This window comes from Schistocerca gregaria, chromosome 8 (assembly GCF_023897955.1).
Source record: "Schistocerca gregaria isolate iqSchGreg1 chromosome 8, iqSchGreg1.2, whole genome shotgun sequence".
Taxonomy (NCBI): Eukaryota; Metazoa; Arthropoda; class Insecta; order Orthoptera; family Acrididae; genus Schistocerca; species Schistocerca gregaria.
The window spans coordinates 170,263,425-170,335,513 of record NC_064927.1 but is presented as its reverse complement, the minus strand read 5'-3'; the positions used below and the strand labels follow the sequence as shown (position 1 = coordinate 170,335,513).

Here is a 72,089-nt window from a genome sequence, read left to right as displayed (position 1 = left end):
CTCCATACTACTCTATCCTGTGCAAGCCTCTTCATCTTTGAATGACTACTGTGACTTACACCCTTCTGAATCTAATTACTGTATTCATCTCTTGGTGTCCCTCTCCAATTTTTACCATCTATGCTTTCCTCTAGTACTAAACTGAAGATCCACTGATGTCTCAGAATGTCCTACCAACCGATCCCTTGGTGGTGCCACAAATTTCTTTTCTCCCAGTTCGTTCAGTACTTCCTCATTAGTTACATGATCTACCTATCTAATCTGCATTCTTCTGTAGCGCCACATTTCAAAAACATTTTCTTCTTATCTTAAATGTCTATCATTCATTTTTCTCATCCATACATAGCTAAATTCAACACAAATACTTTCAGAAAAGACTTCTTAACACTTAAATCTATGTTTGTTATTAACAAACTTCTTCCTTCAGATGCGCTTTTCTTGCTATTGCCTGTCTACATTTTACTTCAACCATCATCAGTTACTTTGCTGCCCAAATAACAAAACTCACCTATTACTTTAACTATCTCATTTCCTAATTTAATTGCCTCAGCATCACCTGTTTTAATTCGACTACATTCTGTTATCCTTGTTTTAATTTTCTTGATGTTCATCTTATATCCTTCTCTCAAAGCACCTTCCATTCTGTTCAACTGTTCTTCCTTCACTGTCTCTGACACAATTACAATGTCACTGGAAAACCTCAAAGTTTTTATTTACTCTCCCTTAACTTTATTCCCTTCCCTTTACCTATCTCCTAAGATAAGTCATTAGGTCGGTACTGCCTCGTGTGTTCCAACATTTCTCATAATGCTAATCGGCCTTCCCAGAGGTAGACTTCTACCAATTTAATGAAAGTATATGCTTCTGTGGCCATTGCCATTCTCATTAAAAATTTTCTTCGCTGTTGATCGCATTGTCAGTATATAAAACTGCCTGACGTTTCGGCCACTATTGCAAGTGGCTTTCTTCAGGGCATTGTACTGTGCTGACTGCTGAATGGAAGAGACTTTAAATCTTATATAGTAGTGGAGGAAGCTAGGGTACTTAGCGGACAGGACAAGGGGTTCTAGGAGTTCTTTAATGGTTTTTACATTATTCCTTGTCATTGAAGGATAAAGACATTCCTGGATGGTGTTTACATTATTTCTTGCCGTCGGTGAAAATAGGTGAAATGTATATTGACAATGTGTTCAAAAGCCAAGAAGAATTTTACTGACATTCCACCAGTCCTTCCATTCTTTAGTGAATAATTTGTATTAACATTTTGCAACCATAACTTATTAAATTCATAGTTCGATAATATTCATAATTGTCAGAACCTGTTTTCTTTGGAACTGGAATTATTACATTCATTTTTAAGTCTGAGGGTATTCCGCCTGTCTCATACATCTTACACTCCACGTGGACGAGTTTTGTCATGGCAGGCTCTCCCACGGCTGTTAGTAGTTCTGACTGAATGTTGTCTACTCCCAAGGACTTGCTTCAACCTAGTTCTTTCAATGCTTTGTGAAATTTTTCTCACAGTATCATATATCCCATCACGTCTTCACCTACGTTCTCTTCCATGTATACAGGGTGAAGCGAAATTCGAACACTAGGGCTTGGCAATGCAACTCCTCACAAGCCAAGGATTAAAAAAATGTCTGTCGCAAAATTTCGCCCGGAAAATAAATCCGGCAGAAAATGGACGTTAAAGAGTGGCAATCTGGAAACACTGTAACCACATGTGTGGTAAGTACCTACACAGCCTTTGTGCTCATCCCATGTAGGCTTTCACGGCCAGCGTCTTCATCAGTAAACACTTCTGGGCTAAATTGCTGTGGTCGATCTGCAGAACTTCTGGAAGTGTTTACTGATGGAGTCTTTGTGCTGCTCTGTTGGTGCAGTGGATAGAGTTTTGGGTTGGCATGCAGCAGGTCGATGGTTCGATCCTACATTGAGGCCTATGTTTTTTATTTGGTAAATGTAGTGCAGGTGGTACGCTATGTGGCATCTTAATCGACAACAATGATTGCAGCGACACCTCTAGAAAACACTTGCACTTATATATTACAATCCTAGAAATGGCACATTGGTCAGCTTTGAAAGAAGCCCTTTTCATGTCATGGAATTTCACAATTACCTCGTCCACTAGATGCAAAACCTGTTTTCTTTGTATCCTCCTCCAATGGTCCTAGAAATTAGTAGCAACTATTATTCTTGCCTAGTTCAGGTCCATACATTTCGGTGGGTCCTTATGTTACCAATACGTCTACCAAGGTGCTTTGCAAATAATGTCCAAACACGGTTACTACTTGAATGTGTTATCACCATGGTCCCATGCTTTTCAACACTGAGTCTGGTAACCACATGCTATTTAGTAGGTATTTCAATGTATAATAATAATAATTATTATTATTACATATTATTCTATTGATGGGATTGTGGAAACGTCATGTCTATTACCGTTAGGGACACAGTGTAATTCGAAAGAGAACATTTCACAATTAGCGATGTTGGCGTGAATGATGCAGAACAGCCGCATCTTTAGCATCTCGAAGTTGTTATTGTTTTTGTAGTTATTCTGTCCTATGACAGGTCATTTGCTTCAACTGTCTACTTTTTATTTGTCTAAACACGTATATGTTATGTTCAGAGTTACAAAATGTTGTAAATTTACTATATATGCGACCTCAGGAACGGTTTATATTACGGTATGAAATGTCAGAATGAAATTATCAAATAAGAAAATGCGTCCCAACCCAGGATCGATAACCCACGCTCTCCTGCATGCTAACACAAAACTCTATCCACTGCATCACCTGTGCAGTAAAAAGAATCTCTGAAGACAAAGGTAATTGCCACACATGTGGTTACTGTGTTGCCAGATTGCTACTCTTTAACATCAATTTTCTGCCAGAATACACTCGGCGGACACAATTTTGTGGCAGACATTTTTTTACCACTGGCATATGAGGAGTCCCGCTGCAAAGCCTGAATGCACGAATATCGCTTCACCCTGTATAATATTGCATTCAAGTACGTCTCCCTTATATAGATGCTCTATATACTCTGTCTAGTCTTCAGCTTTCCCTTCTTCACTTACGACTGAGTTCTTGATATTTATACAGCTTCTTCTCTTTTCTCCAAAGACTTCTTTAATTTTCCTGTAAGCACTATCTGTCTTTTTCCTAATGAGATATGATTCTAAATCCTTACCTTTATCCTCTAGCCATTCCAGTGCAGACATTTTGCGCTTCCTGTCAAGCTCGATTTTAAGATGTTTGCAGTAGGTACTGGGAGATGAAGAAGCTTGCACAAGATAGAGTAGCATGGAGAGCTGCATCAAACCAAACTCATGACTGAAGACCACAACAACAACATATTTCTTTTCGCCTGCTCCATTTGCTGCATTTTTATAATTTCTCCTGTCATCAGTTAAAGTCAGTACCTCCTGTGTTATCCAAGGTCTTCTGCTAGGCCTAGTCGTTTTACACATTTGATATTCTGTTGCCTTCACTACTTCATGGTATGGTGTCGTGGGCAGTGCTGCAAAATGGTTCAACTCATACCTCCCTAATAGGAAACAAAGGGTGTCACTGCAAGGGACTAGGAAATTAAGTCATCAGTCATCATGAGAATGGGAAGAAATTACATGTGGTGTCCCACAAGGGTTCATCTTAGGGCCATTGTTTTTTCTTGTGTACAGTTGTGGACAAAACGAGCGAGACCCCTAGCCTTTTCGTTATGCTAATCCGCACAGCCTTAAAGTCTGGTACACACCATAACAGGCAAGGCGACGAAGTTCTACCAACATACTATGCACATGTGTGACATTGAAAAACTGTCTGAACTTTGTTAGACTACATTAATGCTGATTAGAGTGTTAAACACAACACATAAATATAAGATATAAATGACAGAACAAACACTAACTAGTATGGACTGTACTAATAAAAATCAATTTCAGCTTATCGAGATAACAAAATGTCTTAGCAAAATATTATGCGCATTCGGCAGTGAAACTGTCTGTATGAACGTTCAGACCACTCATACTGGATTACCGTTGCTGACCTACCATGAAAGTGTGCAAATTTAGCAATGCTTGAAGATTCATAACGAAATTAAGTGAAAAATCATTCAGTGCCATGCTTAAGTCAATTCAATTATTGACAGAAGCGAAAAAAAGTATGAAATTCTACAAGAGTTTCATATTGACATCCACAAGGTGCCAGTAAAGAAAAAAGGTAGCAATAAAATGTATTGGGGAGAATTTCTTAAAACTGCTTTACTGATAGTCTACGTACCTCCATTGAGTTCAGAACTGAAAACAAACCAAACCTCCCTTGCAGTAGCAAAACACCTTTCACTACACTAGCAGACAACCCAGGCAAACAGACCTCTATTATTACCCCTCGAGATGAATAAGCCGGAAATTTCATAACGTAAATGACAAAATGATCTGCAGTTTCCATTGCATAGAGCTTTCTGGACTCAAAAACATGAATTTTCTATGTTTATGTCACCACTTATGTGATAATCATTCGGCATGTTTATCTAAATAACAAAATATTGTTATTAGCGCGTAAATTTAGTAGGATAACTCTGCATCACCCATTTTTTGACTTTTCGCGTAAATTTTCTTTATATATATACGGCAGTATCCTTAGATTGTGTTGACATAAAAACTCACTTTTTTACATCACCAAGGGATTGTAAACTGCAGGAAATGCAATATATTTCCACTTATTATTTCTACCTGTACTCGAATTAAAAGGGCTTTAAGGTTGGGTAGACAGATAAATGGTCAAGAAAGTGAGACAAGCAGGGTTCCATTTTTACTGATTTAGTTGATGAAATTCTAACAATGACAATAGCTATGACAGTTACTGAAGATGAGGGCTGCATAAATCATTCCCCCTACTCATTGTTCGAAGTGTTCTAGTTGCAGTCGATACATGAGCATTTTAATCATAGCTACGCTTTCGATCCAAATCATTTTTACAGGAATAGAAATAAAATCGATTTGCCTATACAAGTGGTAGCTCAGATCACAGTATTAATGCGACCGCGTTTTAGAAGTGCGAGCATTCCCATTGCTAGCCAGCTTAAGAAACACTTCGGCTATTTTTGAACGTTTTATGGCTGTGGCGAATCGAATGGAGAATTCGAAACATTGTAGAATACTTTTGGCAGCTATTGTCGCCATTTATTTCCTGTGCTGGTACAGAATTATCCTACTAAATTTACTCACTAATAACAGTATTTTGTTATTTCAATAAACATCCCGAATGATTGTCACATAAGTGGTGACATAAAGGTAGAAACTGCATATCAGTTTGCAATTTTCATTGTCGGCTTGTTCATGTCTGGGGTACTTATACAGGGCTATTTGCTTGAGTTGCCTGCTAGTATAGTGAAAAGTTTTTAAACTCCTTCAATGGTTTGTTTTCGGTTTTAATCTTGATGGAGATAGGTAGACTATCAGCAAAGCAATTTTAAGAAATTCTCGTATCCCCAATACGTTTCATTGCAACCTTTATTCTGTACCGGCGCCCTGTGGACATCAATATGAAACTCTTGTAGAGTTCCATACTTGTTACTGCCTACTTTTTCCGATTCTGTCCATAACTGAATTGACCTAACTGTGATACTGAATGATTTTTCACTGAATTTAGTTATGAATCTTCACACATTGCTAAATTTGCACACTTTCATGGTAGGTCAGCAACGGTAACCCAGTATGAGTGGTCTGAACGTTGATACAGACCGTTTAGCGGCAAAATGCGCATAATATTTTGGTAATTCGTAACGATCTGGACTACTTTGCCATACTAAAACAGTTATGTTATCTCGATAAGCTGAAATACATTTTTATTAATACAATTTATACTAATTAGCGTTTCTTCTTTCATTTATATCTTATATTTATGTGTTTTGTTTAAACATTAATCAGTAGTCTTAAACATGATTGAAAGCAGTCTGACAAAGTTCGAATACTTTTTCAATTTCACGCCTGTGTATAGTATGCTGGTAGCACTTCGTCACCTTGCCTGTTATGCTGCGTAGCAGACTTTAAAGCAATACAGATCAGCATAACGGAAAGAGGAGGGGTCTTGCTCGTTTTGTCCACGCCTGTACAAAAATGGTCTCTCATCAGTTACACTGCCAGAAGCAGAGTTCGTTTCGTTTGCAGATGACACAAGTATTGCAATAAATACTATGTCGAGTGTAGTTCTAGAAAGATCTGATAATGATATTTTCATGGACATTAATAAATGGTTTAAAGCCAAATCACTGACATTAAACTTCGAAAAGACTCATTATATGCAATTCAGCACCTTCAGGAGCTTTCCAACCAGCATATGCATAAAGTATGAAGAAGAGCAGATAGAAGAGGTTGACAGTCTTAAATTCCCGGGATTACAACTTGACAATAAATTCAGTTGGGAGGAGCACACCACAGAACTGCAGTAACGCCTTAACAAATTTGTATTTGCAATTCGAGTGTTAGCTGACACAGGTGACATAAAAATGAAAAATTTTGCATACTTTGCCTGCTTTCATTCCATAATTTCATATGGTATAATATTTTGGGGTAACTCTTCAAGTCAAACAAAAGTTTTCAGAGTCCAAAAGCGTGTAATACATATTATTTGTGAAGAAAATTCATGGACGTCCTGTAGAAACCTCTTCAAAGAACTGGGTATACTAACTACTGCCTCTCAGTATATTTACTCCTTAATGAAATTTGTCCTAAATAATATATCTCTTTTTCCAACAAACAGCTCAGTTCATACATACAATATCAGGAAGATAAACGATGTGCACAAGGACTTAAAAGCACTTACTTTAGTTAAAAAAGGGGTCCACTACTCAGGAACACTCATCTTCAATAATTTACCAGCAAACATACAAAATTTAGTTACAAATAAAGATCAGTTTAAAAAGAGCCTCAAAGACTTACTAGTTGTCAACTCCTTCTACTCCAGTGACGAATTTCTTAATAGAAACAAATGATGTTTTCTATATATTCATACTATTAGTATTTTGATTTCACCTTAAGAAAAAAAATTGACATGTTCCACATCCATGAGGATCTCCTCAGCATGGGTTTATAGAACGAAAAACTAATCTAATCTAATCTAATCTTCATCTCTCAAAGTTACTCATGCACCTTCTACTGTCTTCCTTTGTCCTGTTCTAATCTATCATTACTGCATGCTCCCTCTGAAACAGCCTCTGGTTCTTTCAACCTATATATGTAACATATCCTTAAATTTCCTATCTTTTTGAAATTTCCAGATTTTTAATCTACCGTTCATAACCAATAAATTGTGGCAAGAGTCCACACCTGCCCCTGAAAATACCTTACAATTTAAATCTGCAATTGCATCATCAGGAGCAGAAGGCCTGTCTAGTACATTCTGGAGATTTAATGGAATTATGCCAGATTTTCTAAATGCAGCCACAATATTTTCTCTTGCGTTTATCATAATGTGCTGTCTTAACTCCCTAAGAAGTTGGGGAAATGTCTCTTTTGAAAGAGAGGACTACTTTCTTCCAAGACCTCTTTTCCATTTCTCCAAAATTTGACACCATGTTGACTTTAGACGAGCAAAAAGGGCCACATCAAGAGGCTGAGTAAGATGTGTAGAATTGCTAGGTAAGAAGACAAACCCAATAATATTCTGCACACATAACTCTATGCAATCTAAGGACAAATGAGATGACAAATTGTCACCAATGAGAATTTTCTGGCCTGATTATTTTGAAGCATATGGTATGATAACTGTTTTTAGCCAGTCTTAAAAACATTAGCGGTCAAACCAATTAGTTGCACTCCAGTTATATCTGGCATTTTTTTGGTCCTCCAATTGTCCATCTGTCATAAACATGTAAAGCCTTGTTTACAATCTATTCTGGTAAAATCACACCGTCACCTGAAGCAGCATACATTATTGATATCTATACATTATTGATATCTATCTATTATTGATATCTATCCTTTAGTGCCCCCCCCATGAACCATGGACCTTGCCGTTGGTGGGGAGGCTTGCGTGCCTCAGCGATACAGATGGCCGTACCGTAGGTGCAACCACAACGGAGGGGTATCTGTTGAGAGGCCAGACAAACGTGTGGTTCCTGAAGAGGGGCAGCAGCCTTTTCAGTAGTTGCAGGGGCAACAGTCTGGATGATTGACTGATCTGGCCTTGCAACATTAACCAAAACGGCCTTGCTGTGCTGGTACTGCGAACGGCTGAAAGCAAGGGGAAACTACAGCCGTAATTTTTCCCAAGGACATGCAGCTTTACTGTATGATTAAATGATGATGGCATCCTCTTGGGTAAAATATTCCGGAGGTAAAATAGTCCCCCATTCGGATCTCCGGGCGGGGACTACTCAGGAGGATGTCGTTATCAGGAGAAAGAAAACTGGCGTTCTACGGATCGGAGCGTGGAATGTCAGATCCCTTAATCGGGCAGGTAGGTTAGAAAATTTAAAAAGGGAAATGGATAGGTTAAAGTTAGATATAGTGGGAATTAGTGAAGTTCGGTGGCAGGAGGAACACGACTTCTGGTCAGGTGACTACAGGGTTATAAACACAAAATCAAATAGGGGTAATGCAGGAGTAGGTTTAATAATGAATAGGAAAATAGGAATGCGGGTAAGCTACTACAAACAGCATAGTGAACGCATTATTGTGGCCAAGATAGATACGAAGCCCACACCTACTACAGTAGTACAAGTTTATATGCCAACTAGCTCTGCAGATGATGAAGAAATTGAAGAAATGTACGATGAAATAAAAGAAATTATTCAGATAGTGAAGGGAGACGACAATTTAATAGTAATGGGTGACTGGAATTCGAGTGTAGGAAAAGGGAGAGAAGGAAACATAGTAGGTGAATATGGATTGGGGCTAAGAAATGAAAGAAGAAGCCGCCTAGTAGAATTTTGCACAGAGCACAACTTAATCATAGCTAACACTTGGTTTAAGAATCATGAAAGAAGGTTGTATACGTGGAAGAACCCTGGAGATACTAAAAGGTATCAGATAGATTATATAATGGTAAGACAGAGATTTAGGAACCAGGTTTTAAGTTGTAAGACATTTCCAGGGGCAGATGTGGACTCTGACCACAATCTATTGGTTATGACCTGTAGATTAAAACTGAAGAAACTGCAAAAATGTGGGAAATTAAGGAGATGGGACCTGGATAAACTGAAAGAACCAGAGGTTGTACAGAATTTCAGAGAGAGCATAAGGGAACAATTGACAGGAATAGGGGAAAGAAATACAGTAGAAGAAGAATGGGTAGCTCTGAGGGATGTAGTAGTGAAGGCAGCAGAGGATAAAGTAGGTACAAAGACGAGGGCTGCTAGAAATCCTTGGGTAACAGAAGAAATATTGAATTTAATTGATGAAAGGAGAAAATATAAAAATGCAGTAAATGAAGCAGGCAAAAAGGAATACAAACGTCTCAAAAATGAGATCGACAGGAAGTGCAAAATGGCTAAACAGGGATGGCTAGAGGACAAATGTAAGGATGTAGAAGCTTATCTCACTAGGGGTAAGATAGATACTGCCTACAGGAAAATTAAAGAGACCTTTGGAGAGAAGAGAACCACGTGTATGAATATCAAGAGCTCAGATGGCAGCCCAGTTCTAAGCAAAGAAGGGAAGGCAGAAAGGTGGAAGGATTATATAGAAGGTTTATACAAGGGCGATGTACTTGAGGACAATATTATGGAAATAGAAGAGGATGTAGATGAAGACGAAATGGGAGATACGATACTGCGTGAAGAGTTTGACAGAGCAGTGAAAGACCTGAGTCGAAACAAGGCCCCCGGAGTAGACAACATTCCATTAGAACTACTGACGGCCTTGGGAGAGCCAGTCATGACAAAACTCTACCAGCTGGTGAGCAAGATGTATGAGACAGGCGAAATACCCTCAGACTTCAAGAAGAATATAATAATTCCAATCCCAAAGAAAGCAGGTGCTGACAGATGTGAAAATTACCGAACTATCAGTTTAATAAGCCACGGCTGCAAAATACTAACGCGAATTCTTTACAGACGAATGGAAAAACTGGTAGATGCAGACCTCGGGGAGGATCAGTTTGGATTCCGTCGAAATGTTGGAACACGTGAGGCAATACTGACCTTACGACTTATCTTAGAAGAAAGATTAAGAAAAGGCAAACCTACGTTTCTAGCATTTGTAGACTTAGAGAAAGCTTTTGACAATGTTGACTGGAATACTCTTTTTCAAATTCTAAAGGTGGCAGGGGTAAAATACAGGGAGCGAAAGGCTATTTATAATTTGTACAGAAACCAGATGGCAGTAATAAGAGTCGAGGGGCATGAAAGGGAAGCAGTGGTTGGGAAAGGAGTGAGACAGGGTTGTAGCCTCTCCCCGATGTTATTCAATCTGTATATTGAGCAAGCAGTAAAGGAAACAAAAGAAAAATTTGGAGTAGGTATTAAAATTCATGGAGAGGAAGTAAAAACTTTGAGGTTCGCCGATGACATTGTAATTCTGTCAGAGACGGCAAAGGACTTGGAAGAGCAGTTGAACGGAATGGACAGTGTCTTGAAAGGAGGATATAAGATGAACATCAACAAAAGCAAAACGAGGATAATGGAATGTAGTCAAATTAAATCGGGTGATGCTGAGGGAATTAGATTAGGAAATGAGACACTTAAAGTAGTAAAGGAGTTTTGCTATTTAGGAAGTAAAATAACTGATGATGGTCGAAGTAGAGAGGATATAAAATGTAGACTGGCAATGGCAAGGAAAGCGTTTCTGAAGAAGAGAAATTTGTTAACATCGAATATAGATTTGCGTATCAGGAAGTCGTTTCTGAAAGTATTTGTTTGGAGTGTAGCCATGTATGGAAGTGAAACATGGACGATAACTAGTTTGGACAAGAAGAGAATAGAAGCTTTCGAAATGTGGTGCTACAGAAGAATACTGAAGATAAGGTGGATAGATCACGTAACTAATGAGGAGGTATTGAATAGGATTGGGGAGAAGAGAAGTTTGTGGCACAACTTGACTAGAAGAAGGGATCGGTTGGTAGGACATGTTTTGAGGCATCAAGGGATCACAAATTTAGCATTGGAGGGCAGCGTGGAGGGTAAAAATCGTAGAGGGAGACCGAGAGATGAGTACACTAAGCAGATTCAGAAGGATGTAGGTTGCAGTAGGTACTGGGAGATGAAGCAGCTTGCACAGGATAGAGTAGCATGGAGAGCTGCATCAAACCAGTCTCAGGACTGAAGACAACAACAACAACAACATCCTTTAGTATGGTTAATTACACATTCAGGTTATTTTGTCCCACATTTCGTAAGGATCTTCATCCATCCAGGATCATCTGATAAATTGGTTTCATCATAGTTTAAAATATTTTATGATGGCACATCTTTTAGAGTGTCTTCACACCTGGTGTAATAAGCTTTCAATGTTTCAGGGGTAACTGCAGCTCTGGATCTCTTAATGTTTTGGTACATTCTTTCTGAAACTTCCCTTTGTGGTATTCCAGGAAACTATATGCAAAATCTTTTCCTAGAAAATTGTTCTTATATTTAGAAACAGTTTGTCCCTTGGAATCCAAATATACCTTAACTGCACACCTTAAATCAGGCATCTAGAGGGTAACCCCATTCAGCACATGTCATTAGGCATTCCATGAAGTGATGCTCCACAGCATTGGGCAGTGCAGGCTGGCCACCAATTATTAGAGATGTTGTGTTTGATTCAGTGCCTTTCTTACGTCTATGCAGCACTGACTTGGGAATTTTATATTTTTCAGCTGCTTTCCTTAAAGACAAACCTCTTGAAACAGCATGTAAGCCTGCTAAATTCCCTCTGCTGTATGTGAAACATACTGCTTACCTCTTACATTATCTTTGAACATTCTAGGCATTTTGTCCTATATGGAGTCCACCTAACCTATAAATAATACAGAAAATTAGATGTGGTTTTATTTTAACAAATACAAGTTTAATAATAAAATGGGGCTGACCTTCACCTGTCCCTTTTCACCCCAACTAAAAACAATAAAAAAACTCAAATTCGATTTTTGCTTGATTAAAATCACTTACAGTGATATAATGAGTGAAAAAGTTCATGAATTAAGTACTCTATCATACTTTAAAAGAAAAGATAACAATAATGTTACAATAGAAGTTCCTTGCTTCACAAAGAATTTAGACCATTAGATGGCTAACAGAATATCAAAATGGCGGAAATTACAGCAACAGCATGACCATTGACTGAGTCAAATCAAAAAACTAAATTCGTCACTGTTGGGAAAAAATAGTGGGTGATCTTAAACATATTACAATCATGTTTTACACATAAAAGTAATTTTATTAAGTTTTGTCCCTATTCGGTGTCCCTTTTCACCCTATTCCATGGTAATGAATGCTATACACATAGTCCAAGGAAACACCTGATACGGATCATGACAATTTGACAGCATTGTATTAATCACGTTGCATACATGGGCCGATCTGCCCAGCTGAGGCTAGCAGGAGCATCATTTATATGCACTTATTGCAGGGGGCATGCTTGGTGCAGCATGGTCCAATTCCATGCACCATTGGCCGCCGTTTGCTCATTGCCTTCTCTGCTCTTGCTTTCTGCCTCTTTGTTCCAGCGTTTATGATTACGCCAGAACATCACTAATTTGCTAAATGTACGCAGAAGTAGAGCTGGTGGTAACATGAGACAGTTTGAAAAGAAGGATTAGAACACAATTTTATTTTATTTTTTTATAATCAGGTTCAGTCTATTTGATCACCATTAGATATGTCTAGAAAAAGAGATAAATTACAAATTTCAGAGAGAGCATTACACTGCTGTAAAAAGAATGTATTTAAATTATATAAGACGCACCTAAAAGGTAACACCCCTATCATTCTAATCTCTTTCACAAAACAAAAAATCTTTGAACATGAAATTCGTTGAAATTTGACATTTTCTGTTTTCTACTCCATAATGAACTTTGGACTTTCCTGAACATTTTGGTATGTAATGCATTAAAATCAGGCAATTGTGAGACCTTCAAATAATATTTTGAATGTTGACATGTGACAGTTAAATTTTGCAGCTATGCATACAGTGCCACAGTTGAGCAATCATATCATGGGAACTACACCGTCTAGAAGGCTGTGAATTGGTTTGTTTTGTGTCTTCTAAATGTATGGTAAAACAGTCCATACATTCAAGGCATAAAATGTGGGATAACCTACTTTCAAATCTAGTTCTTATTGTGTTCTGGAGATATACTTTCATCAAAAATGGTTTCAGCTGGAAATGCTGAGAGACTAATGGACAAAGTAATTGATGAATTACAGCAATACTATGGGAAGGCCATTAGAGATAACTGTGACAATTCATAGAAGATGAAAAGAGCTGTTAGGAGCACTTTCTTTAACGAATATGTCTGACGCTGTAATAACTTTTAATTGTGGGAACTATGAAAGACTTGAGGTACTGGAGAAGTTAGAGGTAAGATTTGGACAGAACACATCTAAAGGACTGTGGAAACTAGATGAGCTTCGTGTACATGAAGCAGAGTTAGCAAATGACAAAAGAAGCAAGAATCAAAAGGAGGAGGCACTGGGCTGTTGTGACACTGAAGAAAACATACTATGGGCCAGGGCAATACTAGTGCATAAAAGACGCAAAAATGTAAGTCTGTATAGGAATTTGCAACAAAAAGGTTTAAACCTCAATATCTCTGAACTACATTTTTACAATAAATGACCCATTTTCTAAAAAAGTACTGATGGTACAGACATGAAATTTTCACAGCACGCCAAGTGTGAAATTCAGCACGTATGGAACTAGACTAATTAAAATATCCTGAGTTGTTTTATGTTCATTTATTAACAAAATTCTGTCAAAACACTGAGTGTTCGAAAAAAATGATAACACGCCCCGCAATACAATTTTAGTACTAGTTCTAGTTCAGTGTATCTAGAAAGGTGCATTTAATAATTATGGAACATTGTAAAATTTTGTCGAAAAAAGTTTCCAAGATAATGGTCACAAAATTCGGTTATTTAATATAGGCGAAATAGGACTCAGAATGAAGGTAGGTGCCATGAGTAGCTATAAAAACATAATGAAACAGAATTGATTCCTACTGAAGGTCACCGCCTGCATACTGTGCTTGAATTTGCAGCACAAGTAACTGAAGAATCTTGGCTGCCAGATGACCCCTGCATACACAGTTTACAGCTGTATATTACAACAACATTGACATGAATAGTTTAATTCCATGTGAGTAAATATATCTTGAATTGATATTAAAAAAGCAAGGACAATATTTTAGGCCTGTGATAAAATACTGCCTAGAATTTTAAATTTCCAGCTGTCATAGATGTCTCTACAACACATACAGTATATCATAAAATGCATTGGAAGCATTATACCAATCATAAAAAGAATCTATGGACACATCGAGTAGATGCTTACAATGCCAATAAGGCGCCATAAAATCCGGCATTGCTGGTATCAGAGAATGCTGCATGCTTAATTGATTGACAAAGATGTGGGTAGCATGCAGTTAGAAGTGGAGTTATAAGCAACTGGACCAGAAAGACAAAGTATTTTTGGATTAAATTATCCTGCTATATGCAGGAAGATAAGTATTTCCTTTGCATTCATTTTGATCAATCTCAATTTTACTGGGATGATGTTTCTTGCATCCATCGACTCCTACTTCATCTAAGACCTTCAGCAGCCAGTTTTACAGTGTAATATCCACGACTTGCAAGTTTTTTCTATGTTTCTCTGTAAGGTGTAATATAATAGTGTTTTCGATCTGCATGTGTGTGTGTGTGTGTGTGTGTGTGTGTGTGTGTGTGTTCCCTAAATTTCGCCTCTCTGGCCAAAATAAAATTTAGCTGTTTATGAATTTTATTTTGTAGGCATATAATTTCAAAATTGATTACATTTGTAGTCCATCTTAAGCCCAATTTGAAGTTTATTTGAAAGCTATATCGTAATGTTGCCTCCTTAAATTTATTTCTTTATTTGTTGAGATTTTAATCCATTATATGAAATCCAAACAAAGTTCTAGCTGTTCTTTACTGTCACTAGCATTCCTGGATGCTTGCATTGTTCCTTTTTCTCTTATTATATGGTCGTATGTTGCAGTTCTCTGTCCATTCATTTACTAGTTATTTGTTTAATATGTTTATGTCTTAATATCTTTTTTGGCTGTCTGATAGATACAAATATATTATAGATTCATTTTTCTCAATTTCAGAAATTAAATCAACTTTGAAAATTTAATTAAAAATGTGTTTACATCGTATTAATAAAATATAGCAGTTAGTGAGTCAGAGAAATGAAATGAAATGTCGTATGACGAGGGCGTCCCGTCGGGTAGACCATTCGGCCTGGTAATAACACATAATTTTATTTTTAAAGTGCAGAAACTTATAAGAAATTAGCTCTACACCATTAACAAAAACATTAGCCAGTGAGCCAGTTTGGCCATTGCCCACTACAAGACTTTATTTTTGACAATATATTTTATTATATAAGAATATATTTATTATATAATAATATATTTTATTATATGCTGTGAAGACAGGTAGCAATCAAAACATCCTCAATCTCGGATTTGAACCTCGCCACTGTTAAAAATTTTGAATAGAAGTCATCAGCTATGGCAGCCAAACACTTCTGGCATAAGTAGTCACCACCATACTGCAAACAGCCTTATCAAAGACGGCAGAGTAGAAGATAGAGGTTCAGGGCTCTCTCTCGTCCTTGGGGAGAGAAACTGCCCCCAAGGGTGGAAGAATCAGCAATGATCAACAGCACGAGGATGCAGAAGGCAATGGGAATCACTGTATTAAGGACATATATTGTGTATCTCCAGGACATATAGCCTGCAATTGAAACATTGTTATGTTGATCTCTCCATTGGCAAAATATTCTGGACTAGTACCCGATTCAGATGTCCAGGAGTGGGTCAGTGAAGTGAAATGGAAAGAAGACCAGGATTTCTGGTCAGTTGAGTATAGAGTAATTTCAACACCGCCAGAAAATGGTATGATTGAAGTAGAATTCTTTATAAATAAGAATGTAGGGCAGGGAGCGAGTTGCTGTGATCAGTTCAGTGGTGAGCATAGATAAAATTCCATTAGAATTTCTAAAACTATTCCAGAAAGTAACAACAAAACGATTATTCCCAGTTGTGTGTAGAATGTGTGAGTCTGGTGACATACCGTCTGACTTTCAGAAAAATATCATCCACACAATTCTGAAGACTGCAAGAGCAGACAAGTGCGAGAATTATCGCACAATCAGATTAACAACTCATGCATCCACATTACTTGCAAGAATAATATACAGAAAAGTGGACAAGAAAATTCAGGATGTGTTAGGTGACCACCAGTTTGACTTCAGGAAAGATGAAGGCATCATGAAGGTAATTCTGAAGTTTTGGTTGGCAATGGAAACAAGAATAAAGAAAAACCAAGACACGTTCATAGGACTGCACGACCTGGAAAAAGCGTTCGACAGTATGAAATTGTGAAAGATGTTCGAAATCCTGAGAAAAAATAGGGCTACGCTATAGGGATAATATACAATATGTGGAAGAGACAAGATGGAACAATAAGAATGGAAGACCGAGATCAAAGTGCTCCCTCCTATAACAAGTAAGACAGAAATGTAGTCTTTTGCCAATACTATTCAATCTACACATCAGAGAAGCAATGACGGAAATAAAAGGAAGGTTCAAGAGTAGAATTAAAATTTAAGGCGAGAAGATATCAGCGTTAAAGTTAGCTGATGACACTGCTATCCTCAGTGAAAGTGAAGAAGAATTACGGGATCTACTCGATGGAATGAATGGTATAATAAGTAATGAGAAGTAGCAGATATGTGAACAACAAGAAATTTAACATTAGGATTGGTGACCACAAAGCAGATGAAGCTAAGGAATTCTGCCACCTAGGTAGCGAAATAATTCATGATGGAGGGGAAAGAGGACATTAAAAACAGACTAGCACAGGCAGAAAAGGGTATTCCCAGCCAAGAGATGTCTATTAGTATCAAATATATGCCTTAATTTGAGGAATACATTTCTGAAAATGTACATCTGGAGCACAGAATTATCTAGTAGTGAAATATGGACCATGGTAAAACTGGAAAACATGAGATTTGAATCCTTTGAGATGTGTGCGATTGAAGAATGTTGAAAAATAGGTGGGCCGATAAGGTAAGGAATGAGTAGGTTCTTGGGAGAATCAACAAGGAAAGACATATATGGAAAACACTGACAAGAAAAAGGACAGGATGACAGGACATATGTTGAGATATCACGGAATGATTTCAGTGGTACTAGAGCGACCTGTAGAGGGTAAAAACTGTAGAGGAAGAAAGAGATTGGAATAAATCCAGCAAATAATTGCTAAAGTAGGTCATAAGTGCTACTCTGAGATGAAAAAGATAGCACAGGGGAGGAATTTGTGGAAGGTCACAAAAAATCAGTCAAAAGACTGATGACTCAGAAAAATGTGAAAAAATTGTAAGAAAGAAGGAGTTCTAGCATTCATTATTTTTTGCGACACATTTAAACAAAGCAGACAAATACTCTGAGATGCATGTCTGCAGTATAAGAAAGGCATAATGGTGCTATGGATAAAGAACTAAACTAAAATCAAAAGACCATAGACCACACATTGCTGACTATGGTATAACAAACTGCCAAGCTTTGTTAGGCATTACAAAGAAAACTCACTCAAAGTGAAACTAAAGTCATTCTTTATTTATAAGTGCTTATACTGTTTGAATGAATATTAATTTCATATTAAATCAGATTTAAATCTTTCTGATTTTGTTCTGTAATATTTGAATGTTTGTAATAATTGTGATGTAACATCCAATTTTGGTACCTTATTAAGTGTAGTACTCCAGTAACTGTATTAGGTGTAAGTATAAGCAATCACTTATACGTATATAAAATGTAACTACTCTCTGTTGGAAAAAAATTATAAAAAATTGCTATGACATTTGTAAAAGCAGTTAGCTGGTGGCTCTATGCAAAAAAACATAATAAATACAAAAGTGAACAAAAATTAAAAGAATTAGTATAAAAATTAGTTCTTCATTGTAAATGTTAACAGACAAACAGTTGCAGAATAAAGATTTATTGAAAGCCTCGACCACAGTTTCGATATACCTAAGTATACTTTCATCACAAGCAAAATTGCGCCTGAACAAGGAGACACCTTCATTAGCAAAAAATTTAGCAACATAACTGAGATAAAAGAAAAAACAAACACTTTTAGTTTTAAGTACCATAAAAATTACCAAACTATAACAAGCACACAAACTTTTAGTCACTTACTAAAATCACATCCTACAGTGGACGTGCATAAAATAATCGTGCCAACGATTTTACAGCATATTTGTGAAGAGATGGTCGATGTGAACACGGCATACTATGAGTAATTATCCTGTGAACTAGTGTGAAAAAGGTGTGGAAGCACTAGGGCAGACAGATTCACTGGGAGAGGGCACTTGTGGTATGCGCAAGACACTCGCCCACATTAAAACCCAGGATACATACTCATACACGTCAAAATTTTGGTTCAAATTCTGTATATTAAAAAATAAAACATATCAGAACCATTTAAAACACCTGGATCATGCTTTGATGGACTCAACACAACTGCATCCACAACCGCTGAAGTGGCATGCCCACAAGCTATTAGGTTGTACACAATCATGGATGGAGTATATGAACTTATTCCTTTATGTGTTACCAAAAATTAAAATCTAGTGGATTAAGGTCCAGGAAACGTGGAGACCATAACATTAGATCTCCACAACCAATCCATTTCAATGGAAACGCTTCATTTAAATAGTTATCCACATTCATTCCCAAGTGTGGAAGTGCACTATCATGCTGAAACCGTAGCTGTCACTGAACACCAAGTGGAATGTTTTCTAATGTGTCAGGCAAAGTATTGCAAAGAAATCTGCGATAGAGGGATGCATTCATCTTGTCTGGCAACAGGTGAGGGCCCAAGGACACATCTCCCACGATTGCATCCCACAGGTTTATCCCAAAGCGTGACTGAAAGCCATGCCATAGGTGTTGTGTTCTGGTTAATAATGGATGTTGTGGAGTTTGAAAATACCTTCATGAGGAACGAAGATTCGTCAATACATGTCACGTTATTTATAAAATGTTCGTTATCTTCTACTTGCTGCAAAAGCCATTCCCGAAACTGTACTCACGGAATGCAGTCTTCCGGCCGCAGATGTTGATTTAGTGTGTAATAATATAGATGCAGTTCTTTATCGTGTAACACTTCAGCAGCCAGTCTTTCAGATATCTCAAACTGCCTTGTAATGTCATAGGTAATTCACCGGAGTGACTGGTGAACAGTTTCCATAATCACATCCTCTGTTTGTGGAGCACATCTAGTCCTTGGACGACATCTGCCCATTACTTGGGAATGAAGGCTACTATAGTCTGATCCAGAAACGATGGTGGTTAGTGCAGGTCGACACAAGGACGCAGACTGCATTGTTGCCGCTTCCAAGTGGCAGTTATGGTATGCATGTACACATGCTTTGCTTTTTATGATTGTGTTTATCCTGCAAATTATGTGTCTCACTTGCTTGTGTAAAATTTGTCGTTTACCACCACCATCAGCCATGACAATTCGCAACAAATTAAATAAAAATTCACTAAATAACTCGCTACAGTAGCATAATATGCTCACATTGCTTACAACATTCACAGCAGGACGCTCAGAACACTACTGAATACTGCTTGGCTATCAGCAACAGCGTGACGTGTATGCACAAAACAAGCCTAAAATCGACTGCCATCGTTCATGACTCGAATTACAGTTCTGATCAGAATGGCGCCTTTGAGGGGACCACACAGCACACACACGAGAAGCAGCAGCAGATTGGTTATCAGGTGCACCCAACACTAAAGGCATATTGATGTATTCATAATTTGTATACTCCATCGAGAACCTGCCCTACAGGAACGTGATAGGACTAGTTATGGTTGTGCAATGCATGGTTAGTAAACACATGCATCCAGTCAATGGATCCCACTATATGTGATAGGCTATGTCTTGTAACAGAATCGTCTTCATTATAAACGACAAGAACTAGGACATGGACATCTAAAAAATAAAAAGGAACCTGGTAAGGATTCGAAATGGTTTTGATATCCAAGCAGTCTATTCACTGACCTACCTTAGCTGGTATGGTAGTGCTACTACACATTCCAGTGTCTTAGACGATATGACAGATTTCTTTTCATGCACGTATTTTCAAATGCAGCCAATCTGATTTTGCTAGATACAGTTTTGTTTGGAATCTGAATGAGGCATCACATGCCAACCTCCAAGTACAGCGTTTTTTCTTCACTTGTCTATTTACTTAGGACTGAAAGAGGTATCTCTCTCCATCCACAATCAAAAACAATTTCGGTATGTTAACTATATTTTGTACATGGCAAACTATCTCCTAAAACTCAACAAACGTAAACTAGTCAGCGACTACATTCCTTATTGAAAACTTTTGGAACATGACCAGTGGCTTACTTATTTTTGAAGTATCATGATGCTAGTTGACCACAATATTATTGCACCTCGGAGTGAAGGTGCTTTGGTCATGTTATCATGAGTCAGCATTTAATCAGGTTGCTAATATACATACAGCTGACAGGGAAGCATTGACACTGCAATAGGTTTTCCTTATTTATCTCTGTATTTGTTTCCTGTTATGTCACAAGTTTCCAATAACAGCCAAGTGAAATAATCTCGTAGCTGATTTATAACTATGGACAACAACGAAAATAAAACCAGCGCACTATCAAGCTGTGATATAAGCCAAATAGTTACCTCAAAATCGAATGAGAAAGACTGCATAGTGCAGAATGTGCACAAATTCCAAAATAGTGATTTTTAATTTTTTCACACGAAATGTACAAGATTTACCTACAAACTATCTATAGAAAACGATGTAGATTTTCTTTATCTACATAAAACAGCTCTTTTATGCACATCAGATTACATCAAATTTATGAAAACAGCAGCATGCACCTGAGCATCTTGCCATGCGTCACTTCGGAGCGCCACTCGTGGCGAAAAATCGGACGTTACGCGGACCCCAAAGTGATGCCACCCCATCTGTACGTGAATTGCTTTATTTGTTAACATGGAGGTGATGGAAAACAGCGCGACGTCCCCCCCAGTCATCCGTGTCACGCCACTACTGCATGAACTGTATCTTTAGGGTGTACCGTGTCAAGCAAATCATAAGCCAGGTTCACACATGCAACTAATGTACACATGCAACTAATGTGGAGACAGAGCTTGTGGCTTCCTGCAGTGGCACTGTGATCTAACGTTCAAGGAAGGACGCCACAAATTCTATATAGTAGCATAGTATGGCGTCAACTGATATCATTTGGGTGGATATAAATGTTAGAGCAGATTATGGCATTAGAGCTGTATCAGGAGTCAAATACAAGGAAAACGAAACCCGTATGTTTCATCCAAAATAAATTTCATGAAAGGATAAATCAGGAGCCACAAACATTTATAAAAGAAATAGCACTCAGAGACGATAATGCTGGCATGTAAATATCATATGCAGACATGACAGTCTTCCAAGATTTTAGAATCCTGTCGCATTCGTCGATATAGGCATTTCGAGAAACTAATTTTTATGTTAACAGCTGCCACATCAAACTCTGGAGCTATTTTCTGCATTTAATCCACAATTTACACAATACTCAGTCTCACAAATGATTAAGTTTGTATGACTCACTTTTTTGGTTATATATATGTGAAGTTTATTTATTTGTTCATCCAAAAAACTTATAAGATTATAATATTGTGAGTTACGTCATTGGTTTGCAAATATACCCCCTCCCCCACCCCCGATAGACACACACACACACACACACACACACACACAAGCGGGCGCGCGCGCGCATGCACGCACAAACGCTCACACTGCTGCAGAAAATCAAACATACGCTGTATGAAGCATGTTCCTCTGTTCTCGTGTAGTTCCATAAGCTGCTGAAGTGTGCCTGCCGACCACTGTTTTCGCTTTTTTCAGTAAAGTGAAAACACACAGAAATCGAATGGAATAGAGCAGTAATTACGCCACGACAACTGCGACGGAAAGCTCGTGTTTCGAAATATTACCACCGAGGACCAGTGGTGGAAAAGTATAACCAAGTCGAACTATATGTGACACAACAAAAGTTGCGCCTCTTAAGTTGCGCCACTAAAAACTGGGAGTTCACACCACAGTCTAACATAACAGTCGCGACACTTCGTCTCGATTTTGTTGCCTACAGCGCCAGCAGCGCCGCAAGCGGCCGGTAGGTTGAAATGTGAGTTCGGCGAATAGTGATTATTTATTTCGTTTTATACAATGGTTTTTACCATTGGGAGCGTTTGTAGCGCAATAAATTGCAGCAACAACAGGAAGAAGACACCACAGCTGTCTTTTTTAGGTTTCCTAAGGATCCTGAGAGGTATATACCATCGTGTTACTAAACTGTATCGTCAGGATTCACTGGCAAACTGTATGTGTATAAATGATGAATGTTTCGTTTTATGAGCAGAAAATGGCTAGTTAATAGTAGACGAGAAGACCTTATGAAGAAAGACCCAGTTTACCTGTACAATAATATTAGGTTTTGTCCGCTACATTTAGAAGAAAACCGGTTCATGAACGCAGACAATAACAAACTCGTGTGGAATGCAGTACCCACACTGTTTGACATTCCAAATAAGCCACCTCAACTGACGATGAGGAGGAAACAGCCACAAAGATTCGACAGCCAATCTAAAGCTGCAAAACAGTCCTATGACACAGAAGCAGCCAGTTCAACTCTCCATGCATCAGTGCCAGATTCGTGTGAACATCAACACAGACTTGCTTTGGCGATGAAGTGGTTAGATTAAGTGCAGCTGTTCGTGTCTTACAAAAGCGTGTGAAGTGTGAGAATGTGCAGATCGAGCGAAACTATTACGGGACAAGGAAAGTGCCGACAGACAGATTGTTTGAAAATTATTCAAATATATGGTTTTTCGTGAAATGTAATGTAATCAGCTCATTATAATGTTTTCAACATATTTCTCCCACTATTTGGCAGTTGCTTGTCCCACTTAGAATAATATAGAGGTGAAGGTCGACTTGTGGCAACAGGCAGCAATGACACACACAGTACGCCTACAGAACGATAAACGAGCTGTCGATCGCTTTTTCATGTAGAGGTGCATGTCTGTGCTTCTCACATGTGAATCTGTGTGTTTATATTCTTCTGATATCAACGTGGTAAGCTGCAATTCTGTGTTTCTTCACGAATGTGTTGTAGCTTGCCACTCTATTCATGATTTTTGTCCATACTTGCGCTTATTTTAGAATCACTTTTAGAAACATATATGTCTCCTGATACTACACAAACTCGAATAATTCGGAAATTACGTAGGAAATGGATGCTAACGAACATTATGCTTATGACACGTCTGACGTTCACCTTACCTGCCACTTGGAGCGCTAGAGTCGCTCAATCTGTCAAACGGCAACAACTTTTACAGCAGTGAGTGTCCCGACTGTTATGTTAGACTGTGGTTCACACATGCAACTTCATTGCAACTGCGCTGTGGCACTAACTTTGGCGACGCTAATGTTGGGTGTATGAAACCAAGTCTATTATGTTAGACTGTGGTACTTCGACCGGTATGAACCGGCTACAGTCGATCGTGCCAAGGTAGAGATTGGCAGTATTGAAACTGTAACATCTTTGGACCAAAAACCACGTGTGTGATGTAAACAATAAACATGTGTAGCAGAAGTCCAACAGTCGTCAAGTTTATGAATTGAGTTGGATTTTAATTAAATTCCGGGCAATGGAAACAGCATGGGAAAAGTTAGAAGTTAGACTTTCAGATCCTGTTCTGAAAGCAATCAAGGATCTTGAGTTTAAATACATGACACCAGTGCAGGTACAAATTATAAAGTCAATCATAAATGTGTTGCGAACCCTTTTTATAAATGTGGTGTAATAGGCGTGAAATTTGACTTATAAATTACGTAGTTATTTAAGACAGAATTTGATTTTTTTGTTATTTTCATGTCTTAGCGCCTAAGTTAAACGATGTTCTCTTGCAAGTAGCAAAGTTTTTACAATGTAAAGTAATCATCTAAGCTTCAGTGCGATAATTAGAGTTTGTTTTGTGGCCCACTGCTATGAAATTACACCCCGTGATGTTGCTTATCCTGACGATTTGGGGAAAATAACCCTTCTCGACATTCATTGAAATCTAAGTGAGGTGTCAACAAGGGAACAGCGAAGAGTTTTTTTCCTTTTGTAAAATATGTGTAGTCATGTCGCACGCATGTTGTGCCACATCTCCACTATGTACAGAATATTTTAGAGGATTTATTGCTTTGTTGTTTTTGCCGAGAAAAGATGGCAATTGAGGAGTGTTTGTTTATCCAAAAAGTTTTGTAATACCCATTCCCTAACAAATGTATGAGCACAGTATATCTTGATTATGTGACGACACAAATGAATTTTCCTTGTGCCATATATTACATGTTCTTATCACTTCACTTATGGAAGGAGTGAGAGTATGAAGAGGAATACTTACATTGTCCTGCATTCCAGAATTAATATTATTTGTGGATTTGCTAGTCAGGTAATTCTGCATTTGTGAGAATTTGGAGCAATCACTAGTACAAATTTTGTTTGTTGAATGTATTCCATATTCCAACTTCTACCAATGACCTTTACTGGCAAATTACTTCTTGATAACCCAAACTTTTTGTTCCTATATTTCTGTTTCTTTTTAGTACATTGTGTTTTTACCAATTCACATAATTGAATGCTGTAAGGGTCCCAATGATGACTTCTTAAATCTTTGGATACTAGTAGGAGGATGCTTTTGTGTATGCTGGAGGATAAGTCACTATAGATAATGAATGACAATTTACCATTTGTGGGGCTTGTCACAGAGACACTTTGAGCCTCCTCCCTGTCTTTCACCTCTGTATCGAGTTACACAGTATCACACTAGACTGTGCTTCCCCAGACAATCTGAGCACATGCTCCATCTCTAATGACCTCATCATCAGTAAGATATTAAACTCTTATCAACACCTTCACTCCTCACCCCTCCACCCCCCTCTCCCATTGAAAGAAGTTGTGATGCCTAAGAACTGGATGTTCTGTGGGGTGGTCTTTAACTGTAGATTGTTTTCCAAAAGATAAAATTTTTAGGTTCCATCATCCTATTCCAGTCAACAAAAAACAGACTGTACAAAACTTCTGCTGAAATTGGACTAGTAGGTGATCTTCAAGTGCCTTGAAGTAGAATATTGTGTATGAAATGCTTAATTCCATAAGAACTAATATACTTCCCCTGATTTCCACCTTTTTTTATATATTCTAAGTGAGAACTTTGGTGACACATCCAAGCCATCCTAGCATTCAAAAGAGAATGTTCCAAAAAATCCAGAAAATTGTGACAAACTTAAGAAAACTCGGGTTTTCTTTAATGAGGCACACAACTTGCACAAAATAAACTTGTTTCTGTAAACAATATCTACAGAATCAAAACTTGATCATCACCATCATTTAAGACTGATATGCCTTTCAGTCTGGAGCATAGTCCCCTTTATAAAATTCCTCCATGATCCCCTGTTCCGTGCTAACATTGGTGCCTCTTCTCATGTTAAGCCTAATACTTCAAAATCATTCTTAACCGAATGCAGGTACCTTCTCCTGGGTCTGTCCCGACTACTCCTACCCTCTGTTGCGAACCCATGAGTCTCTTGGGTAACCTTGCTTCTCCCATGCATGTAACATGACCCCACCATCTAAGCCTGTTTGCCCTGACTGCTACATCTATAGAGTTCATTCCCAGTTTTTCTTTGATTTCCTCATTGTGAACACCCTCCTGCCATTGTTCCCATCTACTAGTACCTGCACTCATCCTAGCTACTTTCATATCCGTAACCTCAACCTTATTGATAAGGTACCCTGAATCCACCCAGCTTTTGCTCCCATACAACAAAGTTGGTTGAAAGATTGAACGGTGCACAGATAACTTAGTCTTGGTACTGACTTCCTTCTTGCAGAAGAGAGTAGATCGTAGCCGAGCACTCGCTGCATTAGCTTTGCTACATCTCCCTTCCAGTTCTTTCACTATGTTGCCATCCTGTGAGAATATGCATCCTAAGTACTTGAAACCGTCCACCTGTTCTAACTTTGTTCCTCCTATTTGGCACTCAATCCGTTTATATTTCTTTCCCACTGACATTACTTTCGTTTTGGAGATGCTAATCTTCATACCATAGTCCTTACATTTCTGATCTACCTCTGAAATATTACCTTGCAAACTTTCAATTGAATCTGCTATCACAACTAAATCATCCGCATATGCGAGACTGCTTATTTTTTGTTCATATATCTTACCCAGCCAGTCTATTGTTTTCAACATATGATCCATATATAATATGAACAACAGTGGAGACAGGTTGCAGCCTTTTCTTACTCCTGAAACTACTCTGAACCATGAACTCAATTTACCGTCAACTCTAACTGCTGCTTCACTATCTATGTAAAGACCTTTAATTGCTTGCAAAAGTTTGCCTCCTATCTCGTAGAACAGACAATAACTTCCTCCTAGGAACCCGGTCATATACCTTTTCTAGATCTATAAAGCATAGATACAATTCTGTTCCATTCATAACACGTCTCCATTATTTGCCATAAGCTAAAGATCTGGTCCTGACAACCTCTAAGAGGCTTAAACCCACACTGATTTTCCTCCAATTGGTCCTCAACTAATACTTGCAATTTCCTTTCAACAATATCTGAGAAGATTTTACCCACAATGCCGATTAAAGAGATACCTCTGTAGTTGTTCCAATCTTTTCTGTTTCCATGTTTAAAGACTGGTGTGATTACTGCTTTTGTCCAGTATGATGGAACCTGTCCCGACTCCCAGGCCCTTTCAATTAACCTGTGTAGCCATTTAAGACCTGACATTCCACTGAATTTGATGAGTTCCGACTTAATTTCATCCACCCCAGCTGCTTTTTTGCACTTCAATCTATTGACCATTTTTACCACTTCCTCAAATGTGATCCTATTTGCATCCTCATTCCTATCCCATTGTACATCGAAATCTGAAACATTACTGATTGTATTTTCACCTACATTGAGCAACTCTTCAAAATATTCCCCCATCTGCCCAAGGAATCCACAGGATTCACAAGCAGTTTTCCTGACCTGTCCAAAGTACTTTTCATTTCCTTCATACCTCCCTTTCGAAGAGTGCTAATTACACTCCAGAATGGTTTTTCAGCAGCTTGGCCCAAAGTCTCCAACATGTTTCCAAAGACTTCCCAAGATTTCTTCTTGGATGCTGCAATTATCTGTTTGGCTTTGTTTCTTTCTTCAACATAACTTTCTCTGTCTACCTGAGTTCTAGTATGTAGCCATTTTTGATACGCCTTCTTTTTCCTTTTACAGGCTGCCTTGACTGTGTCATTCCACCAAGCTGTTTGCTTCATCCTACCTTTACACACTACTGTTCCAAGACATTCTTTAGCCACTTCTAGTACTGTGTCCCTGTACCTTGTCCATTCCTTTTCCATTGACTGTAACTGACAACATTCAACTAACTGGTACCTTTCTGAGATCATTGTTATGTAGTTGTGCCTGATTTCCTTATCCTGAAGTTTCTCCACTCTTATCCTCCTGCATATGGACCTGACCTCCGGCACTTTCGGCCTCACAAAACCAATTTCGCTGCAGATTAAATAATGATCAGTGTTGTCAAAGAATCCCCTGAATACACGTGTGTCCCTGACAGCCTTCCTGAATTCCTGATCTGTTATTATATATTCAATGACTGATCTGGTTCCCCTGCCTTCCCAAGTATACTGGTGAATGTCCTTATGTTTAAAAAAGGAGTTTGTGATTACTAAGCCCATACTGTCACAGAAATCCAGGAGTTGTTTCCCGTTCCTGTTGGCCTCCATATCCTCTCCAAATTTACCCATAACCTTTTCATACCCTTCTGTTCGATTTCCAATCCTGGCATTAAAATCACCCATGAGCAGAACACTGTCCTTGTTCTTTACTCTAACAACTACATAACTGAGTCCATCATAAAAACTATCCATCTTATCTTGATCTGTCTCTTCACAATGCGAATATACAATCCTAATTTTCTTGCTAGACACTGTCAAATCTATCCACATCAGTCGTTCGTTTACATACCTTATTGCAACTACGCTGGGTTCCATTTCTTTCCTGATGTAAAGCCCTACACCCTATTGTGCTATTCCTGCTTTCACTCCTGACAGTTAGACCTTGTATTCTCCCACTTACTCTTCTTTCTCACCCCTTACCCGAATGTCACTAACGGCTAAAACGTCCAGCCCCATCGTACTTGCAGCCTCTGCCAGCTCTACCTTCTTCCCAGAGTAACCCCCATTGATATTAATAACTCCCCATCTCATTACCATTTGTTTGCCGAGTCGTATCTTAGGAGTCCCTGGTTTGTCAGTTAGAGGTGGGACTCCGTCACCTCCAAAGGTCCAAGGCATTTTGCTCTGATTGTTGCCAGCATCATATTTAAAGTACCAGGGAAGCAGGTTGCTAGCCTTACTTGCCCCGAGTCCCATTGAGTTTTACCCCTAACGGTTGAGGGACTAACCGGTGGATTTGGTAGTCTTTGCCGTATGAGCACAAAGGTGACCACAACTCAGAATATGTCCGAGATGCCCAGCCTTATTCCAAAGTAACTGGTATCCCGACTGTCTGGACCACTTTCTTGCCCGTGGTTCATGAACTAGGACATGACTACAGGAACCCACACCATGAACCACTCATATCAAAACTTGATATGAATGAAAAACCTTTGAACCTCAATTTTTTTTAAAACATTGTTTAGCAACAGTTGGTCATTTTTTGAATAGGTTTCAAGGATGTTATTGCTGATAGAAAATCTGTAATGAAGAGAAATAACTTTGATATGTGCTGTACATATGTAGTTGATGGTTTTTGTTTTGTTTTCTGTTTTTCATCTTTGTTTACTGGCAGTGTTACTTGTTTTATATTTGTGTTAGCTACTGTTGCAACATCATCATCATCACTTAAGAATAGAGTCAATGAGTCAAAAAATTAAATTCCAGAAATGCCTTTTAAAAAAAAAATCTGCCTTGGTGATTTCTGTGTTACTATTCCGGTAATTTAACATTTGACTCATGAGAAGGAAATTATTAAGTGCTTTGATTGTTCCTGGTAACAGAAACAGACTCATGTGTGCATTCAAGTAAGAAAAAGAAGAATGCTTATTCTTTTTAGATAGGTTTTATGATGTAACTTAATGCTTTTGGCATTCAATTCGAATGATATATAAGACCTGGTATACAAAATTTCCTGTCATTTGGAATGCCACATTGTTAACTCCAGAAAACAGCTCACTGTATTTTTGCATGAAAAGGTGGCGTTGAAGAACAGGTGAACCATCATTGGGGATTTCGTTGCTACCTGTTATGTAAATCATCTTGTAAGTTCCTTTCTAGTTTGTATAAATCTTTTGAAGGCAACCAGTGGTAAAAGTTATGGTTGTGAATATTAGTAAGCCTCAGTTTGGTATTGAATATTATGGTTGTTACTATTGTGTACCCCTTTTTTTCTTTTGTAGGCTGCCTGTATTCCATTACTGTTGAAAAATAAAGATGTCGCAGCTGAAGCAGTCACTGGAAGTGGTAAAACATTGGCATTCCTAGTTCCCCTTTTGGAAATGCTTCAGGTATGTTAAACTTTGGCTCTACATTTGACTCCTCAGTTGCGAGCAGTCAGTAATTTTTTTTGTCATCAATATTTCAAGTTATTTCAGAAATCTCTTCTTTTCAGTTATGTTAATTGAATTACATTAGACAAGAATTTCATTCTATGTGATGTGAAGGGACACATTAGGATAACTAAACTGTGATAGGGACATACATCTAGAAGGAGGAAAGCTCAAGTCCACATCAGGTTATCTTGATTTCAGTCAACCTAGGTTTGTGGTGCCACCCATGGATTGCATCGCAGAGGGCATGTTGGCGTATGCGGTGACACACTGAAGTGTGGTGGTTTGTTTCTAAATTGTTTGAGTGCTCTTAAAGCTTCATTGGATTTTCTTGAGTGCAATTTCTGAAAATAATGTTGAAAAAATTTGTTGTGGTTTGTTATTGAGTTATTTTGATGTTGGCAGTTACGGGCAATACCTTTGTTTTCAGGTTGGTGTGTTGTTTATGATTGGAGATTTAATTTTATGGTTTGGATTTTGTTAGTTATAGAGAAGACAACACAGTTCATGAGTAGATTCCTGTGTGCCACAATAGGGGATGACATGGTGACCACGATTGAATTCATACAGTTATTCGGTTTAACTGCTGAGGATGGGGAAGATATGAGATCAACCAAAGGTCCTGCATCATGCTTCAGGGACCAATATATGCGACAGCATCAGCAAGGCAACATACCGCTCATTATCTTTAGGGGTTCATGGTTTGAGAAGTCCAGGATGGCCATTTAAGAGATAGTGTTGGTACCATGGACTTCGTTTTAGTGATATAGGTAAGCTGAAGTTAGTTGATTTGTGTGGCTTTGTGATATACTGGATTTTGAAGCTATGTGTGGGTTTGTGGTATCATAGACTTCATTTGAGCTGGGTCAACAGAGCGTCCGATTCCACTTGTCTGCTGTTACCTATGTCGAAATGGTGTTGTGGCAAGTGACGTCACTACAGTGCAGCATTTTTAAGTTGGTTATGTTAGTAGATGTCGTGTTATTGTAGTTGGTGGTGCTATCTTGTGGTGGATGTGGACATGCTGAGTTTAACATATGGTATTGGATTCATTTGAGTTTTGGTTGTCATGGCGCTAATGTGGTTCTGAATTTAGGTAGTGAGGTAATGTGGGTCGTGGAAGTGTCTTCAATGAGTTATTAAAGCATTTTTTAGGTCTAATTAGTGTTTGTTGTGCAGAAAGAAGTCTAATTTTTTTATTGCTTATTTGTTAGGAAAGGAAATGATGGTGAAATAACACGTCAGGTTAGCCAAGAGCACTAATGCGCTGCTTCCTGGACTTGGGTAGGCGTGCCGGTCCTTGATTGGATCCGCCCAGCAGATTAATGACGACAGCCAGTGTGCCGGCCAGCCTGGATTTGATTTTATGGCGGTTTTTCACGTCCTACTAGCTGAATACCGGGCTGGTCCCCATGGCCCGCCTAAGTTACACGACTCGCAGACATTTGAAACGTGTTTGCACTATTTCATGATTTCCACTAGACGCAGACAGCTGGGGTACACTGATTCCGTCGCAGAGCTACGAGGTGGCGGCACTAAGGACATCTGGCCACCCCTTCGCACTAACCATGCCAAATCCAATTGTAACAGTGCCGACCCTGCGCAGATTGCGGGACAAAGGCTCTAGCGATAGGTTATGATATCCTGGTAAAGTCCACTAGTGTATCATTACATTCTGAGATGGGTGATGTTATGATATCCAGAATACAGTTTCTGCAGATGATCAGTCTGATTGCTGAATATGTTAGATGTCACATTTGTGGCAACAATATGAGGTTGAAAGAGAGTTCAAGCGGCTTGGACCAGGGACATGTTTATGTGGCATTGTTTGTCTCTGTAGTAATTGTTATGTTCTTTGTGTTTAATTGATGTAGTGAATATGGGTATTTGGGTTTTCTTAAGTTGTTGGGGTTTCGGTTCCACTTTTCAGAATTGTAGGCGTCGTTTTTATATATATATATATATATATATATATATATATATATATATATATATATATATATATATATATATATATATATATTAGCTGTGGTTGAACTGTATGTTCAAGGGAAATGTCCGATTCCACTTTTTGGGGTTGTAGATTTGCATTCGAAATATATAGGTCAAGGGAAATGTCCACTTCCTCTTTTCTGGGTTGTAGGTGTTGCTTTTTTGGTATTGGTAGCTGTGGTTGTGCTATATAGGTTAAGGGAAATGTCCAATTCGTGTTGTTTTGTTGGTGTAGTAGAGTGCTGTAATTAAATGGTTTTATGTTTGTTTTGGAATGGTGTGGTGTTTTTTATTGCTGTATGTTTAGCTTGTCCCCATTCTAAGCCCCCAATTTTACGCATTTCTCCTGTTAGTTTCATTTTATTTTTGGGGTGAGACGGTATTGTCATTTGTATTTCTGTTCGCGTTCGTTGGCATGTGTATATAGTGACATCATTGTCATTTGCATACACTGGAAGTAGCCATTTCTGCCATATTGATGACATGGATCAAAGCAGATGCCTGAAAACGGACACTTCTGTAATGCCGTTCAAGTAAACTTTCTGATAATAATTCTTTTAATGAGGTTTTATTGTTTGCTGACAGTTTTGTTTGCTTGATTTTTTCATAGGTATTTGTTTTGGTATGTTGTCAATATTAGGATTATTTTTTTCCCCAGCCCAAAAAAGATCCAAACTGCTATAGTTGTCCCATTAAATTCACGTTATTTCTGCAATTAAATATATTCTGTGTTATTAGAGTCTGTTCATATATGTTGTAATGAATGATATCATAGTCAGTATATTGTGTAAGCTCAAAATATGGGTGGTAACCACAATCTTCTGTTCTGCTACAGTTTTATGTTGGCCAAGATTTCTCTGATGAGTGATTTTAGTCATGTTTGTGATCGCTTATCTCAAAACACGTCATTCAGCATTCATATAATGTTTGAAAGTAGTAAACATGACGATCTTCCATAGCAAAAATATATGAAAATTGAGTTTCAGTCTTCTTTCGATAATTTTCCATTATGATGCCAAAATTATCAGTGAACAAAACTGTATTATTTTGATCACTTGACTAACTTTATGTAAGATTAATGCTCTGAATTTTACATCAAATCGGTTGCCTAAGTTTTGCATTTGATTCAGTAAATGCTTATTTCTTATCTCTCCTTGCACTTATGATGACATGTTCAAGTTCCCAGTTACTTCACAGACTAATCTCTCATTGCTACTCCAATTGAGCCTGCAATCATAATCTGGATTGTGTGCGTGTGCGTGTGTGTGTGTGTGTGTGTGTGTGTGTCCATTAACATGATAATTGCCCCCTTTGAAGGAATTAATTGACTCCTTTCTGCACATTCTCTAATGCTGATACTTTTTTCAAGTACTGTTATTGTACCAGATGAATTCCCATTCATTTTTCATCCATGTCTTTAGCCTCTAATGCTTTAATAAGCAATTTACTTTTTTGAGCTTGCATTTGCAGAACCAATAATCTACACATCTCCTCCTGAATTGTGAATGGATTAGGAAATTTCAAGTATCTCTAATTGGCCTGCTGATAGTGTCACCCAGTAAGTACTGGAGATGCAAGTTGGCCGAAGCATTCCGTACTTCTGCTAGCACTCAGTGATGTACGATTGGAAAGAAAGAGAGTGTGTCAGCTGCTGGTTCTACGCAGGCAATAAGAAAGCATCAGTCAGACAAAAGCAAAGCAAGAGGCGAAGGAAAATGTGACTTTCTCATGTCAAGAGAACACAACCTACAAAATTATTACACATTCAGTAGAAACTGGCAAACATTTGGACAACCAGGATTATTAATTTAATTCAAGCTGTGCTGTTGGGTCTAAACTGGACCAAAATCTCATGATTCTTGACATATTCAGGAAATACAGTCAAATAAATGCGGCAACAGTGAGGAAGACAGTAGTTTCAGTCTCAGCACTAGAAGTTCATTGCCTCTTTTCTCACCTCCCATTAATCACATGGAAGTAAAATCCCATTGGCTATGCAAAACTGTCACATTACCAGCCTATGAATGGTAGAGAACAATCACTGTGGTTTCCACTGGTTCCGATATAGGCTTTCACCTAATTTTTGATGCTATTGTAGTTCATCGCTGGTCGGAGTGGCCAAGCGGTTCTAGGCACTACAGTCTGAAACCCCGCGACTGCTACGGTTGCAGGTTTGAATCCTGCCTCGGGCATGGATGTGTGTGATGTCCCTATGTTAGTTAGGTTTAAGTAGTTCCAAGTTCTAGGGGACTGATGACCACAGCAGTTGAGTCCCATAGTGCTCAGAGCCATTTGAACCATTTTTTGTAGTTTATTTGTGCATCAGCTTAAAGGATTTCTCACAGACTTTAGAAATATTAGTGTTTTACACTCTTTCCCTCTTCGATGTATATCCCAAAAGCTGCCAGTTCCCCTCTTTCTTACTAATTGGAAATAGAAAGATTAGTAAGTAGAAATAGAAAGATTTGTAGTTCCGTCCAATTTATCTTTCAATAAAACATAAACACGTTTGTTTGCAGCAGTCCTCAGTTTCTTTTGTTCACACAATTATTGAGTCACAGAGAGAGCTATAGAATTCCCGTTAACTGCCTTAAGAATATCATCTGGATGTGGAGAGTTGCCTGTGACCGCAGCATTCCCTTTCGATACCAATAATAATTCAAATAAACTTCAGATGACTCTGAAAGTCATCCCAGAAGATGCCACATAAAGACCTCAGAGGGCATCCAACATTACAAGTACACACATTTGGCATGGCTGGCAGGGGCAGAGATTCATGCACTGTTGGGTTAAATGCCTATCAGAGAGCAAGCCGTGAAGTACAACAGGAAGAAATGCAGAGAGGGAATTAAATTTCAGCAATGAGAAATAAAAACTTTAAAGATTTGCTGTTGGCACTGTAATTCTGTCAGAGCTGGCAGAGGACTTGGAAGAGCAGCTGAATGCAGTGGGTATTTCTTGAATAAATATTAAGAGATGTACATCAAAAAAAGTAATAAAAGGGTAATCAAATGTAAATGAATTAGTTCAGGTGGTGCCAAGAAACTAGATTAGAAAATAAGGCACTGTATGTAGTATATAAATTTTACTATTTAGGTAGCAAAATAACTAATGACGTCCCTCATCGTGCCCAGAAATGAGGACATCCTACCAGTGATCCTTCCTACCCCTTCTAATATGGTATTCTACCATCCACCCAACCTTCAAAACACCCTGGTCCATCCCATCCCCACCCCCAACCTCACCCCCAACCCCTTACCACAGGAATCATATCCCTGTGAAAGACCCAGGTGTAACATCCACACAGTTCACCCACACAGCACATTCTACTGTGGTGCTGTCAAGGCTTATCCTATCCCACTGGAGACTGGGCTGCTTGTGAAAGCAATCATGCCTTATATCACCTTGTTACAATTTGTGCACAGCATTTTGTGTGCATTTGACTACCAACCAGCTGGCCACGAGAATGAATGGTCTCTGCCAAACTGTTTCCTCTTGACCAGCTAGAGGCAGAACATACTGCTGAGCACAACATGCTTGAGTTCCATGGCTGCTTCATAACCCATGCCATCTGGACCCTCTCCTCTGTCACCAGCTATTCTGCTCTATGCATGTTGGAGTTATCCTTGCAGCACAACCTTTACTCCCACAATTCTCCTGGCTTCAGGTACCATTAACTTAATGTACCCACATCCTGTATCAATAGTCTCCCCTTCATCTGTCCTGTCACCCCCTACCATTCCACACCTCGACATTGCGATGCTGGTACACTGCATGAACTCACCAGCTGTGTGCCCATGTGTAACATTTCTAGCCCATTCACCAGTCATCTCTCCCTCTTGCATCCCTACCCAGGCACTTGCAGCCTTTCTCCAAGCTGTCAGCTACTCCTCCTCAACCTCTCCTCTCACTCCCCACCTCTTTCTTTGATCACCCAGTCCCACACAATGCTTCAACCTGCAATCCCAGTACTGTTTGTCCAGCTGTTAAGTGTAACTGCACAGGTGTATGTATGTATGTATGTATGTGTGTGTACTCTACCTCATTATCAGAAAGCTAACAGTTTTCATTCTCTTTTATATGCCTTTTGATGACTCAACAGTTCTCGAGTTCTTTTATTTGTGAAATATTACTTATAACAACAAAAGTACTCCACACATTTGTCTGTACCTTTTTCTTTCTTTTGTTTTGTGCTCCCAACAGGAAACAGTCTCTTGCAGTGATTTCTTTGTTGCAGAAGCGTCCAGATAAACTGAAACGGCATGAAGTTGGTGCAATAGTAATTTCTCCAACACGTGAATTAGCCACACAAACTAGCGAAGTCCTCTCACATTTTCTGAAATATGTCAGTAACCTTACACAGATTCTTGTTGTTGGTGGCACCACCATTGTGTCAGACGTGGAGAAATTTCGTAGTAATGGTGCCAACATCATCATTGCTACTCCTGGTCGCCTGGAGGACCTCCTTACTAGACAACAGGACATTAACCTTCCAGTTGCTGTGAAGTCTCTGGTAAGTTTGCAATCAGATGTAATGCTTTGAAGAGTGGTTTAGTGCTAATACACCCAAATTTTATCAAATTAGTGTCATTTCTTTTCTGCTTTTGTGCATGAAACAACTGTTTTAACATAGTTCACATTATTTATGTATCTTCGCTGAACCTAATATTAGTACATAAATTTCATGTTACATGTAACCTTCTAATCACGGTAAGTACTGTGACACACACGAAATAGCATGTAGCTGAAAGAAATGAAAGGTAAAGGACTGATATCCTGGCCTGACAAGTTCGGAGACCCATTAGAAGATATGCTTTCGACGACAGCTACTAGACAGTCCTGCTACATCGGCAGATGCTGGTGTCACCACTACCACAGGGATACACTTGCCTTGTTGGCCTATCAGCATCTGTGACTGTGCTTTCAAGCCAGCACCACAGCAGCTCGGTAGTCAGTTCTGATTCACTGTGCCCACTACATGACATTTTTCAGTTCAGAATTCACATCATCTGATATTTTCAATGAAGGTTTACTCGCTGGACTTGTTATTCCACCATGCTCTCTCCATTGTCTATCCGTCTCTTATCGTGCCCTCCTGTTTACTCTCTGCTACTCACTGTTGATGCCTCAGCCAGTTGGCCAGTTTCTGCTGCTTCTTGACTTGTTCCCTGTCTTCTTAGATCATCAGTCACTGTAAAAGGAAACTGGAAAATAACAAAACGAGAAAATGAAAAGTGATTTGACTAGAATGAGGAGAATTAAAATACATAAATTTAGGGGAACAGGTGCCGAAGAAGAGGAATAAATAGGAGAGCAGTATCAATTAGAGGTTGTGGTTGTATTCTTCACTCCCCTTGTGACTAAGCAAACCCTTGGCCAATATGCAGGGTGATAAAAATTAAACTTTAAGAAACACTGTAGAAATAACACCACTGGTCAGAATGACATCAAATTGGAATGGAATATTACCAGAGAAGGGTGAAAACATATGGCAGAAGAAAAAAAATAGTGTAGAACTTGATCAATAGATGGTGCTGTATGCGTCAGAATATGTAAATGAAAACACCTGCCATGCACACGACATATTCAGCTTCGTATAAACACTCCGGATACATGGCTTTCCCTCCTTTCGGATCTGTGACATTCACCGTGACTGTCTCAAAGCAGAATTGCTCTCTGCTTGTAAAGCTGTTTTACAAGAATGATGAGTGTGCCCTTGTCACTCTGCAGAAGTTCCACACAGAAGGGTGTGAAGAAAGGAGGCATTGGTCCAATGACTGCCGTAGGTCTGGAGAAAATGCTTCAGAAATTTGAAGATATGGGTTCTTTTGGTGTGCAACCTGGTAGAAGGAGGAAACGAAATGATTTGACCTCAGTGTAAGCAGTGGCTACAGCAATGCAGTAGGAGACAAGTGGTGGTGTGCAAACGTGTCGTGCACGGAGAATTGACCGAGCAGTGGACATACGCGTGAGCACAGTGAGTAAAATCCTATGAAACATTCTTCTTTGCTATCCATTTAAAATTACCCATGTGCATGAGTTGCTTCCTGTTAACCTGTCAGCAAGAAAGACCTCTGCTTTGGAATTTCTTGTTTGCATGGAAGTGGACAATGATTGGCTGGAGAAGATTTTGTGGACACATGAAGCCCACTTCCATCTGGCATGATATGTCAATGCACAGAGTTGTCAAATCTGAGCAATGGAAAATCCACATGCAATTCAACCAGTACCACTTCATCCTGAAAAGGTCACTGTGTGGTGCAGGTTTGCGGCATCATTTATCATAGCGCCACATTTTTTTTAAGAGACAGGTGCTTCCGGTCCTGTTACCTGTACTGTCACTGTCTTAATACATGTGACTTCTGGCTGTGGGGCGATCTGAAAGATCTTGTGTTCAGTGTTCCGATTGCAAACTTAGCTCCATCGAAGGCACACATTGCGCAACACATTTTGAATGTGACTCCAGAAGCACTTCGATCAGTTGTGGGACATGCTGTTTCTCAACTTCAACCTGGAGAAAACAGTGGACAGCATATTGAACATGTTATGCACCAGTCACATGGAAATTAATAATCCAATTTGATTTTGTTTGATACTTTTTATGCAGCTTTTGGCCGCAGGACAATTAACAACTGATCTTTCTCATCCGATGTGATATGACCTTGCCGTGGTGGATGGACTTAGTTATTAGCAGCATCACACCTGTACACCCATGCACATTGAGTAGCACAGTTTGTTAATGTCAAATGTACACCTTAGGCAATTGTATGATTCATTTGTAATCGACCACTATTAAATTGGTGCTTACAGTGCCATCTCTTGCTACATTTTGTAACTAGTTATTTTTCTTCTGCTGTATGTTTTCACCATTCTCTGTTAATATTCCATAGCTATTTGACATCATTCTGACCATTGGTGTTTTTTTTACAGTGGTTTGAAAGTTTAATTATAATCACTCTGTATTTGTGATCCCAAAACTAATGATCATTTGCAACCCACTTCACTATAGGCATTCACAGTATATAGAATGTCAAGTGGAAGTCATGTGCTGCTATTTTGATGGTTATTTTGTTTAGGGAAACCATGGAAAAGATAAATTTAGATTTGAACTGCTATTCTGCCAAATGTGAGTCCATTGTCTTAACCACTGTGTCACCTCTCTGTCCAGACAGGCTGACATGGAAAACTTGGTTGTTAGTATGGAAAAGATCTGAAAATGTGAATGTGAGAACTTAGCAGTGACATAGATTAGTAGGCAGATCAGAGGTGAGTGGAGGTGTATCCTAAATATGACAAAAAGTGAGGGAAATTAAGAGTGAGACAAACGGCACAGAGAAAAATATAATTGAAATGAAAATGTGAGCAACAGTCCAAATAGCATTGAGCCAGAAAACCACAGAAATACAGAGGATTTACTGAAATATAGTCCATATTACTTATTACTTACTACTTAATGTTCTTTTGTCAGCACCCCTGCTCTAGGTTTTTCAACATCCTCATCAGATCCTGTGCTCCATCTGAATCCTTTCCTTTTCATTGTTGTTAAGACCCCAGTGACTACCACTGATGTAAGACTGGTCCTGTGCATCCTACCACTACCTATACCAGTCCTGTTACAATTTTACATGAAGAGGAGAGCCACCTGCAAAATAAGTCGCATAGTATACAAACTAATGTGCATTCTCCAGCCTTTTATTGTGGTATGACAAGCACCAAATTATGAAAAGTGTGAATGGACACAAGCAGAGAATATGTATGGCAACAGATAGTACTGCATTGTAGACCAGCTCTGTGCTACAGTAGTTTTCCCACACAAGGTATCTGGATTTCCATTCTGATACCAGTTCTCCAGAAATTTGCAGGTAGGAACTTTGTCCGCATCGTGTGCCTGGTTGTCATCAGCAACATGTCTTCAGTTTACAACCAGTTTTCTCCTAATCTTCTTGTATCATTCCTTTCTTTGTCTTTCTGTTTCTTGTGATTTATGGTTTTCTCCCTCTCTGCCATTTTTTCAGCATTTAGTGTCGCATAATTTTTGGCCCGTTTATTGCGTACTTCCACTCATCTCGGACGTCTGAGTTTTCAATTTTTTTTACTTTTTGCCAGATGCCAGCAGTGCAGTTTTGTCTCTCATCCATCCATTTTTATGCCTGATTTTTCATGATTTGTTAGCTTCCTCCTCCAACCATTTCCACTCTTCAGCCAGGAGCTGTACCTCATCCTGAAAACTATCAATTTTATGTCTTTCAGCCATTGTCCGAGTGCTCCCATTCGATGAGTAGATTTATTTTACCCATATTGTAAATAACTGAAATATATGTCATAATTAGATACAGTTTCAGAGTAAAGTGCAGTGTATGTGCTGATATTTCTGCTCTCAGCACTGAAAATTGCTTAAAGCTCATCTCAGTGTTACTTGTGACCTACATTTTCTATGTATTGTTTGTCTATTAATTATTTGCATTGTTTATGCACAGGAGTTACTGGTTTTGGATGAAGCAGACAGGCTGTTAGACATGGGCTTTGAAAAGACTATATCTGTAATACTGCAGTACTTACCACGGCAGCGACGTACTGCATTGTTCTCTGCCACTCAAACTCGTGAACTAGAGCAATTAGTACGTGCTGGAATGAGAAACCCAGTACTTGTCTCTGTCAAAGAGAAGGGGAAACAAAGGTTAGTGGTTCATTTAAAATCTTCTTAATAACTTAAATATCCTTAAGAAGCATAGCTCTTCAGTCAAATATCTTTTTAATGAATTGGGATATATTTATGCAACTTTTGAATCCTTAAGTTTGAAGCAATAATTAAATGTAAGGGGAGTGTTGTGGTCCTTGTTCTGATGTAGAATGTGTGAATCATTTACAAATATTTATGTAATTTATACTTTTGTTTTATTGTCATGTTTTCATATTGTGTACAATTGATGATGCTCTACAAATTTTATTGGAAACTCACTTCTCATAGCCCTTATTTCTTTTATGCATATAGTGATGTTTCTACACCAGCTTCCCTCAAGAATTATTACATGATATGTGAACCAGAAAATAAAATGTCTTCACTTCTTGGATTTTTCAAGGAAAAAGGAAGTGACAAGAAATACATGTTATTCTTGTCCACATGTGCCTGTGTCCAGTACTTTACTGTGGTCCTCAATGAGTAAGTATGGACTTTTTAATGGAAATTTAATGTTAAAATTGTCTCTCTTTGATTCTACAAGTATGAAGATAAATAATAGCACACTTAAAATATGGATCTGAGCAATGAGCTCATTTCAGTGAATAGATTCAGTGATTGCTATATTGTAAATAATAACTTGTTTCTTCTATTTTAAAAAAAAAGTAACAGTGACACTGGTGCATGTAATCCCGCAGCTGTATGGGGTTTTAATATTTACATGCTCTGTTGTTAAGTGCAACCATTCAGATATTCTCTTCAGATCTGCTCTAGCTATGATATTAAATTATCATCTTCTTCGTAGAAATGAACAAAATTTACTTTTACTCCTCCTAGAAAACTTAAAAAGCTACACAGTACATTATTCAGGGGAAAATTGATAGATTTATAGACAATGATAGCAATGTGTCACTGATGCTCGTTGCTTGTTAGCTCTGATCTAAAGAAGGCTTAACTGAGAATGCAGTTCACAGTGTAATGTTGTGTACAATGGCACATAGTTGGCTGTCAGTCTGCAAATTGACGACATTACATTGAATTGACTCTCCTTCTCACTGTGCAGAATGCGCTTCTCCCACCCATCTTCATTACTGCCCCATACTGGAGCTATGGATGACGCTTATGTTTTTATGGAAAGCTGCTCATATCAAGGGTTAGATAGTGCTTGTGCTCTTGCCACTCTTCCACACTCTGCTGAACAAGTTTTTGTTGTAGTGACTCTTTGGTCACCAAAATCAAGAGCTTAATATTAGCTGAGATTAAACCCGATCCTTTAAATTAGTATTATGTAGTATGTCACCTTATCATTATAAGGTCCTGCTTTCTCCATATCACCAAATGATTCAAACAGTATTAACTGATATTGTGAATAAGTATTATGTTGAAAAAAGTGTTATACAGTGCCTTTAAGTATTCAAAATATTCCTATGGTTTGATCTTAAAGTGTTGACGTTGCCCAAACTGTAGGTGGTGCCCCTTTCCCCTCCTCAACAGTTTCCAGTTGGTTGCAGAGTTGTCTCATGACTCATAATGGCTGACACCTCAGCAGAGCATTTTCTGCATTCATAAACACATGGAAACTGGGGCATTTTTCAAAGCACATTCAACTGAGATTTGTAATTATAAAGCACTATGTGTGTCAAAACTATCCAGTGTTGTGTTCCTAATAATTATGGGGGAAGAATTTTAGAGGTGTTACATGAAGTCCACACAACTCCATATCTCTCATGTGATCAATGAGTTCTTTGCTTGTCTGTCCAATGTGCTCTCGAAAGCAGTCCTGAAGGCACTTGCCCATAATATAATCATGAAGTGGGTGCAATTTTGTGAAGCATTGCCAAGAACAATGGAATTCAGGTGAAACGTAATTTTTAATGCTGAAACAACCTTGCTCCCTATTATCCATGTCGACCATCATACCACTAACAAATAAATGTCTTTTATCTTTGTATGACAACATGGTTTATGATCCTTTATCTTCAATGTCCATTAAGATCAAGTGCTTAAGCTGGGATAGCTAGGTGCCTTCTTGAATGGGCTGTTAAAATTACAGTTGCTCTCCAGCGTGTCCAGTTACTCCGCTACCTTCCTGTGGTTTTTACACATGCCCCCATTGCTCTCTCTCTCTCTCTCTCTCTCTCTCTCTCTCTCTCTCTCTCTCTCTCTCTCTCTCTCTCTCTCTCTCTCTTCCCCCCCACCCCCCCTCACAATCTGCCCCTTTTAATGATTTTACATACCTCTCTCTTTTCCCCTTTCATCATATTTATTAACTGCACTGTTCTTTCCATTTCTCACTTATCTTCCTCTTTTGGTCCATCCGTACTTCTCATTTTGTATCTTTTATGTACTCTTTATGTTGCCTTCTTCTTTGTCTTTGCTTGCTCTTTCCAACCTTCACCAAACAGGCTTCCTTCCCAGAAGAAGGAGCATATAAGTTACCAAAGCTAGGATTAGTATTCTGCCTTAAATGTTTCTATCTGCAGTACTAGAAATTTTGTCTTAAGTCTACCCTCATTTGGGTTTTCTGTCTGATAAAATTAGTTATTGATTGGTGAAATGGGGATTAAAAACTTTCCTCTGCATGAGTGACTTGAAATGAATTAATCCTGGACCTTACTCCTAGTTACTTTAAATTATGAAAATATATAAAAGATACCTACTACAGTAATAAAAGTTTATATGCCAACTAGCTCTGCAGATGACGAAGAAATTGAAGAAATGTATGATCAAATAAAAGAAATTATTCAGATGGTGAAGGGTGACGAAAATTTAATAATCATGGGGGACAGGAATTCGGTTGTAGGAAAAGGGACAGAAGGAAACGTAGTAGGTGAATATGGATTGGGGGTACGAAATGAAAGAGGAAGCCGCCTGGTAGAATTTTGCACAGAGCACAACTTAATCATAGCTAACACTTGGTTTAAGAATCATGAAAGAAGGTTGTATACATGGAAGAACCCTGGAGATACTAGAAGGTATCAGATAGATTATATAATGGTAAGACAGAGATTTAGGAACCAGGTTTTAAATTATAAGGCATTTGCACGGGCAGATGTGGACTCTGACCACAATCTATTGGTTATGACCTGTAGATTAAAACTGAAGAAACTGCAAAAAAGTGGGAATTTAAGGAGATGGGACCTGGATAAACGGAATAAACCAGAGGTTGTACAGTGTTTCAGGGAGAGCATAAGGGAACAATTGACAGGAATGGGGGAAAGAAATACAGTAGAAGAAGAATGGGGGTAGCTTTGAGGGATGAAGTAGTGAAGGCAGCAGAGGATCAAGTAGGTAAAAAGGCGAGGGCTAGTAGAAATCCTTGGGTAACAGAAGAAATATTGAATTTAATTGATGAAAGGAGAAAATATAAAAATGCAGTAAATGAAGCAGGCAAAAAGGAATACAGACGTCTCAAAAAAAAGCTCGACAGGAAGTGCAAAATGCCTAAGCAGGGTTGGCTAGAGGACAGATGTAAGGATGTAGAGGCTTATCTCACTAGGGGTAAGATAGATACTGCCTACAGGAAAATTAAAGAGACCTTTGGAGTTAAGAGAACCACTTGTATGAATATCAAGAGCTCAGATGGAAACCCAGTTCTAAGCAAAGAAGGGAAAGCAGAAAGGTAGAAGGAGTATATAGAGGGTCTATACAAGGGCGATGTACTGGAGGACAATATTATGGAAATGGAGGAGGATGTGGATGAGTATGAGATGGGAGATGCGATACTGTGTGAAGAGTTTGACAGAGCACTGAAAGACCTGAGTCGAAACAAGGCCCCCGGAGTAGACAACATTCCATTAGAACTACTGACGGCCTTGGGAGAGCCAGTCCTGACAAAACTCTACCATCTGGTGAGCAAGGTGTATGAAACAGGCGAAATACCCTCAGACTTCAAGAGGAGCATAATAATTCCAATCCCAAAGAAAGCAGGTGTTGACAAATGTGAAAATTACCGAACTATCAGTCTAATAAGCCACAGCTGCAAAATACTAACACGAATTCTTTACAGACGAATGGAAAAACTGGTAGAAGCTGACCTTGGGGAACATTAGTTTGGATTCCGTAGAAATACTGGAACATGTGAGGCAATACTGACCTTACGACTTATCTTAGAAGAAAGATTAAGGAAAGGCAAACCTACGTTTCTAGCACTTGTAGACTTAGAGAAAGCTTTTGACAATGTTGACTGGAATACTCTCTTTCAAATTCTAAAGGTGGCAGGGGTAAAATACAGGGAGCGAAAGGCAATTTACAATTTGTACATAAACCAGATGGCAGTCATAAGAGTTGAGGGACATGAAAGGGAAGCAGTGGTTGGGAAGAGTGTAAGACAGGGTTGTAGCCTCTCCCCGATGTTATTCAATCTGTATATTGAGCAAGCAGTAAAGGAAACAAAAGAAAAATTTGGAGTAGGTATTAAAATCGAGGGAGAAGAAATAAAAACTTTGAGGTTCGCCGATGACATTGTAATTCTGTCAGAGACAGCAAAGGACTTGGAAGAGCAGTTGAACGGAATGGACAGTGTCTTGAAAGGAGGATATAAGATGAACATCAACAAAAGCAAAACGAGGATAATGGAATGTAGTCGAATTAAGTCGGGTGATGCTGAGGGAATTAGATTAGGAAACTAGACACTTAAAGTAGTAAAGGAGTTTCGCTATTTGGGGAGCAAAATAACTGATGATGGTCAAAGTAGAGAGGATATAAAATGTAGACTGGCAATGGCAAGGAAAGCGTTTCTGAAGAAGAGAAATTTGTTAACATCGAGTATAGATTTAAGTGTCAGGGAGTCATTTCTGAAAGTATTTGTATGGAGTGTAGCCATGTATGGAAGTGAAACATGGGCGATAAATAGTTTGGACAAGAAGAGAATAGAAGCTTTCGAAATGTGGTGCTACAGAAGAATGATGAAGATTAGATGGGTAGATCACATAACTAATGAGTAAGTATTGAATAGGATTGGGGAGAAGAGAAGTTTGTGGCACAACTTGACCAGAAGAAGTGATCGGTTGGTTGGACATGTTCTGAGGCATGAAGGGACCACCAATTTCGTACTGGAGGGCAGCGTGGAGTTTAAAAATCGTAGAGGGAAACCCAAGAGATGAATACGCTAAGCAGATTCAGAAGGATGTAAGTTGAAGTAGGTACTGGGAGATGAAGATGCATGCACAGGATAGAGTCGCATGGAGAGCTGCATCAAACCAGTCTCAGGACTGAAGACCACAACAACAACAACAACATAAAAGATAACGGCATTGTTCTGTCTCTACATACATTTTTGCAAGACTTTGAATACAAATGATTGACACAAAAGATTGTAATGTGCTACAGTGCAGTTATGAGGACACTCACTTTGATGTGATTTGCGGTTGGTCCAATGACCATTGTGAAAGTTTCCGACACAAAAAGTAAATTGTGTATATCTTTAGAAGATATATGACTGGAATGGAATTATGTAGTACCTTTTCTTGATGAACTCCAGCCTCTCTCCCTCTGTCCCCAATGCTGTGCAGGCTTTTCAGTTCGTTTTGACCAAAAGAACAGTGTTTTACATGTGTCAAGCTTTTCAGTATAACTTTTTTCTCTACAATGCATTGCCAGTTGTATTTAACAATTGAGAGGCTGGGCTGTTGGTCATTTAAACAAAATTGTACTATTTTTTGTTGAAAAAACTGTATGTGTGTGTCCATTTGAACTTTTTACATAAAAAATTCTCAGTTTACTTGCTGTGTCAGATTTGGATAAAATCCCTTTTGATACAAGGACTCCATCACAAAAAAAAAACTTTGTAGGCATTTGAACTGTTTGTTTAATTGCTCTCTTTAATTTTTTCTGGTTTTATGTAGGCTGAAGAAGAGGGAAACAATTTTTTTAAAATTCATTGGTGTTGTTTGGACTTCAAATTTACCAAAAAACATTTGACAAATTTATATCTCTGAAAAACACTTCATATTTAAAAATTTGTTCTTCACTGGGTTTAGAAAGCAAGCAGTGCACCTTGGTTTCATATCACCAGTATAATAATTATAACCCCTTTCACTCCCCCCACTGTTGTGGATGTATATCTCACAGGAATTGTTAAATTACTGCTGTCAAAACCGCCAGTCTACTTCATTTTTAAATTAAATTATCAACTCATGGTAAATGGCAAAATAAACATATGGGGATATACTTAGAAGGCTCTTAGAGTATTTTAGTGATTATGGCTACGTAGTGTTACTCTCTTTTATTACCCTGTTTCTTTGAATCCATCTTTGTGGTGTGTGTGTGTGTGTGTGTGTGTGTGTGTGTGTGTGTGTGTGTGTTTTGCATACATGTGCACATGCTTGAGAAAGACAATGTGTTTTCAAGATAAATGGAAGCAGTAAATTTACTTACCCTCCGTTTTTAGTCAGCTGTAACCTTCTTCCTACTCCACAAGCCAGATAACGGTGTGTGGCGGAGGATACTTCTGATACCACTAACTGATCACCTTTTTTTCTGTTCCACTGATGAATGCCATGTGGGAAGAATGATTGTTGGTAAGCCTGTGCATTAGCTCTAGTTTCTTGAATTCTTTCATTGAAGTCATTTCACGAAAGATATGTTGGAATAAGTAATATGTTGTCCGACTCTTCCCAGAAAGTACTCTCAAAATTTCAATAGCAAAGCTCTCTGTAATCCACAACACCACTTTTTTAGTGTCTTCCACGGGGGTTTGTTGGGCATCTCTGTAACACACTCTTGCCAATTAAACAATCCCATGATGAATTGTGCCACTCTTCATTAGATCCTCTTTATCTCTTCTATGAGTTCTACCTGTTAAAGGTCCCTGATTGATAAACAACACTCAATAGTTCCAGAATGAGATTTTCACTGTGCAGCAGAGTGTGCGCTGATATGAAACTTCCTGACAGATTAAAACTGTGTGCCGGACCGAGACTCGAACTCGGGCCTTCGCCTTACACGGGCAAGTGCTCTACCAACTGAGCTACCCAAGCACAGCTCGCGACCCGTCTTCACAGCTTCGGTTCTGCCAGTACTCAATAGTTGGTCAAACTAACTCTGTGTAAGCCACTAGTTTTGTGGATGTGTTACATCTCCTTCCTATGAGTCTGTCTGGCATTGTCTTTTCCAACTATTTGTCTAATGTGGTCATTCCACTTAAGGTCACTCTCGATAGTTATTCATAGATATTGTACAGTATATACTCTTTCCAGTGATTTGTCATCAATAGCGTAGTTGTACAGCAATGGATTTCTTTTCATGTGTATGCGCTATATGTTACATTTATTTAAACACAGTGTCAACTGCCAGAGACTACCATTCATCAGTCTTCTGAAGGTCATTTTGCAAAGTGATACTGTCTTCTGGTGTTGCTACTTTTTTATGGACAACTGCATCATCTGCAAACAGATCCTACTAGGTCATTTATATACATTGTAAGCAGTAACAGTCCTATCAGACTTCCTTGGGATACTCTGAAAATTACCTTTACATCTGTCAGTTTTGTTACATTATGAGTGGCACATTGAGTTCTATCTGAAAGGAAGTCCAGTATCCAGTTGCATATCTGTTCTGATACTCAGTAAACTTGTACTTTTTTCACTAGATGGCAGTGCGGAACGATGTCGGATGCCTTTTTGAAGTCAAGGAAAGCAGTATCAGCCTGAGCTCTCTTGGTTACATAAAGCGGACTTCATGGAGGAACAGAGTGAGCTGAGTTTCTCAGTATTCAGTATTGAGATGTGCAGAGGACAAGATAATTCAAGTTTACCACAACTGTTATCATGATGATTAATAACAGGAGGGGGGGGGGGATGTTAAGATGACTTACGAAGTGATCTCGTTGCAGTATGTTTCACTCAATGCAAATACAGCAGTAGTCTTCGCAAAATGGTATATGTAGTGTCCAAGTATTGCACTAGAAACAAACAAAAGTTTATGTACTACATCCATATAATGGTGGTCTGAGAAGTTCACGGCCTGATAGTGAAAATGACTATTCATGCTTTCAAAGAAGTTTTTTTTTCAGCATAATCTCCTCTAATATCAATACATGTATCCAGTGGTTTTCCAGTGCCATTATAGTCACTCTGTAGCTCTATTCTGAAAGTGCTGCAAAGTAGCCATCTTCAGCCACAATGGCTTCTTGATTGGATGAAAAGTGCTGACCAGTAAGGAATTTCTTGTTTTGAAAATAGATGGAAGTCTGAGGGACTCAAATCCAAGGAATAGTGTGGATGCTAGTCCGTCAATTTCCCTGTTGCCAAGATGCTTTTGCAGGTAGGTGCACTGTCCTGGTGGAAGATGATCTCCCCCCCCCCCCCCCCCCCCCCCCGCCGCCTCCCCTGTCTTTAAGCTGGGTCTGGTTGCATAGATACTTGAATCCAGTTTTGTTAGAAATTGAGGGTAGTATTCTCCAGTTATGGTTTTACCTTTCTCAAGATAGTCATTCAATACAGTTCCTTTTGCATCCCAAAACATTTATGCCATGATATTCCCCACCGATTGCACTTTCCTAGGCATTTTTGGATCTGAAGAACCAGCTTCTGTCCACTGTATAGACTGCTGTTTGGGTTATGATGTGTAGTGATGAATCCATATTTCATCCACTGCCATATATTGATGCAAAAAGTCACTTATGTTTTCTTAAAAAGCATCAAGTACTTTTCGGAAAGTGTCTTCCGAATACGTTTTGTGATCCACAGTGAGCACACACAGCACCCACAGCACCCACCTTGCATAAAGTTTTCTCATATTTAATACCTGGTGCATGATGTGGCCAACACATTCCTTTGATATTCCTAGCATGTAGCAGTTTTACACACCATTGTACACTGATGTTCCTAAATCATATGATGCACTTTCTTGATGATTTTTAATGTGCTTACACTTTTTAGATGTCCTTCATGTGGATCATCTTGGATGCTTTCATGGCCACATTTAAACCACCCATTTCTTTAACCCTTAACTGCTCTAGTGGGGTCCCAGAGAACCCCAGACGATAGAATACAATACATAGTACGTGAACGGAACAACAGATGGCACCTGTGTTCTTGGTAATCCTCAGTGAAGTGCTGCCTTTTAGTGCGGAGTGTTGAATGCGGTGTTTCTAGTATTATTGTGTGAGATAAAGAAAAAGAGGTCTCAGAATACCCCACCAGAGTATTAGCGTGTTTTTGACTATCTCAATTAGTGTTTTACGCGACTGAAATCTTGAGTACTTCAAAAACAGCACACTTTCCATGACAACGTTAATTGTTAAGGTTATGTCAGTATGAATGCATTATTTTTCAGAATGGCATCATCGAAGTCATTAACAAATGATGAGTTGGAAAGAATAGTGAATGATCCTGCGTTTTTGCAATCTGATGAGGAAACCACAGCAGATGAGGATGAATTTATATTAAGTGATCATGATTCCACCTCTGAAGATACATCAGAAAGTAGTTGTGAAGAATCAGATGAAGAGGCGTGTATTAGATCTTCCGCTGACAATATTTTTTTGGAAGAAAGCAGTGCTACAAGTGGTCAAAAGAAGCTCCTCCTACAACTCGTACCCATGCTCATGATATAGTCAGTCATCTTCCAGGTGGTAAACATGAAGCAAAAACGATTGATTCAACTGACATATTATCTACTTGGGAACTGTTCATTAGTGAAGATTTATTGCAACTAATACTCGCCAATACAAATATCAAGATACATGACATGTCAAACAAATACAGAGCTCCTAAGCAAGTGTTCATAAAGCTGCTAGATATAATAGAACTGAGAGCATTTCTGGGTCTGCTTTATTTATCTGGAGTAATGAAATCCAATCACAAAAATGTTGTTGGACTTTTTGCTAATGATGGAACTGGTCGTGATGTGTTTCGAGCCACTATGAGCGTTCAGAGATTTTTATTCATTTTGTCTTGTTTGCAATTCGATTGTGCTGCTACAAGAGATGCTAGAAAGGCTGATAACAGACTTGCTGCTATTAGAGATGTGTGGGAACTCTTTATAGACAAATGTCAAAAGTATTATACTCCTGGAGTGTACGTGACAATCGATGAAATGTTAGTAACCTTTCGTGGTAGGTGCAAATTTTGCATGTATATGCCCAAGAAGCCAGCCAAATAGGGCCTCAAAGTTATGTGCCTTTGTGACTCATGAACATTCTATTTATGCAATGCATTTGTTTACACAGGGAAAGGGACAAATAAAAGTACATTATCAGTCTCAACACAGGATGTTTTGAAATTAGTAACACCAATTGAGGGAAGCAATAGACATGTGACTGTAGACAATTGGTTCATATCACGTGAACTCTGTGATCAAATAGAAGCCAAAAAGTTGACTGTCTTAGGCACTCTAAAACAAAATAAACTGCAGATCCCAGAAGAATTCAAACCAAACAAAGTGCCCAGTAGAATGTGCATTAATTGGGCAGAATGAAGGAAAGACAATTTGTTCTTATGTTCCTCGGAAAGGTCGAGCTGTTGTGTTACTTTCATCTATGCATCACGATCATAAAATTAGTACTCAACAGAAAAAACCTGAAATGATCATTGATTACAATGCCACAAAAGGAGGAGTGGACGCACTGAACCAAATGTGCGCCAACTGTTCGTTATCACAGCAAACACGCAGGTGGCCAATGTCTGTATTTTATGCAATTCTAAACATAGTAGGAGTCAATGCTACTGTCTTGCTTCAGTGCACCAAACAACTTGATGAAACAAATGATTTAAAAAGAAGAGAATTGCTACAAAAGCTTGGAATGGATTTAGTGAAGCCCCATATACAACATCGAGATGTCCGACCCCTTTCTCGTGAACTGAGAGACGTTGTTGTTAAACTTGGTGGTACTCCTCTTCCTCAACATCTTCACAGCCAGAACCCATGTAGCAAGATGCTACATGTGCGCAAGAAATGTGGACAAGAAAACCAAAATAGTGTGTGAAAAATGCTCAAAACATGTTTGCCCCAACCAAAGATTTTCAGTGCGCCAAAATTGTTTGTAATCATATCTCAAATATGCAAAAACATTTGTAATATTCAGTGATAAAAGTGCAATTCAAAATAAAATTTCCTTAAATTACAGTTTCGTTTTTCTTATTGGGGTACTCTGAGACCCCACTAGAGTATTAGTGTATGAGCATTTCACTAGAGTAGTTAAGGGTTAAGTGGAAATTGAAAGTGAAGAGCCACCATGCACATGTACAAACTGCAAATGACTTTTGGTCATTGTTCAACCTTCTTTCATGAACAGTTTGCAATTTTACACAACATTCCCTAACACCTGTACCGACATAAGGAGGAAAAATCACACGAGTAGTGCTGTGATCACTGGGTGAGACCGAGGACTTTTCAGTCAGCCTTCTCATTGTCAACAGGAAGAGCAGTGAGAGTACAAATAACATCTGAAGATTGTTGCTAAGCACAGTGGTAGCAGGTCAGACAGTCTATATGACACTAATATGGAATAGCAGCTTATACTCAAGCCATCAGCTGCATCCATGCATTTGGTCAGTGTGGCTTTAACGTGAGCATTAAATGGATGTCCATTCCAAACAATGTACTGCAGAATTTTGATTGTTGTTAATAAAATAAAAGCAAATAAATGTATAATTGCTGGTTTTGGCATATGATAGTTCAGTTGTCTTTTAACATTATTGTCCTGTTAGCTGAACACCAATGACAACTAATAAATTTCATGAATTATTTTGTGAAATGATTTCAGGTTACTAAAAGATTACAAAGTGTTCAGTATACATGGGAAAATGAAGCACGCAAGAGGCAAAGTGTTTACCAATTTTCGGAACTCTGACTCAGGTGAGCCAAGATTTTACTTAATCTTTGCTTCTGATTTGTTTTACATTTAATGTATTTTCAGATACATGCAATCAAGATTAATTATGGCAATTTGTTCTCTCATACTGAAGGAATTCTAGTATGCACAGATGTAATGGCCAGAGGTGTTGACATACCAGATGTCCACTGGGTGATTCAGTATGACCCACCATCTTCTGCTGCAGCTTTTGTTCATCGTTGTGGAAGAACTGCAAGAATTGGAAATGAGGGCTCTGCGATAGTGATGCTGATGCCTACAGAAGATGCCTATGTGGATTTTATATTAAGAAACCAGAAGGTATTTTTAAATTTCCCTCAGATTTTACATCAGTTCACTAACTACAGAGCTGGCATTCAATTGAGTTCATTCCCTGTAGAGACTGCTTTACTGTTTCTCATAAGAAAAATTTGATATCTGTGTAACAACAGTAAAGAACTGACAATTTTGCATTTTTGAAGTATTTCAGTGTGTCCTAATATCTAGTATACGCTCATTTGATACTAACTCTTTTATACTGATGAGCTTAAAAATGTATTGTTGGTCTTGTATGTATTGCTTGTTTTGCAATTTTATTCTGTCTGTATAACCAGGCCAAATGAGGCTTAGAGACAGTGCATCAAAACTCTTCCTTCTCATTAACATATCGTGAATTAGTGAGGCTTGCTAATGAACTCTGTTTAAACATTTGAGATGCTAACAAGAGTATGCATACACCCAAAAAAATTGGTGCTATAGGAAGGAAATTCAGTTCTTCTTCATAATTTGTGCAGAAGACCTGAAAATAATATAATGAGTAGAGTCATCCATAAGAGTGAACACACATGGAATACACACTATAATTTCATGCAAGGGGAAACACAGAAACAAAGGTATTATTTTTAAAAGGTATACATTTTCAAATTGTTTACAAAATAACCTTATTCCCTTCAAAATATTCTCCATTACAATTAATACATTTGCCCCACCAGTGCTTCCAATGTTCGAAACATTTTTTGTAGTCATATTTAGGAATGGCTGACAGCTCCTCCCTCATTTTTTTCCTTGACTTCTTTAGTGTTGTCAAATAAGTGTCTTTTCATGCCCCTTTTCATGTGTGAAGATAAGAAAAAGTTGCATGGAGCCAAGTTAGGCAATTAAGGAGTGTATTGAAATGAAACTATGCCGTTTTAGCCAAAAACTATGTAACAGAGATGGCTGCGTGTGCAGGTGTGTTATGGTTGAAGAGCCAGCCTCCTGTCTGTTTTTTGATGAACACTATTGTGTAATCTTCTTAAAACTTTCAAATAATTGTCAGTGGTCTTCGAGCACATGCTCTCAATTTTTTTCAATATTTTCATCAGTTCACGCAGTTGATGGACATTCAGAACAAGGTTGTCATTAACCAACAAATCGCCATTTTCAAATTCATCAAACCACTCATACATTTTTGTGAATGCCATTAAAAGACGTTACAGTCTTGTCTGTTTAAATTCCATCCCAATCTCCCTGGAAATGTACCTAACAACAAAGCATCATGATGTGTGAGTGCTACCCCATGGGAACTGAGGATAATGTATTGCTTGGATGAACCAGAGCCTCAAACGCTGACTCGTTTGTTTATGTTGTGATGGACCATTTAGTTTCAATTTCTCTGTTCCCACTTGAGACAGCAGTAAATTCCAGATTTGTTTTCTTTGTTATCTTTGGCACTGAGTGTGCATATCGTTTTGCCTTGTCAAGACACATCACTCGAGTCAGGTGGCACAGTGCTTAGCACATAGGCCTCCCATTTGGGAGGACAACAGTTGAAATTCCCATTCAGCCAGCCTGATTAAGGTTTTCTGTCATTTCCCCAAATCTGTTAATGCAAATACCAAGATGGTTCTTTCAACCGGGCATAAAGGAAGGCAGTGAATACTTATTATGGGTACATTATAAGTTTTGGCAGCATTGAGAAATGGCCAAATGTACTGACAGCACAATCTAAGTTCACACTGTGCACAGTGGCTGATAAAAACGACTGTACATAACAAATGCATTTGCTCTTGCTCCCATCTGCCATTGTGCCAAGTGTCACGTTATGAGTAGTTTGTGCAGACTCACATCGACATGTACTTAAAGCTTCTGAACAGGGCTGGAACTGTTGAAATGTCTAACCGTACTTATCATGCTTACCAACTTCTACAAGTTTCTTAAAAACATCCATTTTGATGGTATGTATGTAGAGAGATTTACTTTTGCTATGAATATTTGAAAACTGTTAAATTTGAAGATGAGCTATATCAAATTTGAATTTTCCTCATGATAAACATGTTTAACATTCAGCACTCGGAACACTAACACAACAGAATCTGTGACGAAATAACTGCTATGGTGGCTTCTAGCAGCACTTTTTGGAACTCCCTGAGGCCTTGCCCCTGAGTACAAGCTGCAGGCGCATTTCTGGGAAAAAGGTTGAATCATGTTTGGATAAAAACCGTATATGCATTGAGTCCCATAATGCTTCTGGCTATTTTTGTTATTTAGTATGGTCTTAGCCCTTCTCATAATGGTCATATCTGATTTTATGCTTAACTGGCTGTCACTCTTTTGGAACATGAAAGCATGGTCCCTAAAGATAGTGGATACTGTAAAAAGCATTTTGTACCTCATGGAGAGCCGGTAGATCCTTTATGCTCTAATTTTAGAGTCTTCATGTGATTCTTACTTTTTGGGTGCATGGTGTTTGGATCTGTAAGACTGACCTATTCAGAAATGTTGGACATGGTGCCCCATGAGGGGTTAGGTGGGCTGCAGGGGCATTAAAGACCAGCCCTATCCAGGCCTCTGTGCTAACTTCACTGAGCTGCCACTTAACATCAGGCAGTGACTCATCATGGTGCAGTAAACCTATAAGACAATATCTGTGCAACAAACATCTGTACTCCATACTGTTGCTCGTTCATCAAGTCGCTGCAAGTAATTAAGTGACTGCAAGTAGTGAAGCATTTTAGTATCCATGCATACATCAGTCATTTAGAGTACTGCAGAGTTTCATGCCAGAGTTTGAGTAGATCTCTACCATGGCTTCTCTGTAGGTACTGAACTGCTTTAAACTTGATGAGTTCTAGAAGGTATGTTCTCCAGATTTATCTTCAAATAATCACCTTGATTTTACACTTATGGGTGTTATATTACATCACTGCTATTACAGAAACACTTGATGTCATTGGCATAAATATGTCGACTTATTCCATTTCCTATTTCATTGCAACATTATGCCTAGATATTTAAACGAAGCGACTGTGTCACCTACATCTACATATATGCTCCGCTAGTCACCAAGTGATGTGTGGCAGAGTGCACAATTCGCGCCAAAGTCATATGCCCCCCCTCCACTCGCGGATTGCGCAAGGGAAAAATGACTGTCTGAATGCCTCAATACGAGCTCTAATTTCCATAGTCTTTAAATGGTGATCATTGCGTGATTTGGAAGTTGGTGGTAATAATATATGCTCTACATCCTCGGTGAAGATCGGATTTCAGAATTTAGTGAGCAGCCCCTTCTGTTTAGTGCTTCGTCTATCTGCAAGTGTGTCCCACATCAAACTTTCTATGAGATTTGTAATGCTCTCATGATGGCGAAATGTACCACTCACGAATCTTGCCGCTCTTCTTTGGAGCTTCTCAATCTCTAGAATCAGACCCTTACCGATGAACAATACTCTAAGACTGGAAGAACTAATGTATTGTAAGCAATTTCCTTTGTGGAAGGACTGCATCGCTTCAGGATTCTGCCAATAAACTGCAATCTAGAGTTTGCTTTGCCCGTTACTTGTGTAATCTGATCATTCCATTTGAGATCATTTCGAACAGTCACACCCAGATACTTGACAGATGTTACCACTTCCAAGACTGGGCATTTATTTTGTACTCATGCATTAATGGGGATTTTCACCTTGTTATACGCAGAAGGTTGCACTTATTAATATTGAGAGATAGCTGCCAGTCATTACACCAATCATTTATTTTCTGGAAATCCTCATTGATTCGTTCACAACTTTCGTGTGATACTGCTTTCCTGTAGACTGCAACATCATCGGCAAACAGTCTAATACAGCTGTCAATACCATCAACAAGATTCTTTATTTAAATTGTAAAAAGCAGCAGTCCTATTACGCTTCCCTGGGGCACACCTGAAATTACACTTGTTTCTGTTGAAGTCACTCCATTCAGGATGACATACTTCTCTCTGTCTGTTAGAAAAATTTCTAGCCAGCCGCATATGTCATTGGATAGACCGTAAGTGCGCACTTTTTGGAGCAGATGACAGTGTAGAACTGAGTCAAACACCTTTCAGAAGTCGAGAAATACGGCTTCAACCTGGAAGCCAGTATCTAGAGCATGTTGTTTATCATGCACAAAGAGGCCAGCTGTGTCTCGCATGATCACTGTTTCCTAAAACCATGCTGGTTTCTGCAGATGAGCTTCTCAGAGTCTAGAAAGGTCATTATGTCTGAACACAAAATATGTTCCATGACTCTACAAGAAGTCGATGTCAGTGAAATTGGCCAGTAACTATGTGCATCTAGTCAACATATAATCTTACAGGGATACTGTCTGGGCCAGATGCCTTCCTGTCGTCTAAGGATCTTTAGTGTTTTACAATCCCAGATACACTAAACACTATGTCAGCCAACCTTGCGTTTGTTCGATAAGTGAAAGGGAGAATGGTACTGCAGTCCTCTACCGTAAATGAGTTTTTGAAAGCTAGGATTAGAATTGCAGCCTTCTGTTTATCATCATCCATTACATTACTCTTACTGTCAGCAAGAGAAGGTATTGAATTATTTGTAGCGTTCATAGATTTTACAAACGAGCAAATTTTTTGGGGTTATTTGTAGAATCTGCAGATAAAATATTGCTTTCAAATTCGTTAAAAGAATCTCTCATTGATCTTTTGACAGCTGCTTTCACTTTGCATAATTTCTGTTTGTCAGCGGGGCAGTGACTACATTTAAAAGGACTGTGCAAAATTCTCTGCTGTCTCAGCAATTTACTAATATATTTATTGCACCATGCTGGATCCTTTCCCTCCCCTATATTTCTGCTAGACACATACTTCTATAGAACGTGGTGGACAATACCTTTAAATTCTGACCAAAGATGCTCAATATCTTTGTGTCCTGCAGTGAATGCTGGTAGCTGACTATGAAGATATTCATTAATGACACTTTTATTAGCGCTTTCCCAAACAAGATTCCCCCCCCTCCCTCTCTCTCCCTCTCCCTCTCTCTCTCTCTCTCTCTCTCTCTCTCTCTCTCTCTCTCTCTCTCTCTCTCTCTCTCACACACTCTCACTCTCTCTCTGTGCTGCTTCCACTGACATAGAAGCCACAATGACGTTATCATCGCTAATATCTTCTGCTGGATTAACTTCATCAAAAAGATCAGGTCTGTTTGTCACTAAGATATCTAATATGTTCCCTTCTCGAGTTGGTTTTTTAACTAATTGCTCAAGGTGCTAATGCTGTATCCGAATGTTACAGGACTGTTCTTCTTATTCACCAGCATGAACTTAGTTTTCTACACTTAGTAAGCTGACATTCATCACACCAACTAGAAATTTTGCCCAAGTCATTTTGTGTATTCTTACAGTCACTCAATAATAACACCATCCCATACACCACAGCATCATAAGCATACAGGTGTAAATTTCTGCTCACACTGTCCATTAGGTCGGTTATGTACACTCCTGGAAATTGAAATAAGAACACCGTGAATTCATTGTCCCAGGAAGGGGAAACTTTATTGACACATTCCTGGGTCAGATACATCACATGATCACACTGACAGAACCACAGGCACATAGACACAGGCAACAGAGCATGCACAATGTCAGCACTAGTACAGTGTATATCCACCTTTCGCAGCAATGCAGGCTGCTATTCTCCCATGGAGATGATTGTAGAGATGTTGGATGTAGTCCTGTGGAACGGCTTGCCATGCCATTTCCACCTGGCGCCTCAGTTGGACCAGCGTTTGTGCTGGACGTGCAGACCGCGTGAGACGACGCTTCATCCAGTCCCAAACATGCTCAATGGGGGACAGATCCGGAGATCTTGCTGGCCAGGGTAGTTGACTTACACCTTCTAGAGCACGTTGGGTGGCACGGGATACATGCGGACGTGCATTGTCCTGTTGGAACAGCAAGTTCCTTTGCCGGTCTAGGAATGGTAGAATGATGGGTTCGATGACGGTTTGGATGTACCGTGCACTATTCAGTGTCCCCTCGACGATCACCAGAGGTGTACGGCCAGTGTAGGAGATCGCTCCCCACACCATGATGCCGGGTGTTGGCCCTGTGTGCCTCAGTCGTATGCAGTCCTGATTGTGGCGCTCACCTGCACGGCGCCAAACACGCATACGACCATCATTGGCACCAAGGCAGAAGCGACTCTCATCGCTGAAGACGACACGTCTCCATTCGTCCCTCCATTCACACCTGTCGCGACACCACTGGAGGCGGGCTGCATGATGTTGGGGCGTGAGCGGAAGACGGCCTAACGGTGTGCGGGACCGTAGCCCAGCTTCATGGAGACGGTTGCGAATGGTCCTCGCCGATACCCCAGGAGCAACAGTGTCCCTAATTTGCTGGGAAGTGGCGGTGCGGTCCCCTACGGCACTGTTTAGGATCCTACGGTCTTGGCGTGCATCCGTGTGTCGCTGCGGTCCGGTGCCAGGTCGACGGGCACGTGCATCTTCCGCCGACCACTGGTGACAACATCGATGTACTGTGGAGACCTCACGCCCCACGTGTTGAGCAATTCGGCGGTACGTCCACCCAGCCTCCCGCATGCCCACTATACGCCCTTGCTCAAAGTCCGTCAACTGCACATACGGTTCACGTCCACACTGTCGTGGCATGCTACCAGTGTTAAAGACTGCGATGGAGCTCCGTATGCTACAGCAAACTGGCTGACACTGACGGCGGCGGTGCACAAATGCTGCGCAGCTAGCGCCATTCGACGGCCAACACCGCGGTTCCTGGTGTGTCCGCTGTGCCGTGCGTGTGATCATTGCTTGTACAGCCCTCTTGCAGTGTCCGGACCAAGTATGGTGGGTCTGACACACCGGTGTCAATGTGTTCTTTTTTCCATTTCCAGAAGTGTATATAGAGAATAAAAAGTAGCCCCATCCACTTCCCTGGGGTACTCCCAGCGACACCCCTCTCTCTGATGAATAATCGCCATCGAGTATCACGTATTGAGTTCTATTACTTAAAAAGTCTTTGAGCCACTCTTATATCTGGGAATCTAAACTGTGTACTCAGACATTTGTCAGCAGTCTGAAGTGGGACATCATCTCGAATGCTTACAGGTAATCGAGGAATATTGTATCTGCCTGTTGCTCCTCCACCGAGGGTTTGTAGGATATCATGTCAGAAAAGGGCAAGCTGAGTTTCACATGAGCAGTGGTTTCTAAATGAATTCTGATTTGTGGACAGAAGGAATTTTTTATTCAAACTCAGAATGTGCTCAAGAAATCTGCATCAAACTGATGTTAAGGATATTGGTGTGTAATTATACGGGTCAGCTCTTTTACCTTTCTTATAAACAGGAGTCACCCACATTTTTTCCATTTGCTCAGAACTTTTTGCTTGGCAAGAGATTCATGATAAATGCAGGTTAATTAAGGATCTGATGCTGCAGAGTATTGTCTGTAAAATCAAATTAGGATTCCATCAGGACCTAGCATCTTACTTAATTTCAACTCTTTCGGTTGCTTCTTTATGCCAATTTCTGTGTACTCATTGTGGAAGTTTGTACAACAGTCAAACGATGGTATGTTTGTACGACCCACCTGCTTGAACGATTTCTTGAACATGAAATTTAAAGCTTCAGCTTTCCTTTTGCTTTCTTCTATTGTAACCCAGACTAGTCAACGAGTAACTGGTTGGAAGCCTTCGACCCGCTTAGGATTTTGCATGTGACCAAGTTTTCTCAGGTTCTCAGCAAGATCTTTCACTAAGGTGTGATGGTGGAAGTTGTATGCTTCCCACATTGATCTTATGAACACATGCATATCTACTAACTTTGCCTGTCAACATTCCCCCCCCCCCCCCCCCCCCCTCAGCATTTTCCGAATTTGATTGTTAAACCACGGAGGGTCTTTCCATTCTTAATCCATGCATGTCTCCAGGGCATGATTTATAATCAGTTTAAATTGCCCATAATTCCTCAGTGTCCATCATACTGCAGCTAAATAATGCCCATTCATTGTCCAGGTGGGATGTTAATAACGGCTTAGATTTTAGTTGCATAAACACTCTCCTGGCCTTCTTGTTGGATTTATTAATTTTAGTAAACATCATCATTGTAATGACATCATGATCACTAATCGATCATTTTGGAACACGTATTTTGTTCGAGTATAATGTCTTTTCTGGAGACTAGAAATCTACTCTGTAGGAATCAGCATGGGTTTCAAAAAAGATGGTCGTGTAAAACCCAGCTCGCGCTATTCGTTCACGAGACTCAGAGGGCCATAGACACGGGTTCACAGGTAGATGCCATGTTTCTTGACTTCCGCAAGGCGTTTGACACAGTTCCCCACAGTCATTTAATGAACAAAGTAAGAGCATACGGACTATCAGACCAATTGTGTGATTGGATTGAGGAGTTCCTAGATAACAGAACGCAGCATGTCATTCTCAATGGAGAGAAGTCTTCCGAAGTAGGAGTGATTTCAGGCGTGCAGCAGAGGAGTGTCATAGGACCGTTGCTATTCACAATATACATAAATGACCTGGTGGATGACATATTTTTGCAGATGATGCTGTGGTGTATCGAGAGGTTGCAACAATGGAAAATTGTACTGAAATGCAGGAGGATCTGGAGCAAATTGACGCATGGTGCACGGAGTGGCAATTGAATCTCAATATAGACAAGTGTAATTTGCTGCAAATACATAGAAAGAAAGATCCCATATCATTTAGCTACAAAATAGCAGGTCAGCTACTGGAAGCAGTTAATTCCATAAATTATCTGGGAGTACGCATTAGGAGTGATTTAAAATGGAATGATCATATAAAGTTGATCGTCGGTAAAGCAGATGCCAGACTGAGATTCATTGGAAGAATCCTAAGGAAATGCAATCCGAAAACAAAGGAAGTAGGTTACAGTACGCTTATTCGCCCACTGCTTGAATACTGCTCAGCAGTGTGGGATCCGTACCAGATAGGGTTGATAGAAGAGATAGAGAAGATCCAACGGAGAGCAGCGCACTTCTTACAGGATCATTTAGTAATCGTGAAAGCGTTACGGAGATGATAGATAAACTCCAGTGGAAGACTCTGCAGGAGAGACGCTCAGTCACTCGGTACGGGCTTTTGTTAAAGTTTCGAGAACATACCTTCACCAAAGAGTCAAGCAGTATATTGCTCCCTCCTACGTATATCTCGCGAAGAGACCATGCAGATAAAATCAGAGAGATTAGAGCCCACACAGAAGCATACCGACAATCCTTTTTTTCACGAACATTACGAGACCGGAATAGAAGGGAGAACCAATAGAGGTACTCAGGCTACCCTCCGCCACACACCGTCAGGTGGCTTGTGGAGTATGGATGTATATGTAGAATCATTTTCTCTGCTGACACTGTTGATAAGGTCAGTTCTTTTTGTAGGCACAAGGTGTAAAACATTACCATTTTGTTTGGATTGTTTAAGTAGTTGTTGAAGGCAGTTTTTAGAAAATGTGTTCAAAGCACTACAGAAGATTGTCTGCCTGTGCCACCTGCAATGAATCCATTGATTTGGTAAGCTGATGTCACCTCCAGCTAATATTGCACGATATGGATACTTCTGTGGCACTAACCATAGGCTTTCCTTGAATGACCCTAAAACTGTCACAGTGGAAATTGATGACTGATAAAAACATTCAACAATTAACTTGATTTCACCTAGACCTGATATATGCATACAGGTAACTTCACTGTCACACTCAGAGTTGATCTCAATAGAGACAATATTTCTGTCAATCCTGGACATGGCTGCAGACGTAAGAGAAACAGCTCAAGAAGAAATAGAGATTTGTAGTCTTTTCATTCCTGCTGGGCAAAAGCACAGATGCACCTTACTGTGCAAAGCTTTTCGTAGTTGTGTGTGGTATACATGTTGACATGCGTTTAACTTACTTTGCACCCAGAGAACTTTATATCTTTCGAGCTGTTTGTGAATAAGTGGGAAATATGAGTGTGTCATGGGACAGTCTTCATTCTCAACTACAGACATAGCACCAGAAAAGATCAGGTGTCAGCAGGGATTTTTCTCTCATTTAAAAAGTTGAAAAGTAAAGTCTCATTGAATGTTTTGAGTATGTATTGTTTCAAAGATCAAGAAGCATTATGTGCTGAAAACAGTGGAACTTGCAGTATCACAATTGAAACCACTGAGAGTTGAATTCAGTCTGAAAGATCTAGAAGTGAAGTACAGGGACACGTTAACAACAGCACAATTTTGTAGCTTCATTACCATTTGTAATAAAATGTCTCATTTTCTAGAATGAAAGGGAAAGCACTGCAGAGTTTGTAACGGTTATAAGACTTGGATTCCTATCAGATATAAATATACCTCTGAATTTCTGCACGTACCTTTACATACATGCATACATACATACTCCACAATCCATTTATAGAGAATGGCAGAGGATACTTTATACCATACTCTTCCTTTTCCTCTTGCAAATGGAGCTAGAGAAAAATTATTTCCTGTACATTGACGAGCCAAAATTTTATGATCATGCGCTTAATTGCTTGTTTGTCCATCTTTGGAGCAAAATACATCACAGATTCTGCATATCAGGGATCTGACAGTTTTTGGTAGGTTTGTGAAGATATGTGGCATTAGATTTCTATGTAAAGATTATGTAATTTGCATAAATAATGGGACACTGAGTTGTGTATGTGGTGATAGCATCTGATAGCAATCCAGACAGGTTCAATAGTATTTACATCAGGTAAATTTGGTCACCAAGACATCTACATGAGTTCAGTATAATGCTCCTCAAACCACTGTAGCATGGCTATGGCTCAGAGATATGGACAGCTATACTGCTGAAAGATGATATCGCTGTTGGGGAAGACATCAAGCATGAAGGGATGCTTGTGGTTCACAGCTGTCAGCATGTCTTTGATTACTACCACAGATCCCAAGAATGTGCAGGAGAATGTCTCCTGTAGTATAATACTGCTCTGTCTAGCCTGCGTCCATGGTGAGCTGCATGTTTCGAGCAGCAAAAAGTCCACATCAGTGATGGCATTTGTAGAGATAACCATCAACCTAGTGTAGCAAAAATGTGATTCACCTGAAGAGCTGATACATCTCCATTGATCAACAGTTGAATCCCGATGGACCTGTGCCCACTGCAATCTTAAATGACAATGCCATAGGGATGGTCTGCTGTGGAGCTCCATGTCCAACAATGTACAATGAACGGTGGTCTCTCAAACACTTGTGCATAAACTAGTATTGTGCCCTTTCAACAGAGATGCTACAGGTCAACATCTATCTTACTTTACAGAGCAAATAGACCTCCAACCCCATGTTCTGCGGAGAGTCGTGGACATCCAACCATTTAGTGCCCTCTGGTAGTTTCACTGGCCATTTATCTTTTTCCATAGATGCTTATGTCAGTATCATGTGAATATTTGACCAGATTCACTATTTTTGAGATACTAGTTCACAGGCTCTGCTTAATAATAATCTTCCCTTTCTCAAAGCACTTATCTCGATGGGTTTTCCCATTCACAGTCTATATCTTCACTAGGGCAATCCCCCACCTTGGGTCTGTTCCACTTACATACTTTTGCTACCACATCACGAGCCCGCAATGCTACCAGGTGTCATTCAACATCGTAGTGGGCAGTGGCCGTAATGTTTTGGCTCATCAGTGTATACATGAACCTGAAGCTCCCTTATTTTGTCCCTACAGACCTAATAATACAAGATGAATGTTAGATGCTGTGATCTGTCTAAATGTTCCTTCTCTGAACTTTCTCAATAATACAAAAAAGATTGTTTTTCCCTCCAAGGATTCTCATCTAAGATCACAGAGTATTTCCTGATCACACTCATACTGACTAAACTGGTTGACAACAAATCTGTTATCATAACTTCGAATTGTTGTGATGTCTTCCTGTAATCCCATCTGGTGAGGATCCCAAACACTTTAACATTACTCAAGAATGTGTCACACAAGTGTGCTGTTTGTGGAATCTTTTTATAGATGCATTATGCTTTCCCAGAATGATCCCTATAAACTGTAGTCAGCCATTTGCCTTCTCTGCAGCTGACATTGCGTACTCATTTCATGTCATTTTGCAATGTATGCATACATATTTAACTGATGTAAATTAGTGAAGCTGCATACCATACATAGTATATTTGAACTTTTTAGGATTATTTCTCCTACCTATCCGTTTCAAAATATGTGTATCCACATTTAACACAATTTGCCATTTGTCACACTAAATAGAAATTTCTCTGCAAGCCATTCAGAATTCATCAGGAATCACTCAGTAACTATACTTTTCTTTGCACAACAGACCCACCCAGCCAATAGATTGTTTATCAGCATAAAGAAGAATATTTTTCCTGTTGTAAACTTTGTCTGTGACAAGCAGTCATTATGCAGGTCAACAGATTGGGTGCTGTTACCCAGAATGTCACTGCTGAACAGAGAACCACTAATAGTTCATATGTGATACAAAATCAGGGTATTCACAGAAAATCTGTAATTGCTTGAGAGGCAAACAAGCAATGAAAATCTAATATTCTTTCATTGTTTGACATGTTAAAACTTGTTTGAAGGTAGCAAGCTAATTTAAACTAGCTTAATGTCATTCACATTGTAAGCCCATTAGAGATGGCAGAGTATTTGGAAGATTAGTCGATTTGAAAGGCTAGCATCAAGAAAAGAGATTATAATATGAACATCAACAAAAGTGAAACTAGGATAATGTAATGTGATTTAATTAAATCAGCTGATGCTGAGGTAATTGTGAAAGAAAACAAGATGTGTGAATATTTGTATGGAACAAAAAAACTGAAATTGTTGTAGAAACTGATAGAAAATGTTCTGAATGCTTATGCAATTGTGTCCTCTGTATTAGGTTGTTCTGGAAGATATAAAACCATCGCCCATTCTGCCTGACACTTTGAGCAAAGTGAGGAAACTGCAGAAACTGGACCGTGACATTCTTGACAAAGCTCTTAGGGCATTTGTATCATACATTCAAGCATATGCCAAACATGAGTGCAATGTTATCCTAAGGCTTCAAGGTTTGTAGTAAGGGAATGAGTACTTCTTTGAACAAAAATTGTTATTAATGATTAAAACATAAATGTCTTTTGTTGTAGATCTGGATTTTGGCTTGCTAGCAATGGGATTTGGTCTTCTTAAAATGCCAAAGATGCCTGAACTTAAAAATAGAAATATTGCAGGCTTTGAAGAAGAGAAAATAGACTTCAATTCAATACCATACAGGTAAATTATCAACTTTTGGCCTCTAAGAAACTCATGTGATTCATTGTGGCAATGTGAACCTATTTCCAAACAGTAAATCGAAATTCCTGATTAGGGAGAGACAGAATGGAACTTGTACTGCAGGACATAAATAACTCTTTGCCAGGATATTTCAGTACAGGGTCTGTATCCTCCTTCAGATGGGTCTTTATTGTATTCAGAGTTCTGTAGGTTGGTCTGCTTTTCAATGTATCTTCCAGACTGTGGTTACATAGTTACATTGTTAAACATCTAAGTAAATTATACAGTTACATAGGGGCACTGGAACAATGATGTCTGAACCAATAAATAGATAACAGTGTTTATCTAATGAGTTAGTGGAACAAGTGATTTTCTTTAAAATGACCTGTCTGTTTAAAATATTTTTATACTGTTAAAACTTTTAATTCTTGTGTCCCATTTTCAAAAATAGATGAAGTTTTATAAGTGCATTATGTGCCAGGTTTGCCACACCATGCATTTACAGCCTCATTTTGTGATACTTTATGTAGACAGCAGAGGTAAAATTGTGTTCTCCTGGCAGCGTTGGCCTTGTTTAACTGATTTCTTAGCTGTTACTTGATAGCTTAGCTTCTAACATTTGCAAGTGACATATCAATATATAGGGTGATTATAATTAAAGTTAAACTTTCAAAACACTGTAGAAATAACACCACTGGTCAGAATGACGTCAAATTGCAGTGGAATATTATCGGAGAAGGGGGAAAACGTATGGAAGATTTCAGTACTGTGAAAACTGATCAATAGATGGCACTGTATGTGTCAGAATACATAAATGAAAACACCTGTCATGCGCACAACCCATTGAAGTTGGTATAAACACGCCGGGTACACGGTTTTTCTTCCTTTCACATCTGCTACGCTTGCCATGACTGTCTCAATGCAGGATCACACTCGGCTTGTAAAGCTTTATTACAAGAATTATGACTGTGCACACATCGCTCTGCAGAAGTTTGACACACTGAAGGGCTTGAAAAAAGGCATTGGTCCGATGACTGGCGTGGGTCTGGAGAAAATGATTCAGAAATTCGAAAATACTGGTTTTTTGGTGCGCAACGCATTATAGGGAGGAAATGAATTGATTTGACGTCAGTCGAAGCAGTGGCTGCAGCAGTGCAGGAGGAGACAAGTGGTGGTGTGCAAACATGTAGTGCACAGAGAATTGTCCAAAAAGTGGACATATGCGTGAGCACAGTGCATAAAATCCTACAAAACATCCTTCTTTGCTATCCATTCAAATTTACCCATATGCATGAGTTGCTTCCTGTTAACCTGCCAGCTAGAGAGGCCTTTGCTTTAGAATTTCTTGCTCGCATGGAAGTGGACAGCGATTGGCTATGGAAGATTTTGTGGACACATGAAGCCCACTTCCATCTGACAGGATATGTCAGTTCACAGAAATGTCGAATCTGGGTAACGGAAAATCCACATGTAAATCAAACAGTACCACTTCATCTTGGTAAGGTCACTGTGCGATTCAGGTTTACGGCATCACTTATCTTAGGGCCATATCTTTTCGAAGAAACAGGTACCTGTACCATCACTGGTAAGTGCTATGGGTGTCTTTTGCGCAACCATGTCATTCCAGATCTCCAGTAGTGTGGATGGGATCATTTTCATGCAAGATGGCACATTCCCGCATATTGTGAATCTAGTTAACCAGCTGCTACAGTGCCATTTCAGAAATGCTAGGATTATCAGCCACCATTTCCCCACAACATGGTCATCCCAATCACCTGATCTTAATTCGTGCGACTTATGGCTGTGGGGCTATCTGAAAGATGTTGTGTTCAGTGTTCTGATTGTGCAAACTTAGCTGCATTATGCAACACATTCTGAACGTGACCCTGGAAACACTTCAGTCAGTTGTGGAACATGCCGTTTCTCAATTTCAACTTGTTGCAGAAAATGGTGGACAGTATACTGAACATGTTTAGTGCCGCTCACAGAGAAATTAATAATTCAATGTGATTTTGATTGATGCTTTTTTTGTGGTTTTTGGCCTCAGTACAATTAAAAACCAATTTTTCCCATCTGATGTGATATGACCTTGCCATGGTGGATGGGCTTAGTAACTAACAGTATCACACCTGTACACCCATGCATACTGAGTAGTACAGTTTGTTTAATGTCAAACATACACCTTTGGCATTGTTGTATGATTCATGTGTCATTTGTAATTGACCACTATTAAAATATGATGCTTACAGCTCCATCTATTGCTACTTCTTGGGACTACTTATTTTTGTTCTGCCATATGTTTTCGCACTTCTCCAATAGCATTTGACATCATTCTGACCAGTGGTGTTATTTCTACAGTGGTTTAACATTAATTACAATCATTCAATAAAAAAGCCTCACATACTTCTTTTTACAGCTGTTAACATACCGGCTCGTTATAATTAAACCTTTCCTATTTATCGCATTATAACATGGTAACTAATTACTGTACGAATATCAAACTCGGTAGCATTAATATCCAGAGTATGGGATGCATGATTTCCACACATCACAGCACCACCATCCATTTCCAACTATGGCTAGTAGGCGCAGTGATCAGTCATCATGATTCGTAGTCTCACACACCTGACCAGTCACAGTGCACTTGTTCATGTGTAACATGAACTTGGACAAAAGGAGCAGAGCATTCATTATTGGTGAAGCTATATTACCAAAACAATAGTAGTACTGCAGCTGCAGTTCGAGAACATTGCCGGCTGACAGGATTATGGAAGGGTCCTCTTTCTCCACCTGCCGTGCAGAGCTTGATAAAGAAGTTCAAATCAACTGGAGAACTACACCTGGAAGAGGCCAATGACTGGTTGCACCACAGGTGGTTGATAAGTTATAGTAGACAATGCTACATGCAATTCCAATCATCAGGCAGTGAATGTGCTATGTTATCACAGATGAACTTCCCATGGTCCACTGTATGGAAGCTGCTTTGAACCATTCTCAAAAGTTATCCACACAAGATTCACATATACAGCAACATGCGCCACGAATTGTCGACTTCACTTTCCACTTTCTCCCTAGGATTGGAGCTGACGAAGGCTGACCCTGGACCATCCTATAGAGAGATGAAGCCGAGGTGAACACACAGAACTGGCAAGTGTGCATTAAGTTTCTCTACACATCACCGTATGGTGTGGCTTCATGGCAACATTCATCATTGGCCCATTCTTTTTTGAACAGGTCGGTGCTCTAGGACCAAAGACATGCAGTGTGACTGGCCAACATTACTGCAATATGCTACACCAGCATGTCACACCTGCCCTATAGGAGAGAGGTGCATTGAACTCAACAGTTTTCATGCAAAATGGGGCCAAGTGCTTATCACTCGTGAAGTTCACTTGCTTCTCCGAAACACATTTGGAAATGATGAAATTGTCAGCTGATCGTTTCCAGATTCTTGACCAGTGTGATCACCTGACCTCTCTCCCTGTGATTTCTGGTTGTGGGGCTACCTGAAGGACAGCGTTTACCAGGGGAACATTCACGCATGTGCTGATCTGAAGCACAGCATATCAAGAGAGGTAGTCAGTCTACTCACAGACATGCTTTGTTCTGCCATGCAGAATGCAATCCTGCACTTTCAGACCCTTCCAAACACTGAGGGCGCCTTTGTAGCAGTAATGGTACTGGTATGTAATGGTAAGATGTACTGTAGCAGCATATTAAGTGTTTCAGTTAAATTGTTTCTGCATTATTTCTCTTTCCCATGCCCTTGACATTAATGCTACCAAGTTTGGTCCTCATCAGCAATTACTTTCCATATCATAATGCATTAAATAGGGGAAGTTTAATTATAACCATCTGGTATACAGCAAAACATACTTTTAAGTGCTTCAAATTTGATGTTTCTTCTACGTGTGTGTGAATTTTGAGCAATTCCAACAGATGGCAGAGCCAAAGTGAACCATTAAAATAAGTCTTCACAAGACCCTCATTACAAGCAATATGCTGTACTTAAATTCTTGGTTGTGGAGAAAGAAACCTTTGTGAACATCCGTAAACATCTTTGTATTTTGTATGAGAATGATATAGTTAACAAGAGTAAGTTGGGTGATGGTTAGCTCATTTTTCACATGTCAGTGGTGGCCTCAACCAACCTCCTGATCTGGAAAGTCAGGTTGTACTCGGCATCATGCCATATATCCAACGAGAAGAATCTCATTACCCCTGGCCCCAGTCAATAGATAAGGATCGTCGTGAGCATTGGATTCCCGGGGCTCACGGACATCATGAGAAGAATTGGAGCTTCTCAAACTCCCTCAACACCAAATTCAAACACTACATCAGCACACTCAACGTGAACACACTGATGAAGAGAGGAAAGATGAAACAACTCACAGACACTCTCGAAAAATTTTAAATCAAAATATGTGGATTGCAAAAAACACGATTCACAGACGAAGGCCATTGAGACAACTGAAAAATCTACGGCTTTTTGGCACAGGATTTGCTGTACACAGGTCCATCACGGACAGCACAATCAACTTTTCATCACCAAATGAAAGTATTTCAAAGTATTTGAGCTCAGTTCCTGATACTGCCAGGATTTTTGTCTGGTGGGAGGAACGGAATAGTGTGTGCTCAGTCTTGTGAAACCATTTTAAAAGTTACCTGAATGAGGAGTAGTGGCTTCAAATCTGAAAAGCTGACAGTTGCAAGCAGTCATGTGCTGATTCCCCATACTACGTACAAATGACTTCATGTGACAGAGAATGACTTGGTAGACAGCCAGCTTTGCATGTTCCACAGATATACTTTTAGAATTAGCATGTCTAATGTTTGTTATATAGTATAAGTATTTTTAGATTTGTCTGAGGTAACAGCATATTGCCCGCAGTCAACGATAATTTGGTGGGACAATTTTGACAAGAAAACTAATGTAACTTTCATTTCATGATTTATCTGTCATTCTATATTTCAGAGATCCAGTGAGAGAGGAAGCTCGCCAGAAAAAGTTGGAACAGTACAAAGAAACTGGTGTCTGGCCAGGGTCAAAGAACTTTAAAAGGAAACAGAAGCAAACTGAAGCCTGGTCACTCACTAAACAGCTAAAGGCCGAAAGAAAGGAGAAAAGGAGTAAGCGAGCTGAAAAACGAAAGCTGAAACAACAAGAAGGTAAAGTTAAAACAAAAAAGAAAAGAAAAACTTTAAGTTCGGAGGAGATGGAGGAACTTGCCAGAGATGTGGCTCTTCTTAAAAAGCTTCGAAAAAAGAAGGTAAGTGTGCAGTGAATTATGCCTACATATTTTACAATTTAAGGTAACTGTAACACATGATATTGATTCTTTGTTTTCCTGCAGATAACAGAGGAAGAATTTGAAGAGGAATTCATGAATGATGACTGTGAGTAATTAATTCTTAAGGAAGACAGTGTAAATATGTATTTATTGTACATACTTTTAATAAAGATGTATTTTACATTAGACTGGTTCACGGCATTTTCACTCCATCCTGCGATAGTGCTCTGTCTCTATTGATTTGTTGTCAACAAGACCTGAAGTGGTAATGTGTTGTCCTTTTATATTTATCTGTTCCTGAATGCTTTCCCCAGTTTATTTCTTCTTTCCCTTTCTTTTTCAGTTGTTCTTTATTGTGTCATCTACGCTTCTACTTTGAGTTCTTTTTTGACTTGACAGCTGCCATCTCTTACACTTCAGAAGACAGAAATTCTCAGAGTATGTTTGTTGCTAACCTTATATAAGTGATTTCTCTTTTGTCCCGTGACCCAGTGGCCTGTATATCTTCCTTGATTAATCCCTGATTTCTTCCAATTTTTGTCAGATGACCAAATTCTTATCTCCAGAAGTTTTTGTACTTCTTTATGCGGCCATATTCGCTACCAGTTGGTAAGTAGAACTTATTTTATCTTCATTTCTAGACAAGTTCTATTACATGTACTGATATACTCAATACGCTGTTTTTCATATTTGACCATAATTGCTTCAAGTGCACTTTGGAAATTATTATTGTATTCATTGTGTTTATAGAAACTTCATATTCAGCAGCATAAAATATTGCTGTACTGCATTTTCTGTATGCTCTAAAGATTATGTCGCTGTAGCTGGTGGTAATTTGAACACCCAACAAATTAATATATCAACAGAAGGGAAACAACAAATCAATTTTGTGTGTGTGTGTGT

The 72,089-nt window shown here is 39.1% G+C and overlaps 1 protein-coding gene across 1 annotated transcript; it reads left to right on the top strand.

Annotated features, from left to right (window-relative positions):
* Nucleotides 1-23,507: 23,507 nt before the first annotated feature.
* Nucleotides 23,508-71,372, top strand: LOC126284751 (ATP-dependent RNA helicase DDX55). The gene is made up of 11 exons (XM_049983895.1): nt 23,508-24,030; nt 29,752-29,859; nt 36,131-36,406; nt 40,371-40,570; nt 40,886-41,053; nt 52,281-52,372; nt 52,483-52,688; nt 65,522-65,690; nt 65,769-65,895; nt 70,871-71,165; nt 71,250-71,372. The coding sequence occupies exons 1-11, from the start codon at nt 23,935-23,937 to the stop codon at nt 71,298-71,300; spliced, it is 1,788 nt and encodes a 595-aa protein (XP_049839852.1). The 5' UTR covers nt 23,508-23,934; the 3' UTR covers nt 71,301-71,372.
* Nucleotides 71,373-72,089: the final 717 nt, after the last annotated feature.

Bases quoted from the DNA above. Each gene is read 5' to 3' on its own strand.
- LOC126284751 (XM_049983895.1), top strand. From the start codon at position 23,935: ATGGAAACAGCATGGGAAAAGTTAGAAGTTAGACTTTCAGATCCTGTT. The intron at 36,407-40,370 runs GTAAGTTTGCAA...GTTTATGCACAG, and splicing joins CAGTTGCTGTGAAGTCTCTG to GAGTTACTGGTTTTGGATGA. The intron at 52,373-52,482 runs GTGAGCCAAGAT...CTCATACTGAAG, and splicing joins TTTTCGGAACTCTGACTCAG to GAATTCTAGTATGCACAGAT.